Source organism: Bos indicus, chromosome 13, assembly GCF_029378745.1.
Source record: "Bos indicus isolate NIAB-ARS_2022 breed Sahiwal x Tharparkar chromosome 13, NIAB-ARS_B.indTharparkar_mat_pri_1.0, whole genome shotgun sequence".
Taxonomy (NCBI): domain Eukaryota; kingdom Metazoa; phylum Chordata; class Mammalia; order Artiodactyla; family Bovidae; genus Bos; species Bos indicus.
The window spans coordinates 66,816,779-66,872,107 of NC_091772.1; the positions used below are offsets into that span (position 1 = coordinate 66,816,779).

General features: G+C 50.6%; 1 protein-coding gene across 1 annotated transcript; it reads left to right on the top strand.

Annotated features, from left to right (window-relative positions):
* The first annotated feature begins 567 nt into the window (after positions 1 to 567).
* Positions 568 to 39,107, top strand: VSTM2L (V-set and transmembrane domain containing 2 like). The gene is made up of 4 exons (XM_019972397.2): positions 568 to 929; positions 25,922 to 26,091; positions 28,000 to 28,050; positions 37,720 to 39,107. The coding sequence occupies exons 1-4, from the start codon at positions 809 to 811 to the stop codon at positions 37,990 to 37,992; spliced, it is 615 nt and encodes a 204-aa protein (XP_019827956.2). The 5' UTR covers positions 568 to 808; the 3' UTR covers positions 37,993 to 39,107.
* Positions 39,108 to 55,329: the final 16,222 nt, after the last annotated feature.

The following is a 55,329-nucleotide window of genomic DNA, read 5'->3' on the forward strand; positions in this document are numbered from 1 at the left end:
AATCCTCACCAGGATCCCTGAAGGCAGCTATTTATTCCCACTTCTCAGATGAAGACCTTGAAGCTCAGCCTGGGCTAGACGCTCGGACACGATCACACAGCCTGCGGCAGGCAGGTCTAACCAGGTCTCCAGTGCCTCAGCCCAGGTTTTCTTCCCACCTCCCCCTCACCTCCATCCATCCACCCACCCACCCCAACCTGCCTCCCTGACCTCGGCACCGCCCAGCTAGCAAAGTTGAGGAGTCCCTTTTGAGCGCGCTGGGTCTGGTCGATTGGTTTTCCTCTTTATCCCACTGGAGAGCATTTCAGTTCGTGAAACCAGTAGTGTTATGCTTGGCAGGAATCGGGTCCCTAGGGTGGCTTCCTCCACCCCATCTCGCCCCGACTTGCGCTCTCGGGCCGGGAGAAGTTGCGGGTACCGCTTTAAAAATCCCAGCCTGGGCAAAACTTTGATGATAAATCAAGCGGCAGATCCCTCCGCCGCCGCCGCCTCCTCCTCTGGGCAGGCGGGGGGAGCGGGAGGGAGGGGGTGCGGCGGCAGCGGCGCCGAGCGGAGTGGCCTTCCGCGGAAGGGAAGAGTCCCGCAGTCGGAGGCGGCCGGCTGGGCGTGCGCTCGCTTCCCGCAGCCGGGGCTGGGCCGGAGCCGGGCGGGGGCCGGAACCGGGCCCGACCGGGTTCCGCGAGCGAAGGGGCAGCAGCCGCAGCCGGGCAGCCAGGCCGCACCGGGCAGGGGCCGGAGGGCGCGAGGTCTGCGGTCTTCTGAGCCCCGATGTGAGGCGGCGGCGCCCCCTCCGGCCCGAGCGCGCACCATGGGGGCTCCGCTCGCCGTGGCGCTGGGCGCCCTCCACTACCTGGCACTTTTCCTGCAACTCGGCGGCGCCACGCGGCCCGCCGGCCACGCGCCCTGGGACAATCACATCTCCGGCCACGGTGAGTTGGGTCGCCGCCCCCGCGGACTTCCCCACCAAACCCCACCCTGGGCAGCGCGGCTCCGACTTGGCGGTCCCCGGACTCGAGCCCGCGGCGCCGGTGGTGGGAGTCCGAGGGGGGGCGCCCCCTGCAGGGTCTGCGGACCGGCTCTGGCTCCCTGGCCACTCCTGCGGACCAGGGTGCACCCGGGGTGCCACCCCCATGCCACTCTCGCGGAGGGCTCCTTTCCCACCCTCTACACTCGCGTGGATACATACACCTTCACGACCAGCCACGGACACACAGCCACACTCGCTGCTTTCTCACACAACTCCTACCCTCACACATCTCCAGACACCTTCTCCGATCGCCCTCACTTCTGTGCCCACTACACACACAGCAGGCGCAGCCGGAGGGCTCACACCCTGCCAGCTGGCACCCCAGAGCACAACTCTTGCCTGCCCGCTTTCCTGCAGACACACTGGCAAAATACACACACTTGTGAACACACTTTGCTCACCCACCCCTCTCTGCCCATCTGCCTTTCCCCTTTGTGGGTTTAACCCTGTAGCTGTCCTTGTCCCTTCCCTCTCCACACCTGCCCCACTGGGAAAGGTCCCGGGGGACAGACGAGCCCGCTTCTTGAGAACTGGTAGCCTGGATTGCAGCCACCCCATCAGGTGGGTGGCATCTTGGCTTGGTGGGAGCCCCTCAAAGACGCTGGAATAGTTGACATTGCTGCTTCCAGTCAGAGGCGTGGAAGGGGAACAGGGAAGCCTGGAGCTTTTGTCTGCCTCTAGGGGTGGGCAGGAAGCCCCCTGCCATCCTTCTGTAGGGTCCCCTGCCATCCTTCTGTAGGGTCCCCTCTCATCCTCATCTTTGACCCCGGAGGACTGAAAGGTGGGACCTCTCAACTCAGCCACTGTGGGAGCTGGGGAGCAAGTGAGCATTCCCAGCACTGGCTGCCAGAGTGTCAGAAGCTCCTTCCAGCCCCAGAGGAGCCCAAGTTGGCGGTAGAGTTGGATTGTCTGAGGCCGGCAGCTGCAGGGGCTCCCCCTGCCTCCGTGAGGTGGACTCCTTCCTGTATGAGGACCAGGGCACAGATGAAAATGGAGACACTTCATCCATCTCTTCCCTACAAGGATTTCCAAGCTTGCAGGGGAGGCTGCAGCACCCATGCTGGGCAATGTATGCCCAGGACTGGGGACAGGTTTGCACAAAGGGCAGAGAACTGGGTGATTTCTTCTGATGGAAAAGAGTAAGGGCTGTGGTGGTAGAAGCTCAGAGAAGGCTTTACTGGGGCGTGACGTGTGAGTTGGAATTGCCTGGGAGAGTAAGCCCTTCTCAGGGTCTCTGCTTTTGAGGAACTGTGACTCCCTACACCCTTCTTCCTGACCAGGTTAAATAGTAACTGCTCTATTTGTACCATTTGCGCACCTTTCTTATCCCTCATCTAATTTCTACCAACCTGGCTGGAGCAGTGCTAAAATAGGGGAAGGGTTATTTTGATCTTTAGTATACAGATGGGAAAACCAAGGCTCAGAGGTAAAAGGACTCGCCCAAGGTCACACAGTGAGTGAATGGTTGCACCGAGACTGGCCCCAGAGTCTGTCGGGCAAAGACAGTGCTTTTTCCAGGACGTTCATCTCCCTGTCAGGCTCCCTCCCATTCAAGGGAAACTAGGGATTCCTCCTCCCGCTCCCCTCCTGGCTCCACTCAGATCCTTGGCACGGTTGGAACTCACACTAGGAAGATGTTCCAAGGAAGGGCTTTCCTGAATTTTCGGTCCCGAGAGACCCAAGGAGTGGGGCTGTGAGGTTTACCATCAATCCCGTCCCTGGAGCTGTGGGTGCAGACACAGACCCCCAGGCTGTGGGTGCTACTCTGTCATTCCTGAGGCCCCGAGGTGGCCCCCTCATCGGGAAGCAGGGTTCACCCCTGTGTGGCAGTCTCTGCCTGCCCCCTGGTGCCAAGTGTGCTTAGGGCACAGCTCTGCCCCGCTGGCTGTAATTGCCCCCACTGCGCCCTGGGGAGGTCCACCAAGGGCCCAGAGGAGGGGTTGGATGGGAAGGACACAGCACTGGCTCCAGGGGAGCCCGGCTTCTCTTGCTGACCCATCGTGCAGTTCTGGGCAAGTAAGTCACCCCTCTAGGGCTCTTTCTGTCCCTCAAGAAGCGAGGAGGCTGGACCGCTCTGCAGGGTCCAGACTGCCGGCTCCCAGCACTACCAGGTTCAAAGTCACCAAGTGGTTGATGCCAAGGAGCCCCCACCGCTGCCCCTCTGCCGGGCCAGACGCCTAACACCACAGGAAGGGCTCAGAGCCACTCACTTAATCACAAAAAGAAACTGTTATTAATGATAGTGAGACGCGGCGGATAAGTGGGTCATGTCTAATAAGTCGTTTGTGTTCAGGAGGAGAATACCAATTTGATAAAAGCTGTGTGTGCTGAAAAAGCCCAGAAATTGCTCTTTAGCAGATTGGAGCCCGATCGTTCCATTATTCCTGGGCTCTGCGTGTCCTCAGCTGATTCAGGAAATGTGGCTGGCTTAGGGAGGTGTCTCTGTGCCTCGGGTGGGGGTGGGAGGCTGGAAGAGGGGGCTCCTGGGGAGGAGTCCACTGACCCCAACCGCTTGGTGGCTGCTCTCCAGCTCAGTTCCAGCCCAGCCCAGCCCAGCCACCAGGCTAACGCCTTCCACCTGCTCGCCCCGGGGCTTGTCACAGGGAAAGCCCATGGTCAGATGGGTCCGCAAGGACATCGGTCTCACTTCCCACCTCCCGGCTGCCTCCACTCAGCCCACTTCGCAGAGGGGTTTTTAAAGACATGAGGAGTGATGGGGAGGGGGTGGTACCTGTCTCTTAGGGAGACATCGGGAAACAGGAGGCAAGGAAGGTGATGGTCAGTATCTATGCTAAGTAGGTATTCAATGAATGGCAGCTAATTTGATTTTTTCTGATCAGATAGAGTTAGCTCATTGCCCTGAGCACAGCGCAGGTGGGAGGAAAGGGAGCTGACATTTATGAACTTCCTACTGTGTGGTAGGTGCTTCCAAACCCCTGACCAGTGTTTACTCACTAAGGCTGACATCCAAAATAGGAGGAAACAAAGGTTAGAGAGGGCCAGTGACTTGCTCAAGGTCACTGAGTCTGTACAGAGAGCTGGGAAGGCGAGCCTACAATAAAAGTGTGTCTGGCAGTTCCAAACCTGCCTCCTCCAGCACAGCTGTGAGGCAGGCTTGGCCAGTTGTGTGATGGAACTCCTTTCCCTGCTCGTCCCTACCCCAGGGACTCCTTTCCAGCTCCCCGGACAACTGGGAAAACAGTGAGTTCCACCAAGAGGAACCAGCAGCTCAGAAAGGTGATGAGATCTTGTTGAGGCCACGTGCAAGTTAGAAGCAGGAAACTGGATTAGACTTCTTCTCCAGGACTTTTCCTAGATCTTATTCACAGTAGGGGTCTGGAAGGCAGGATCTTTTTAATTTTTTTGGCCACACTACACACAGGATCTTAGTTCTCTGACCAGGGATCAAACCCATGTCCCCTACAGGGGAAGCACAGAGTCCTAACCGTTGGACCACCAGAGAAGTCCCCAGAAGGCAGGATCTTTAATGAGGATCTTTGTGGATCTCCTGTGTTGCTAGCACCCAGGGAGTTTGTTAAAATGCAGACACATTGGCCAAAATGATTGTTGAGAGGACCCTGGAATCTGCATTTTAATAAGCTCCCCAGGCCCGGAGTCTTGGAGTCACTGCCTTAAGTATTCACCCAACCTGATGAGAAATTGCCTGGTGTGGGGGAGCTGCTGGATTGCCAGTGAGGAAGAGGTCCCAACTGGAACGGATATGTGGACCCTCAGAGGAGCCCCAGGAAGCCCTTCACTGCAGCAAACATCCATCCTCCCGCCCTCGCCCTGCCACACAGACACACAGACACACAGACACACACACGCACACACTCACATACACACACACCCCTAGGCCAGCACCTTCAATTATTAATACACCCCAATGCAGACAAGGATCCTGGCTTGGCCAGGCCTTTGTCCATTCAGTGATTCCCTGTCCTGAGGTTTTCTCTGTTGCCAGGAGGGTGCAGCAGGATGCTGCGGGAGGGGGTGGGGGCTGCCGGGCCATTTGGCAATCAGCCCGTGCACTGAAAAATGACCCAGGCTTTCTTGCGTTCCTTCCCGAACTGTTGGTATCTCCCCATCAATAAGCTGGCTAGTTTGGTGGTTGGGAGATGGAGAAAATTGAGTGCTGTCTTCCGAAGGTTATGATGTTAAAAAATGTGTTCGCGTTGTCTCGGGTGTTGGTGATTATTCTATCAATTACGCCCGTAAACACTGCGCCCTGGGCTGAGGGTTTCCCGGCCTCCTGTGGGGAATTGGCCCTCGCAAGCAGTTTTCCCCAAGTCCTTCACACCAATTGCTTTTGACACTTTGCCTATCAGCGGCTCCCTCAGCCTTTTCCCCAAGCAAGGGGAGCCGCAGGCGGCCAGCAGGACTGGGAATTCAACTCGCTGCCACCGTGACAGCAGGCGTGTTGGGGGAAGTCTCTTGGTGACAAGTAAGTGGGCAGGGTCTGGGGTGCAGGGAGAGTGGTCCTCGCCAACCATCAGGGCAGGAGATGAGCATTTGGAATAAAAGAATCACTGAGGCTCAGGCCAAGTCAGCAGGGCCTTTGGGACCATCTTCTGCCCATTTCACAAAGGGGAAAACCAAGGCCTTGGGCAAGAGAGTATGCACCCAGATTGCCTGGGAGGTTAGTGCTTGGCTTTGGGGATCACCTGACCCACCTCGGTACAAAGAGTGAGAGGACTTCCCTGGTGATCCAGTGGTTAAGATTCTGAGCTCCCAGTGCAGAGGGCCTGAGTTCAGTCCCTGGTCAGGGAACTACATCCCACATGCTGCAACCAAGAGCTTGTATGCCACAGTCAAGGGTTCGCATGCCACAACTCGGACCTGGCACAGCCAAATAAATAAATATTTTTTAAAAAGAGAGAGTGAGAATTATATGGAAGCAAACGTATATTGTCATGTCAGGGTTTTAAATGGCATTGTGTCATTTGATCCTCATCAGAATCCTAAGGGGAGGGGACTTCCCCTGTATTCATGAGGAACCTGAGATTCCATGAGGTTAAAAGGGCTTGCCCAAGGTCACGCACCTAGCAAGTATTGGAGCCCAGATGGGGCCCATGTTCCCAATGCTGTTGTGTCCCAGAGAGGAGGGAGAGGCCCTTGGTCCCATGATGATGACCTCTACATTCCACACCCGAGCTGTGCAGCAGGGGACCTGGCCACCCCCAGACCAGAACCTGCCTTGGTGACTTCCTAGCTTCTGTCATAGGTAGAGAAAATCAGATGGGTAAGGAGAGTGGATACGTGGTGTGAACAGTGACATTGGCGCCCTTGGGAGAGGTAGGTGTCAGAAAGAAGGGAAAGGGGACGTGAGGCAAGCCCACCTCCTGGTGCTCGGCCATGACCTTGGACTTTAGGGACTGAACCAGCTGTTGAGGGCGTTATGGGAAGGGTGTCTCAGCCTCAAGGGAGTTTGGGCCCAACTGGGCACATGGGGACTGGCATCTGGCACTCTCACCACCCCCACTGTAATGACTGGGCCTCCACGGTGGGAGCGGGTCAGAGTCCCTTGTGTCCTGGTACCCACCACAATGCCCAGCCCCGGGAGATGGCAGGGAATGATGGAGTGGGTGGCAAGGAGGATAAGGTAGAAGTCTAAGGTCTGAATGTAAACTTGTGTTCATGCCAAATCAGTGTCATTTTAAACATTCACATAATTTTAATTTCATAAGAAATCCATGTTATTAGTAGAAAAATCACAAAACCCGAACCCCCTCCTTATCTTTACTGACCACGACATGGGCATCTGGGGTGAGTAAGGCTGATTCCCTCTTGCAGTGGGTAGACCCCTAGGCCCAGCCCCTTGGGGTGCATATGAGATGCTTCAGCCCTGAGGGTAATGGGGTCCCAGGATGTAGCCTCTTCTCCCAGCCCCCAGTGGGATTCTTCCAATGGAAAAAGGGGCCGTGGTCTCGCTAGGGGGATAAATCCACTCCTTTACCAGCTGGTGACCCCAGGATCGCTCTGGTACCTGCTGCTGTGGAGAAGGGGGGTGGGCAGAGGGGCTGCTGCTGCTCCAGGTCCCCCTGTTCACTGCTGTGTCCCCTCCCCTTCCTTGAAGCCAGCAGAGGGCTCAGCTCCACCATCCCCTTCTTCAAGAAGACCCCTCTCGGCAAGATTGGGTCCTACCTGAGAGATGGTTTTAGGCAGAACACAGACAAACCTCTTACATTTTAATAGTTATGCATTTATTTTAATGTGGATTGGAAGAATATAACCAGCACATCAAAACTGCGATTTCACAGATATGATTGCTTAGAATGAGCCTAACAGGGATATTAAAACATAGTGAGTCCATTTATAGAAAAGCATGATGGATGTAATGGTACAGGTGGTGCACAGACGCATTCGTGTGTGCGGGTCACCATACTTGGGGGTGCCGGCCTGCAGGCCACCCCCTCCCACCTCATACTCCTATTCCTCACACTGGGAACTGCTGGCCTAACAGGGGCTGCAAGATCATTCATTCCTTCCTTCCTTCATTCAACAAATATTTCAATAGTTGAGAACCTACCATGGAGCAGGCTCTTTTAGCCACTGGGGACATACCAGTGAAGAAGACAGATAGGGCTCTTGCTCAGACAACTAAATTTGTAAAATTTATGTAAGTGTAAATTGTGATGAGTTAAGGAGCAGGAATGATGTTCAGCCTGGAGAAGGGCACTCCCTCCTGGGGCAGTGAAGGTACCAAGAGTGAGCTCCCCATCACAGGAGGTATGCAAGCTGGACCAGTTATTAGCTGGGGGTATCACAGAGGAGAAGCCTGCCTTCTTTACCAAAAGAGCAAAGACTGGTGAAGTGGGCAGAAGCCAGTGGGTGTTAATGAGATGTGTCACCCAGCAGTTTGGTGATGGGGCTGGGACAAGGGCTGAGTTGGGCAGGGCTCCCAACACTGAGGAGGCCTGGTCCCACACGGGGGACACGGTGGGGGTGGGGGCCTTTGCTGCTCCCAGTGTTAAGAGGTTGGGGTAGAGATTCCTTTACCAGTTCTGCTCCCACTTATAATGCCAGAATTGGGGCAGGGAGTCAAACCTGTGTTTTTATCTACCCTCCCCCTGCCTCCAGCTTCTGGGTGGCTTGGCAGGTCCTTGCCCCTCTCTGGGCCTCATTTTCCCACCTGAACAGCACCAAGTTCTCCTAAGCTCTAAGCATCTAGAACACCTCCATCTGTATCCTCCCAAGTGCTGTCCTTTGTCCTCCCATCAACAGGTGAGGATGGAGCCGATGGTGGCCTGGCATTCCATCTGGCACCTGGCGCTTAGCTCTCAGTGGCCTTCTGGGCTCTGAACCAAAACACCAGCCAGGAATCACAGGGGATTTTCTCTGTGCCTGCCCCTTCTCCACCTCCTCTCATCCAGTCCTCGCCTGTTCTGTGCAGAGGGCACTCCCATTTTACAGACGAGGACACTGAGGCTTGTGGGGGTGGGCGGTGATGCGACTTGCCTGAGGACACGCAGATGTTGGATGGCTGAGCCAGGCCTGAGCCCAGCTTGCAGCTCTTAACCCGCTCATCTGTCCTCTGCTGGTTGCCAAACCAGCTGGGCTTGTGGGCCGGTGTTTTGTTCCACAGCGCGCCCTGGATTCATGGGATTCTCTCAAGGTCCATGATGCCAAAAGGCTGAGAAGGCCCAGTCTGGCTGAAAGAGCCCAGGGCTGAGAGTCTAGGGTCCTGGATCCAAGTCTGGCATCATCAGTGGGGAGTGGTGGGAGTAGGGTCATGCCTGCCTGGATTCTACGGGGGCTGCTGTTTTTGTCTGAGCCTGAGTCTGGAGTGAATGTTCGGGTATTTGCTCACGTGTGACTGGAGGAGCTGTGGCAGTGGGGAGGAAGGGGCCTGGGTGTCCTTTATCGGACTGGCCTAAGGGGCCAGGCGGGTGCCCTCTGCCTTTGCATCAGGTCTGGCCTCCCCAGCCCCCTCCAGGCAGGTGCCCTTGGGACGTGAGGTGTGGAGGCTCTGGGAGCATCTGTAAGGTTAGAGCTGGAGCCAGGAGGGGGGCCTCGTTCAGAGCTATCAATTAGGGGGCTGGCAGTGCCCATCAGTGCCACATGCTCACCTGCTTCTCTTCCTCCGAATCTCTTTCTATGGGTTTGTCTCTCTCGATCTCTATCTCCGTCTTTCGATCACTCTCCATCTTTCTTTGTTCCTTTCCCTGTGTCTGCTCCATCTCCTTCCTCCCTCTTCTCATCTTTCCCATCTCGGTCTGCCCTTTTCCTCTGTCTCTCTGTACACACACACACACACACACACACACACACTCCTCTCTTCAGGTGACATCTCAGGCTTACACATGCATGGATTCTGTGTATCACAATGACACCCACACAGAGCAGGCACCCAGGAAATGCCGGTTGAATGAACTAAAGGAATAAACGAGTAAATGACCACACGGGGAAGCTACCAGGGGCGCTGGACCTTGTCTAGACTAATGGTTCCTAGTTTTTTTGGAGGTCACGATCCTCTTGAGAATTGGACTGGTTGATGAAAACTGGGTTATTTCCTCAGAAAAATACTTCGTGGTTTGGTCCAGTGTCAGGGCGGCTTGTTGAGGGCCCCCAAAGCCCACTTGTGGTCCTTGGGGGAAGCAGCCTTCCTGTGACTGAGGTTCCAGGCTGGCCCCAGGACACAGGGCTGGCGTGAAGCAGAGCCAGGCTCTGGAGTCCTTCCCCTACCGCTGGGGACTGTTCCGTGTTGTGACCTGAGGTGGCCTTGGAGGCTGGAGGGGCTAATGGAGGAGGAGAGGCTGTTTGTGGCGAGAGGGCTGAGTTTCTGGGCTCATAGGATGCGGGGGCTGGTTTTTAAGTGCCAAGGATTGTTGGGAATATGGGCTTGAAAGGAGATGGGAGCCGGGTGTCTGGTGTGTGTGTACATGTGTGTGTGTGTGTGTGTGTGTGTGTGTGTGTGTGCGCGCGTGTGTAGAAGTATGCTAGCTTCCTTTCTTGAACACACGAACTCCTTCCTCCTCAGAACGTTTTCCCGAGTGATCTTCTCCCCTTGGCAGGCGCTCTTCCTTCCCCTCCTGCCTTGCGGTTCTCTCTGCTTCACGGAGAGGCCCGTGACCTCCTGTCAGAGCCCCGTCACAGTCACCCCGGCAGGCACCCCAGACACCCATCAACACGCTCCTCTCACCCAGGAGGAAATAGGGGGCAGGGGAGCTTAGAGAGATGTCCAGGGCCCCACACCGAGTTCAAAGCGAGCTCCAAACTTTGTTTTCCCCACCCTGGCATGTTAAGGGTGTCTCTTGGGCTGAGGGGAATCTTAACTGCACCCCCCTTTCTCAGAAACCTCAGGCTTGGTTCCCAGCTGAGGGCGGGGAGGGAGAGAGCAGGCGGCAGGGTGTCTGTTTTGCTTTGTGAGGTTTTAAAAAAATAATTTCCGACCTTAGAGGCGGCAGCAATTACAGCTGGCTCACTGGGGAGCTGTTTGCCGCCTGTCATCGGCCCCAGGAAAGGGTCCCTAATGGAGGCCTGGCGGCCAGAGCAAACAGTAGTGGAAATAGTGCTCAAAACAAAGGCGCTGATGGTCTCGGGCAGGCAGATGAGAGGGAGGAGTGGACAGGCTGGCTGATGGCGGGGCTCTGGGGGCAGGGGCCCCAAGACTCATCAGCTGGTCTCCTCATGTCCCCCAGACACTGCAGCAGTGGTCACAGAACTCCACATAGGCACTGGGTGCCCCCAACCCCATCCCAGCTCTGCTGCTTTCTATTAAATCCCATTCCAGGCAGAGAGAACAGTAAGTACAAAGGCCCTGGGGTAGGGCAGAACCCTTTCAGCTAGGGCTTATTTGCTTCTAGAATAGTCATTGGGCTTAAAAGCCTTCCCTAAAGGCCAGTCTTCTAGGTGAGGGAAAAGGAGGTAGGAGCCTTTGGGAGGCGGGGCTGGAGTAAGACCCCCGCCCCCCAGAGAGTCAGCATGAATAGCAGCAGCCAGACGTTTACAGGTATGTGTGATCCCCTCGAGTCCCCACAATACCCATTTTACAGATGAGGAAACTGGGGTTCAGAGTTTGGCTGACCTCTGGGAAGTACAGTTGGGTTTCAAATCCAGGTCAGCTTGACTCCAGAGCCCACATGTTTACTGGTACAGTCTTGGATTTCTCAGACACAGTTGGGCAGGAGTAGCAGGGACTGGGTTGGAGGCAGGAACTGGGTCCCAAGGGGAGCTGGGTTTGACTGGGTCCTGTCAGAGAGAGGGTGGAGGAGGGGGCAGCATAGCCACTCTGCTCTCTGCCCTTGCCTTCTGGGCATCCCCAGAAGCTCTGCTCCGAAGCGTCCCTGGGCATGCCGCCTCAGTTTCTCTCTTCCTATTGATCTCTGCACCTGGCTTTCAGGTGCTCCCATCTCTGCCGCTCTCTTGCTCTGTCCTTTCTGGTCCTGGCCTCTCTCACTCCACTCTGGATGCTTCCAGACTTTTTTTTCCCCTTCTTGGTGGATCTGCGGAAGCTTTTCTCTGGGGCTCTGGGGTTACCTCTCATTCTATGGCTGATGCAGCCTCCCTGTGCTTCCTCCATCCACACCCCCTGCAATCTGTGACAAGCATTAAGGATGGGTACACACGTGGACTCTGAGCTCAGACACTCAAGCTCAAATCCTGGCCGCTCTTCCCCTGCCAACCTCTCTGAGCCTCACTAGCTATCAGTGCAGTGGGTGGCTCACCCCACCAGCTTTGCAGGATGTACAGGTGAGCATGAAAAGAAATGGTACCTGCACAGCCGTCAGCCTTCATCCCATCCCTGGCTCCCTGCACGTCCCCACACTTGGTTTCTCCCTCTCAAGCCCTTTCATCCCCTGTGGCCTAGATGTGTGGGAAGAGGAGGCGGGAATTCCACTGGGGAAACCTGCTCAACTTCCACAATCCTGCAAGTGCCAGAACATTTCCACTCTCCTTAAATCTCCCCAGATTTGTAATTCCACGGCTGTCTCCTTCAATATGTGCTGGTGGCCTTGGGAGGCACCCCGCCCCCAGCCTGCCAGCCCTGCTGCATGGGGGCTGCCTGGCAGGGGGCCTGGGCAAGTCCCCACCCTCTCTGTGCCTCAGTTTCTTCATCTGAAGAAGAGGAGGGTGACAGTGGCTGCTTCCCAGGATGTGCTAGGGATTCTGTGAGATATTTCATTAAAGAAACAACTCTGTAAAAAGGAATGAAATCTGATAATATGCTACAATATGGACGAACCTCAAAAACATTATGCTGAGTGAAAAAAAGCATGTCCCCCAAAACCACATATTCTATTATTCCATATATGTGAAATATCCAGAATAGGCAAATCCGTAGAGACAGAAGGCAGATTGGTGGTTGCCAGGGCCTGGGAGGAGGGGGAGTGACCGCTTAGTGGGAGGATGAAGATGTCGTGGGACTAAATAGGCATGGTGGTCGCACAACTTGGTGACTGGACTCAATGCCCTTGACTTGTACACTTTAAAATGGTTAATTTTATGTTATGTGAACTTCACTTCAATTACCACTAAATAAATAAATAAAAAGGAAACGTTTTTATAAGCACATACTTGAGTCAGACACTCACTTTATAAAAACACTAATGGATTTAATCCTTACAACACGGGCATAGATGTAAACAACAGCTGATTCCCTTTGCTGTATAGCAGAAACTAACCACATTAGCAACTACAAGAAAAATTAATTTTAAAAGATCCATACATCAGCCTCTGCAGTGGTTGTTATTATTATCCCCATTTTACAGATGGGGAAACCGAGGCACATTAAGTGTTAGCGGTTTGAATTGTTATTGGGTGGGCAATCAGCTGGGGCTGGGCAGGGACCCCACTTAGGTCAATGTGCTAGTGTGTCCCTAAAACTCAGCAGTGAGTGGATGTTGAGGCCCTACTGTGTCCAGAACACCGAAACAGACTCTTCACCTGCACAGATCATGTAATCCTCAAAAATAAGCCTTTAACCAATGACACACGTGGGAACCGAAGCCCAGAGAAGTGAAGCAACTTACACAGCATCACACAGCAAGAAAGAGTGGAGCCACATCCTAGGGAGGGGGGCTGTGTGACAATAATACAGGCTCTGGTGTTTCCTGGAACTTGGGTTCACGTCCTCGCCCTACCATTTACTGGATCTGTGCCCTGTGATACACAGTCCTCTGTCCCCGAGTGTTAGATTTTTTATCTGTGAAAAACCATAAGATTGTTGTGAGGATTATGGATCATGCCCTGCACTGGGCTTGGACTTGTGAAAAGGGCTCTGTTGTATGGATGAAAAGGCATCTACATCTGTAAATCCTGGACTTCACCTGCCCCCCAGTCCCTCTTTTTCCTCTGGGTCCTCTGCCCCTTTTGCCAACACATCAGCCCTCCAGTGCGCAGAGCATGGTCTGAAGAGCCTGAGGCTGCAGAGATGAAGGCAGCCTCCGATTGGATGGGATGGAGGTCCTTGACAAGGGGTTCGCCTCGTGCCGGAGAGTAAACAGCTCCCCACCAAGGGCAACATTTCTTTGATGTCTCCTGTTTCATCCAAAATGCATGAGTTCTGTATTCCATGCCATAATATATTCATGTTTGTTTTAATACAAAAGTAATGTTCTTTTCCCATTTGTCGGGGCAGCGGAGGGATGGGAAGGAAACTGATGCCTCAGAAAGTCACTTCCAAAGCCTCAGTACAGCCAGAAGGGAGCCCTCCATTCATTTCTTTGGTCATTCATTCTACGAGCACGCATTCAGGCCTCCTCGTTACTGAAATTTATGTCAGTCCTCCCCACATGCAAGACACAGGGAACCTTCTGGCAAATCAGACAGGATGCTGTGCCATATAGGTGAGTGGGATTTCAGGTCTATGGGCCAGAGCGAGCAAGATCTCGGAGGTGCCAACTAAAGATGAATCGTGGGACTGGGCCAGTGGCCAAGACAGCCAGAGCTGGTGACAGTGGTGGAGGTAGCTGCCCACCGATGGGCAACGTCAGCTGGACCTGCATCCCAAGCCCTTCTGGTCAAGAAGGAAGTCTCTTCCTGATGCCGCTCGAATTTAACACCCATCTCTCACCCATCTCCCCTGTTAATGAGAGGAAATGGGGACGGAGGCTCATAGCCTTCAGCAGGCAACCTTCTCTGGCTAGAATTTACGAACGCTGTTTGGTTTTCATAGTGTTTATTTTTCCTGTTACCCTCTCTTTATGGCAAGTGATGCTGATTTTCCATTTATGGCAGTAATAAAAGTCTCCTTTTAAGTGGAATTTATTTAAGTAAAAAAGAGAAAGATGCTTTGAAAATAAATATTAAGTAAATAATAGTGCAGGTGGTCCAGGGAACCTGCAGAAATGGTAAAGTGGACCCCAAAAGGCTGGGCTTGCAGAACTCTCTTTCCTATGCCCTTTCTGGCCCCTGAGCACCCTGGCTGTGCAGATCCCATCAGTGTTCAAGTCCAATCCTGTCCCCTCTTCCCAGAAGCCTTTCCTCTCCGAGGACGTGCACCTCCGTCCAGAACCTCTGCACACACCTTGTGTTCCGCATGTCTCTGCAGCGCACTAGGGTCTCTGGCTCTGTGAATGGTGCACACCCTGAACAACCGTACATGCCAATCCAGGCTCAGTCCCAGCCCTAGTTGCTCAGTCCCAACAATAGTTACTGGTCTGTGTGTCTGTAGCTCCTGCAGAATGTGTGCCCCTTGAGGATCAGGGCCTGGCCTGGGCATCTTGGGAAGCCCAGCACAGGGACTGGCCCAGGGTAGGCATCTGTGAAAGCTGATCTCTCATTTCTTCTGCAAGGAGGACTTGAGTCCCTACCACATGCCCAGGCCCCTATCATCCCAAGAAGGCACATTCAGTTCCTCAGACTTTCGTACAAAATGCACTCCTTGTCACTTCTTTTAATTATTATTATCAATTCCTTTGGTTGTGCCGAGTCTTAGTTGCAGCACTAAGGATCTTTTCGTTGATGCATGTGAGGTCTAGTCCCTGAGCAAGGATTGAACCCAGGCCCCCTGCATTGGGAGCATGAACTCTTAGCCACTGGACTACCAGGGAAGTACCCTCCTCTTCACTTCTTGAGAAGAGGACACCTGTCCATTCCAAGATGAAAGAGGCTCTGTGACCTTGACCCCTCTTGCTTCAGGCCACCTGCCCAAGGTGGGGGGCTGGCTGCCCAGGAGGAAACAGGGAACCCTTGGGTGCCCCCCGACCCCAGGCCCATCCCAGAGCAGACACCCCACACCCACCCCTGCCAGGCTTCTTATTCCCTGGAGGCTTTTTCATCCCACTTCTTTAGGTTTTCCTCTTATGGACATTTTACATCCCCTGATTTCAAGAGCTCTGTGAGAGTCTCATGTGAGATGGAGCTTCCCAAACAACACTCCCTCTGCAGTCCTTTTCCCTGTTCTGCCTCCCAGTAGGGAGTTCAGGAGGCTCTGGTCTTTTCTGACCCCCATGTCACACACCCTTTCTGCCTCAGCACTCTGCTAAGCTGGTCACCGAGCAGGCTTTCTGCAAATAGCCCCCAGTGACTCTCACTTTCTAGAGCTGCAAGAGGACAGCGGGTGAGAGAGGACTCAGATTTGGGTTGGGAAATTCCACAGTCAGCCTTGGGATTGAAATCTGACTAGCATCAAGTAGGTCAGTCGGTAAAGTATCTGCTTGCAATGTGGGAGACCTGGGTTCAGTTCCTGGGTTGGGAAGTTCCCCTGGAGAAAGAAATGGCAACCAACTCGCCTGGAGAATCCCATGGACAGAGGAGCCTGGCAGGCTGTATAGTTCATAGGATCGCAAGAGTCGGACACGACTTAGTGCTATCTTTCTTTCTTTCCTTTTTCTCTGGGAGGATGAAGTAGGGTCCTGTTTAGAGTGTCTGCCACATCAAGGGGTTCCCTTCAACACCGGGGCAGGGGACTGTCCCCAATAGCCCCCAGGTTATCTGAGCCTCAGTTTCCCCACTTGTAATAAAGAGACAGTGACCCCTGCCCAGCGGGTCGGTGTGAGGATTACTGGGAAAACGCATCTCAACTTTCTGGTTCCTAGTGGGCCTCCAGTCAGAAGGTCACCCCACAAGGTTGATGGCACTGGTCCTTGGGCCTCAAGGGCAGGCGAGCTGAGGGCCCTTCTTGGAGCTTCAGCCTTTCTTTATTGGCCTGTTCACTCTTGGTCACATTTCACATGACAACTTGATGCGTCATCATGGAGAGCCTCCAGCTTGTCAATTTTCTGGGAAGCCCCTTGGCTGGACCCAGTGGGCCAGACTGGGCTTGGGCATTGGTGGTCGTGAGGGCCAGTGGGAGATAGGGTGGGTCTGGGGGGGCCCAACTCAGGACCTCCCTGCCTGTGTCCATACATCTGCGCTCGTGGGTGCTGTCCCCCCAAACACTAATCTGGCACATAGTAGATGCCCAGTAAATGTTGGGCGGGTGGATGACGGGATGAATGAATGAATGGATGATGTCTACGTCTCGTTTTTTTCTTGCAAGTTTCTAACTTAAGTCTCTGAAGTTTCTGTCTAACCTTCCTTTCTCACTTCATTCAGTACATGCCCAGCAGTAGCATCTGTGCGCCTCCTCTATCCTGGCCAATACGGAGCCCTGCCCTGGGGGAGCTTCCAGTTTGGGGGAGACACAGACACCCTGATTAATACCTGCCATGTAACACAGGCCAGTGGGGCAGCAAATGGAGGACTCGGAGACCATCGGGAGCATCAAGGAGGGCTTCTGCCCTAGCCCAGGGGGAGGGGGTGTCTCCAGGCAGAGGGCCACTTATGAGCAGGGATTCCAGGAACCATGCAAGGTTGGGCCCTGAGGGAGATATGCACACATGGCCCAAGGGCAGGAGGGGCTGAACTGGGTTCTGGGCGGGGCCAGAGCTAGAGGCTTCAGATGCTCAACCTGGGGGTCTGACTTTGACCCTGAGAGCTGGCGGTTTCTCAATGGGGCATCCCAAGCATCAATACCTCTGGGAGCGCCCTGCTCATCCTCCAGGGCGGGGAGGATGGGATCCTTTCTTGGTCTTTCACCAGAGCTGCTGCATATGTTCTGTGTGAGAGCAGAGTATTCGTTGAACACCTACTATGTGTCTGGCATCATTCTAGCTGGCAGGGTGCAGCAGTAAACAAAACAGACCCAAATCTCCTGCCTTTGAGGGGCTTACACCCTGAGTGGAAGAGGGACAGTACACGAGAGACGCTAAGTGAGAATATAATATATTAGTAAGCAGTAAGGAAAAATATGAGGGAGAAGAGGCCAGGGACGATACAAGAGGTGACATTGGAGCAAAGACGAAAGAAGTGAGAGGCTCCCATGGATACGGGGGCAGGGGGAGTCTTCTAGACACAAGTGCAGGGAAATTTTTGTTGATGAAAACCATTGTGGCAGAGCTGGGAAGCCACAGGAGGTGGTAGGGCTTTTTTTTAAACAATTGTAAAATAGTCATAATGTACAATTTACCATTTCAACTATTTCTAAGTGTACAGCTCAGTGGCATCAAATATATTCAGATTACTGTGACCATCACCACTATCCACTTACGTAAATGTTTCATCACCCCAAAGTGAAACTCTATAGCCGTTAAACAGTGATGCCCCCAGCCTGCCTCCCCCAGCTCCAACAGCCACCATTCTGCTTTCTGTCTCTATGAGTCTGACTACTCTAGAAATCTCATGGAAGTGGAATCATACAGTATTTATCTTCTTGTGACTGGCTTATTTCACTTAGCCTAATGTCCTCAGGGTTTTTCCATGTTGGAGCAGATGTCAGAATCTCCTTTTTTAAGACTATAATATTCCATTGTATGGAGGGACCGCATCCTGCTTATCCATTCATAAGGTTTTAAGCAAGCAGCGACTCAGTATTTCCTGGCAGGAGATTGGATCTGGGACAGAGATGACCTCAGGACCCCAGGGGCCGCACTGGTTCTCTCTGCTCTGCCCGCTTCGTCTCTCTTTAGCTCCAGCTCTGCCTTGGTTCCCCTGATGAGGAGCTGCCCCTGCCACCAGTCTCCCGGGGGAATACAAGCTCCAGCAAAGATTGATGCGTGGGCTGGGGACCAGTCCCTGCAGGCTTCCTGGAAGAGGCAGTCTTAGTCCAGAAACCTGAAGACTGGAAAGGCAGAGAGGGTTGGGCAGAGGGAGACCTGGGGCTGGACCAGAGTGTCTGGGATGAGGAACCTGAGCTCAGAGATGGAGGGATGTGGGGACTAGGCTAGGGTTGCCTGGGTCAACATGCCTCCTTGGGACCTGCGTGAATCTCCCTGGCTTGGCAGGCATGGATGTTGGAAGGAGAGTAGAGGACTGATGGATGAGGGGTGTCATGGTCCAGGTGTGAGTGAAATACAGATCTTGCCTCCACTGCATAATCTGATGAAGCTACAAGGAAGCATCTTTAAACATCTTCCTGGAGATGGTAGGATTTTGAGCTAGAAACTGAGAGAAGGGAGTGCTTTTTCTTGCGCACCTACTATGTGCCAGGCATGAGGCGTATGTTGCCTTGTGCAATTCTCTCTTTATCCTCTCATTCTTCCCTTTTTTCAGCTAAAGAAACTGAAGCTCAGAGAGGTAAAGGGGCTTGTCCAGGTCACACAGCTAGGGACTCAAGGAAACAGGATTCAGATCCATGCCAGAGGCCAAGTGCTAGATGTTTGTACTGAACGAGGGCTTGAAAGGTTAGGAAGGAGGTCAGGGTTCCACTCTTGAAGGGCAGGTGAGATCTTCCAAATCATCTCCTGCCTTTTCCAGGAGCCAAAGTTAGTGACTCCGGCTGTGGCCACAAACTATTTCCTGCAGATGATGCCCGATAACCAGGCCTGGGGTTAATTAATACATCGCTCCCCCAATTAAAAGCAGAAAGGAAGGAGATGTTGCATTCAATCAAGCCCCTTTCTCCTTCTCCTGCTGAATCCTAATTTGTGGACAGCGGTTTTAATTGTCTTCCCAGCGAGCCCAGCCCTGCTCAGGGCCCTGGGGCTGGAGAGGACAATCATATCCTTCTCAAACATCTATAATTATACCAGCTCCCTGGCTGGGAGGAGTTACCTGAACAGGGAGGGGTGGGAGGAAGTCAAAGAGGAAAGAGGATTTGAACGTCCCAAACTCAGCAAGGATGATGTGGAGGTTGGGGAGGGGTCTGAGAGGCTAGAGGGAAGGAGGTGGTGGGGTGAGGGGACCAAGAAAAGGGTTATAAGAGCATGGTCTAGAAGTTATGGGCTGCCACTCCTGAGTCCTCCAGAGCTGGGTTCATACATAACCACTGACTCTGGGGCCTTGGTCAAGTCACTTAACCCTTCTGAGCCTCAGTTTCCCCATCTGAAAAATGGGGATGATAATGATCACACCTCCCTAAAGAGCTTGGCAGAGGGCCTTGTTAGAGACGATGATCTCTAACAAATAATGGAATACTAACAAGCACTCCATATTTGTCAGAGATCATCATCGTCATCGTCAAAATTAAGGTGGCTCAGCTTCTGGTCTCTGGTGCTGATGCTGAGTCCTCATCACAGAATTAGCAGAGGGAGCAAGAACTTCTTGACAACTAGAGTCCCCACCTTCAGTGGAGGCAGGAGGAGCTGAGCTCCCCGTCTCTGGAGGTGTGCAAATGGGACACAGAAGTGTGGAATCTGGTGGCTGAACTTGACCTGATAATTCAGATCAAATTCTGATGGGAGCTGATGGACTCCCAGGGTCTTGGTCACGCCTGATGATCAGACCCTAAGTTCAAAATCCAGCTGTGTATGTATCTTGGACAAATGATGTCACCTTTCTGAGCCTCACTTTCCTCATCTGTCAAATGGAAGTGAGTGGATTAGAAACTGTTAGAGACAATGTCAGCATCAAGCTAGTAGATGCTCCTTAAAAGGTGTGATTATTATTTTTTAAACAAAGCTCCGTGGGTTTCCCCTCCTCCCTTCTGGGTTCACACTATCCTTCTCCACCTCTGCTTATTGGTATTCACCCCTCCTTCAGGGTGCAGCTGAAGGGCCAGGTCACCTCCTCTTCCCCCAAGTGGAAGGGACCCCTCCCCTTCCCAGTGCCCAGGGCCTGGCTCCCTTGGGTTTGTCTGAGCTGGTGGGGGTCTCAGACTGTGAGGACTAACCCTACTGTATAGAGGAGTAAACCGAGGCTCAGAGAGGGGGAGAATTTTCCCAAGGTCACACAGCAAGTCTGACGGCAGAAACAGGCTCAGTCCCTTCTCCCCGGCTCCAGGTCCTGGCACTCACCTGTGTGTGGTTTCTCCCTTCAGGAAGGGGGTTCTCTGGGGTGGGCCCCAAACAAACCCTCATGTTGCTGCTTCTGGAATATGGGGACTCAGATATGCCATCAAACGCCTAGAGCCTCAGCTTCCCCACTTGTCCTGAGAATGCATTGCCCCCTTCATCACAGAGGATGGAGCCAATGGGATCCTAAGGGGGCCTCCTTCAACCCACCCAACCATGTGGCTCCTGGCAGGGTCTGAGGGGATCAGCGAGAAAGAGCGAGGGGCCAGAGCCCCCTGTGGAGAGGGAGAGCTGGTGGCCGCACCTACAGCCAACTCTCCTGGCTCCCAGGAGTTCTCAGAGCAGATTCTCCCTCCATCCTCCCAGCCAGGGCCCCTCCCCACTTTGGCTCAGGACTGCCTGGCCCACCTGGGGCTGGTGGGGGTGGTGGGGAGCAGCACCTTCTCTGGGAAGCCTCCCTTGATTGCCTCAGGCTGGGTGAAACGCCTCCTCGATACCAGCCTAGGCCTTTACACTCAGAATAAAACAGACTCCCCACAGGACGGCGCTTCCTCAGGACTTTCCAGAACAAGGTTGGCCACTGGGGACTGTTCCTTTTTAAGAAAGAGTCCTACCACCCCAAACAGTTTGAGTTATGTGGGAAAGAGCACAGCCTTGGGAGTCAGACAGTGCATGTGTGTGTGTGTGTGTGCTGTCTTTTCAGTCGTGTCTGACTCCATGCAACTCCATGAACTGTAGCCCACCAGGCTCCTCTATCCATGGGATTCTCCAGGCAAGAATACTGGAGTGGGTTGCCAGGCCCTCCTCCAGGGAATCTTCCTGACCCAGGGATTGAACCCATGTCTTGCATCTCCTGCATTGGCAGGCGGGTTCCTTAACCACTAACATCATCTGGGAAGCCTGGCCTGGGTTCAAACCCAGGCTCCACTGTGTGACTTTGGAAGGGTTACTGCCCTACACTGGGCCTGGGCCGCCACCTCTGAGCAGTGGGGAGCTGAGGCTGGCAGAGTCCCCACCTGCCAGGATGCCGTACATGACAACTGACCACTGGGAAGGTGCCTGGCCTAAATTGAGATGTGCTGTAATCATGTAAAATACATGTGGATTTCCAAGACTTAGCACAAAAAAGAATGTAAAATTTCTCATGAATAATTTTATACATGTTGAAATAATTTTTTGATATCTTGGGTTAAATAAAATAAATGATTAAAATTGATTTCACCTCTTAAATTTTTTTTTTTTTTTTTTTTGGTTACTTTAAAAACATGGCGACAGGTAATTGAAAATTCCCTCTGTCTTTGCACGGGGCTCGCATTCTGTGTCTGTTGGACAGCACCCTCTAGAGGATGATTACTGGGATCCGCGTTGGGGGAGAGGGGCTGTTGTGGGGCTGGAGAGGGCCTGACCTTTCCCACCCCTGGCTGCTGAGTAGCCCTGGGCCAGATTTCTGCATCAATAAGAAGAGCTGGTGGACCAAGGTCAGGGTTTTCAGTCAGTTGGGGGGCCTGTGGGCAGGGGGAGGCTGAGTGAAGGCAGATGGAGGCCAGCCCCTCCTTTCACCCTGATGGAAACCCATCGCTGCCCTTCCTTCCACCCGTGAGACCCACCGTACCATCTCCCATCCTCCTGTGGGACGGACTCACCCAGCCCTAGGAGGAGAAGTGCCATGGCTGAGTCATACAGCCCTGGTTCCAGGGCTGGCTCTGCCCTTCCTAGCTCTGTGATCCTGGGTGAGGGGCGGGGGGTGGCTCCTGGTGGGGGGAGCAAGCCCCTCTCCACACAGTAGCTCTGGATCTCCTTTCTCCATGGGCAGGAGGGAAGATGGTGGTTACTTTCAGATTCCCATGGCTCAGGCAGGGACAGCTGGAGGGGGTTACAACAGCAGTGTCGCTCCCACTATCTCTTGGCCAGGAAGGTCACACTGCCAGTTACCTCAGATCCAACTGGGAGCCTCACCACTCTCCTCCTTCCCCCATCTGCAAAGGTGCTGGGCAGGTAGGGGTGTGGATCAAAGCAGAATCCGGCTGTCCCCAGGGCCAGGGGCCAGTGGCTCACTCTGAGCACCTCCCAGTCCTCCTGGTGGCTCAGGTCCTCGGCGGCCCCCTTCAGTCCTGCCTGAGTTGGCGAGTCGGCATCAGCATTTAGCGAGCACCTACTATGTGCCAAGCACTGTTCTAGAAACTGGGGATATATCAGTAGACCAGACAGGCACCACCCCTACCTCCTGGAAGAAAAAGCAGACCATAAACATACATAAAATAAGTGTATTAGCTGTGCTGTCCAATACAGTAGCTGTTATCTACAATTTAATGGACATGAGTTTGAGCAGACTCCAGGAGATGGTGAAGGATGGGGAAGCCTGGCGTGCTGCAGTCCATAGGGTTGCAAAGAGTCGGACATGACTTCGTGACTGGATGACAACAACCCCCTACAAGTGGCCATCTGCATTTAAGTTTTTTAAAAATATTTATTTTTGGCTGTGCTGGGTCTTTGTTGCTTCACACAGACTTTCTCTAGTTGCAGCAAGCAGGGTCTATTATCTGATTGTGGTGCACAGGCTTCTCATTGCAGTGGCTTCTCTTCTTGCAAGAGCATGGGCTCTAGGGCATGTGGGCTTCAGTGGTTGTGGCACATGGTCTTAGGTGCCCCTCAGCACATGAGATCTTAGTTCCTTGACCAAGGATCAAACCCGTGTTCTCTGTATTGGCAGGCCGATTCTCCTGGACCACCACAGAAATGCTTACATTTTAGGTTAAATTAATTTAAATGACGTAAAACTTAAAATTCAGTCCCTTATTCACACTAGTCATATCTCAGGTGCTCAACAGACACATGTGGCTGGTGGCCACTGTATTAGCTCAGATACAGACCATTTTCCTCATCGCAGGAAGTTCTAGTGAGCAGCACTGAAAGTATGTTGGAAGGGAAGAGGGTTTCAAAGCTCTGGGTTGGGGCAAGAGATGCAGTTTTCTTTTTTTTTTTTTTCCAATGCAAATTGTATTTTGCAATTTCTCTTCTTTTTTTAAAATTTTTAATTAATTGTTTTGACTGCACAGCTTGTGGAATATTATTTCCCTGAACAGGGATCAAATCCAGGCCCTGGCACTGGAAGCACTGAGTCCTAACCACTGGACCAGGAAATTCCCAGGGATGCAGCTTTAAGTGAAGTGGTCAGGGTAGACCTCGCTGCACGTGCATGCTATGCTAAGTCACTTCAGTCGTGTCTGACTCCATGCAACCCTATGGACTGTAGCCCTCCAGGCTCCACTGTCCATGGGATTCTCCAGGCAAGAATACTCGTGTGGGTTACCATTTCCTTCTCCAGGGGATCTTCCTGACCCAGGGATTGAACCCTCATCTCTTACGTCTTCTGCATTGGCAGGCAGGTTCTTTACCACTAGCACCACCTGGGAAGGCCTCAGGCCTCACTGAAGAGGTGACATTTCAGCAGAGCCCTGATGCAGGGGAAGGAAGGAGCCCAGTGATAATCTGGGTGAAGAGAGTGCTAAGCAGTGGGAACAGCAAGTGCAAAGGTCCTGAGGTAGGATCTCAGCTAAACATCCAAGGAACAGCAGGGAGGCCACTGTGTCAGGAATGGAATGAGCAAGGGGAAAAACAGAAGCTTTTCCTCCACAGGGGACTGGCTGAACATGGAAGGCTTGTCAGCCACTGTAAAGGCTTTGGTTTTTCGTCTTAGGGAGAGGGTGTTATGGGAGATTTGAGAGAGAGAGGGACTGATTGGTGTTTTGCCAAATTTCCTCTGGCTGCTGTGTTGAAAATAAATGAATGAGGAGGGTGGGTGGTGGCAGGGAGGCCAGTGGCTCCCCCGCTGTCATGGGCGAGAGGTTGTGATGGCTGGCCCAGCCTGGGGCAGTACAAGCGGGGAGAAGGGGCTTGATTCAGGAGATGTTCTGGAGACAGAACCCATGGAACTCTCCAGAGACTGAATGGGGGCATAAGGGAAAGAACAAAGGAGGCAAGGGAGACCCTACAGTTTTTGGGGGGCCGGGGCACTTGGAGGTCAAAGGTGGGTGGGCAAGTACCTTCCTCCAGGAGCCCATTGTGTTTCCTGCCCATTGGAAACAAGGACAGTCCCAGCTCTCAGTTGCTGACACACCACCCTTGACACGTGTTCAGTAACTCAAACAACATCTCCGTTCTTATTAAACTGGCTTTGTTACGCAACGGCAGTCAGTCCCTCGCAAACCTCAGAGAACATGGGCAGCCTGAACCCATGACCTTGGAGGTCAAGGATGTCACAGACATTCTCTTAGCCTGCAGGCTCATTGCTGGAGTCAAGTTCCATTTGGAAACCCTGTGTGTACAGCAGAAACAGCAGGATTTTATCAATCCTGACCCTCCCAAAGTGCTTGGGATCATGGGAGCGGGGTGGCAACAGGTGACCCCAGAGCAGGACCCCTGCTTCCAGTCAGGCTCTGTCTTCCTCCAGCTTCGAGGCGAGCAGTGCCAGGAGGGACCACGGGGGCTGCAAGGTGGGCTTGTCTGCCTGCTGGGTGGGGGCGCCTGGCAGCAGCAAAACAGACCTGGGGTGGCGGGGACCGACGGAGGCAACATTCCCTGGGTGACCTGCCGCTGCCAGGCATCTTTCCAGGGAGAGATAATCCGTCCTGAGAAGAGGAAAGAATTCTAATTACGTCTCAGGACAGTATTTGTTTGGAAAGACAAGAGACAGAACATATGGTGGGAGCTGCACCGAGCGGGGACTGGTTTTCCCATTTATCTGCTAGCGTGGTGGGGGTGGCCGAAGGGTGGGGCTCGTGCTGGGCCTGGGGAACCGCTGCTCCGTCTTTGGTGGGGAGCTGGACCTGGCTTGGGGTGGGGGGCGTGGGTGACGGGAGGCACCTGGGTCTCCCACCGTCCCCTGGGGGCCTTGAGAGGATGGAGACTGTACCACCTGTTTGGGGCATCTCACAGGTGCCAGGAAATGTGTAGTGAGGGAGCTCTGGTCCCTGCTGTCCTGCAGCTGCGACAGGCAGTACCCGCAGCCAGCGGGTGTGTGTGACCATGACCAGGGTGTTGAGGGGAACCGACCCAGTGGGTCAGGGACAGTCTTTCTGAGGGGGCCAGGTTTCAGCGGAGCTTTGAGTGACCTGCCTGGCCAAAGAGGCACCAAGGGAAGCACACTTCAGGCACTGGGAACAGCGGAGACCAAAGTGAGGCCTGTTCACAGGACAGAATGGAGACCAAGGGGAGGTGGGAGTGGCCTGCCCTCCAACCTGGGCAGAGGGGACCCCGGCAAGGTTCCTTGATTGAGGCGGAGGCTCAGGTCTGGTCTGGTTTCTCAAAGACAGTGCTGAATGCTGTGCCCTGGGATTGAGAAGACCCCCCCAGGGCGGGGCAGGCAGAGAAATTGGGAAGAATTGATGAAAGCAGCAGCTTCCTTTCTGGCCTCCTGGCCTTCTTGCTCACACCTTCCAACCAAGCCCTCCTCGGATCCGTCACTACCCTCTCCAGACAATCTGGTGCCCGCGGTCTCGGGGGTCGAGGGCTGGCCTCTGTGGGACATTCGGGGCCCCCCGACCTCCTCCTTCATCCCCAAGTCTTGCCACCTGCCTCCACTGCCCAGCTCTCTTGCCCAGCCTCCCAGAGCTGGTCCAAGCGCCCCACCAGCAGCCAGACCACCCCGCCCCACCCCCGCCCCTCCCCTCCGCCCGCCCCCGCCGCCGGCCCTGAGGTTTCCTGAGCCCTTGGCTACCCTTCCCCCGGTGTCTCCGCACAGCCCTGTTCACAGAGACGCCCCACGACATGACGGCGCGGACGGGCGAGGACGTGGAGATGGCCTGCTCCTTCCGCGGCAGCGGCTCCCCCTCCTACTCGCTGGAGATCCAGTGGTGGTACGTGCGGAGCCACAGGGACTGGACGGACAAGCAGGCGTGGGCCTCGAACCAGGTACCGCCCGGGAGAGCCTTATCCGAGTGGGGCTGGGAGGATCCTGGCCCCCCCACTCCCCGGGAGGGGGTATGTCTCTGCCCCTCATCGTCTCTGAGGGGCACGGGCTCGGGCTCCAGCTGTGCTCGTCCTCTGCAGCCCCCAGCAGTCTCCCTCCCTTCCTGGAATGGAAGCTTGGTGGGGGGGTCGGAGTAGGGAGCGGAGCGAGGCTATGTACTTGGGATGCGCGCAGCTGGTAGGGCCCTGCAGGGAGCAGAGTCCCGCCCTTCAGGTACAGGTGGGGAAACTGAGGCCAGAGGGACGGAAGCTGGCTCCAGGTTACTGGGCAAGGCGCGTCTCCTGACTCACCTTCTCCAAGCCCTGGGGGCACTTGCTTTGTAGTGAAAGTGAAAGTTGCTCAGTCCTGTCTGACTCTTTGCAACACCATGGACTATGGGGTCCATGGAACACTCCAGGCCAAGGCCTGGTGTGCTACGATTCATGGGGTCGCAAAGAGTCGGACACGACTGAGCGACTGATCTGATCTGAACCTTTCCCTTCTTCAGGGGATCTTTCCAACCCAGGGATCAAACCCAGGTCCCCCGCGTTGCAGGCGGATTCTTGCAAGCCCTCTAAATACAGGGCAGTCTTTGCCCAGTTCGGTCCCCCCGCCCCACACACACACACACGTGCATGCATGCCCTTCCACATACCTGCGGACACAGGAGGCAGCCCAGTCACGGCACACGTGCACACTCACACACACACACACACACACCGTGGAGGCATATGCTACTGGTGTCCCCGCCCACCTGCCTGGCCAGCGCTATCACCACCACCAGCCCCACTGCCAGTCCCTGCAACACTGCCTGTGGGTTTTCTCTGGACCACAGAGCCTGCCGGCACGGAAGGCAGGCTGGGAAAGGGCTCCATCAACGGCTGACAGCAGTTGGAGGGTAAATACCCCAGCTCCCTCGCCCTTCAGTCGGGATAACTGAAGAGCATCCCCAGGTGCTCAGAGGGAGAAAGTTCAGTTGCCCACGGTGGTAACTGGCTTGAGGACATACCCAACCTTAACTTCCTTTGCTCTTTGGTATCACTCACTCACTCACCTCCTGGTGTTTCCTGGCATCACCTCCCAAATAAATCATTTGCACTTGAATCTTTGTCTCAAGGTCTGCTTCTGGGGGAGCAAACTAAGACACTCTCATTCTTACGCTTGTGTGTATATAGGTATTATGCAAACACATATGTGTCTGCTCACCTGTTCACATATGAACACATACATGACACACTCTTATATGCACACACAGGCATGCTCACACATTCTTGCATGTTTCATGAAATGGCTTCTAACATATTCACAAATACATATTAAAATCATCTGGCTCCCGGAGGTGTCCACTCCCCAGCACACTGGCTTAGAGGACTCGAGTGGTCAGAGAAAGCTCTCAGGCACAGAGTTGTGGGCTTTGCAGTTGGAAGCCTCTGAGGTTAGTTTGCAGGGGAAAGTATGTGGGCAGGGCTCTGGCAGCATCTGTGCAAACAAACCTGAAAACAGGACGCATCCACAGATGGAGAGAGATGCAAGTGTGCAGACAGACAGTCCTACAGACACGCCAAACCCGAATTACATTCTTGCCTGTTCACACCTACCCTCCCTGTGTATCTCCAAGTACCCTCCATATCAGAATGCATAGCGCATGTGCAGTCAGTTTTACAGATACCTCCTTTATCTTCCTTTGCTCTAACTCACCTCCATCCCTGAGTGGACACAGAGCTGAAGGACTACCCCCCCCAGCCCCGCCTCCAGACCCGCGGTCCTTGGAGCATCACCTGCTGTCTCGAGAATCTTAGCTGTGGCCCATATCCCCATCCCGTGATGCTAACGCCTTGTCTCTGCTTTTTCTACCCTCCCCCTCCCAACAGCTAAAAGCATCTCAGCAGGAAGACACAGGGAAGGACGCCACCAAAATAAGTGTGAGTTTTGATAATGACTTCTTACAAGGGCTCTAATGGAGGACACAGCTGTAATTTAAAAAAAAAAAATTGGTCTAGTTCAGCAGGGAGCTTTGGCAAGAAGATGGAGGAGAAGGAAAAAAGAAAAAAAGAAGGGGAAAAAATTGGCCCAGCTGTTTTTTAAAAGCCAGAGATTTTTCAAGTTCATTGAATGACAGGCACAAACAAATGATGGGGGAGAGAAGATGCATTCTCTCCTGTCGGGGCCAAGGCTCTGCATGCCTGATGCTTCGTGCCTGTCTCAGCAGCATTTTTTATTTGGGAAGCCAACGAGGAACTAATGAGACTGAGTCGGCTTTTTTCGGCCCATCACAAATGACGGCTGCGGCATCTCACGGTCACTTGGGTCATCTGGCTCTGGACGTGAGGCGGGACAGAGGATCTACAGCCGAAGGGTTTCAGGGCTGGCCGGGCCTTCTAATGCATTGACTCATTTTCATCATTGCTCCATCTCTCGAGGAAAGGGCAAGCTTTTGCCCATTTTACAGATGGGGCAGCTGAGGCTTAGAGGGGTCAAAGCCTTGCTGGAGGTCATGACTTGGCTGAGCCACATTGAGCTTTTGTCTCCAGGCTACACTGGAGCCCCATGAGGTAGGGCACCCAGGGGACTCAGGGAGTGCCAGTTTTTATAGAGAAGGGCGCCCCAAGCAGAGTCTGGAAGAGGCTGAGGAGAGGGGACTGACCTGGTGATACGTGTGGCCATGGGACCAGGTTGGGTTTGTGCATGGGGCATGCAATCAGCCTGGCAGGAGGCTGGGAGTCAACTGGACACATGCCCAGAAGATGCAGGTGCCCACAGGGGTATGGATGCATGTTGGTGGGAGTGACCTCCAGATTCACTCTTTTCTGCTGCTCCTTCCCAAGCCCATCAAGGACTTGTTGGGGAGCTCAGGGCCCCAAGGCCACTTAGACACAGAGGATCACCTACAGCAGAATTCACAGTGTAAAGAGTGGGCACCAGGAGGCGTGAGGTGTCATGCCAGGCCCTGGAGGTGGCAGAACAGAGGCCGGGAGGCTGGGAGGGAGGCTCCCACGGAGGCTCAGACAGGAGATGGGCAGATGACAGAAGAAAGGCCTTCAAAGCATCGTTTGTGCTATCTACCCTCAGGCCCTTTCTGAGCTGGTAAAATGTAAATCATTTCTGGCTCAGGGCGGCTGCTGGCCCACCGACCCTGGCCCCTTACCCTCATCCTCTGCCAATGGCACGCCCATGTGTAACATCTTGTTTCTTGTCCAAACACCCATCAGTTAAGCCTGGCCAGGTGGAGACCTCTGTGTACATTAATATACCCTGTTCATGGCAACTCTCTCACTGATGATTTTGCTTGGGGTTTAAGAAGCATCTAACACAAAGGAGAAAATAATCTAATTGACTTAGAGGATTAGAATTCAAGGCTGCTGGGCCCCACGTGAGGGGCATGCAAAGATGCTAATTAGTTAAATAAAATAAATGTACTCAGCATGATTGTGCAATGCCCACCCCCACCCCAATCCCTGGCGATTCCTGCACCAGCTGGGGCTCTGGTTAGGAGATTCCCAGACAAACACAGACCCATTTCCATGTGCAGAGAGCATCTTTCCTGTGATAGTTCTTAAGTACATGGACGCACAGTTAGCGGACATCTGTGAGCAGCAGCACACCCTAGGTTCCTGCAGCCTGAGAGAAGGCTCAGATTTCTCCATGGCCTTCAAGATTCTGTGCAGCTCACTCTGCTCACCCTCTGGGCCATCTCATCTGTTGGACCTGGTTCCCCTGTCCCTCCCAACCCTGGCTGCCTCCCAGCCTCGCATTCCTTCCTACCTTCTGACATTTACACAGGCCAGTCCCTTGGCCTAGAAAACAGTTCCTTTCTCTTCCTTCAGAACTCAGCTCATCAAGCCTCCCTGGACCCTGGGACTCAGCCGGCGCCCCTTCCTTCTCCTTGCTGGCTACATTTTTGTCTGTCTTTTTTTGTCTGTCTTTTGCCTGAAGACATTTCAGGCCTGTCTTCCCTGAAGACAGTGTGGCTGGGACTGCGCCTGCCTGATTTCTGGAGCCTGGCACCGTGCCTGGCAGGTAGTCAGCGCCCAATAAATATTTACCAAGTGACTGCCACACACACACAAACACACACCCAGGCCAATGGCAGCACAAAGCCAGACACAGATTTTGATACACGGACATGCCAACACCATACTCATCGTGCCTGTGCGTGTATGTGTACAGGGGTCATGTGGGAAGGTGGGGCCTGGGAACGAAGGCCTTGTGCCTGCAGGAGCCAGATGAGCCATGCAGGAGTGCTGGTCCCAGAGTCCCATGTCACCTAAAACTCCGAAATTCCAGGAAGTATCTCCCAATTTTTAAAAAAATTTATTTTATTTTTGGCTGTGCTAGGTCTTCGTTGCTGCATGCGGGCTTTCTTTAGTTGCGGTGAGCGGGGCTACTCCCTACTTGCTTCTCATTGTGGTGGCTTCTCTTGGTGCAGAGAATGCGCTCTGCTCAGCAGTTGTGGCACACAGACTTACTTGCTCTGAGACATATGGGATCTTCCCGGATCAGGGACTGAACCCGAGTCCCCTGCATTGCAAGGTGGATTCTTAACCACTGAACCACCAGGGAAGTCCCTGATTTTTTAACTCTTGGGACCTAATTTGATTTTTGAAAAACTGTGGAAGACAAACAGCTCAGTCTTCTGGCTGGGCAGCGTCAGCACCTTGGGGGCCCCAGGTTCAGAGTAGGAAGTAAAATGAGTCTCCGGGGGTTTGGTGGAGGCAGGGCTCCATCGTGGGTGCGGTAACCCCTTGGGTTCACCATGGTGGCCCTGGGGAGGTTGAGATGCGGCAGCCCTGAGTGCAGGGGTAGGGCAGGGAGGACACGTGGGGCCAGCGCCAAATGTCCCAGGGCCACTCGAGTCCTCGTCCAGCTTTGCCCCTCCCTGGGCCTCTCTTCCCCCGCTCACTGCTGTCTAACAAATATATGAACAGCGCCATGGAAACTGTAAAGTCCTCTGGATTCGGCCGTGTAAATGACAATGGTTACTAGAGTGGAAACTTAATATGAATTTTCAAATCACATGATTCCTATTCCCAGAATTGGGGGTGGAGGGGTGTGGAGCAGGGAAAGGAGGCCCAGCTTTGCAGAAAACAGGAGAGGGAATGAAAAGAGCTCAGAATCTCATAAGGAGATCGTTTAAATTACAGGCACCTGTAATAATAGCATTGATAACAATAATAACAAGGCAGCTAACATTTATTGAGTGCTTGCCATATGTCAGGAACCATGATGAGTACTTTACAATGTGATTTATCTCATTTAACTTGAGGCCTGGGGAAGGATCCCCTGGCCTTAAAAATTATCTCGCTTGGGAGCTTGTATATGCTGAGGATTCCCTCATCAGGACCTCATTCCTGGGGCTCAGATAAATTCTGCCTGTGTCCACTTTCAAGTTCTGGAAGTCTTTCTTTTGAGTTCACTGAAGTGCTGTGTTTTGGAATTAATTTCCCCTTAACTAACAATTTTGTAAGTAGAGATGGCCCCCAACTGCTGAATTTGAAAATAAGGTGAAATTCTCCACATGCATCCCTTTCCCAGGAGGCTCACCTGCCTTTGTTACTGTTAGTCCCTTCTTTGGTCTAACTGCAGTTGTTTGTGCTGTAGATTCATGTAACCTGTTTCAGTCCAAAACAGCCATGGGCAGCCTGGGTCCCAGTATACATGTGGCCTTGTGCTCCTGCCCTGCTAGCCTAAGCCCTGCCTCCTCTCCAGCCAAGCCCTACAAGCCAAGCGGCAGCCAAAGAGGCCTCAGAAAGCACGCTGCAGCCCCCACAGCATGTAGGATCTTCCCGGACCAGAGATCGAACCAGTGTCCCCTGTAATGCAAAGGGAAGCCCCTGATTTTTAACTGTTGGGACCTAATTGGATTTTGAAAAACTGTGGAAAGCAAACAGCACCTCCCAACTCTGAGCCCCCAAATCTGCATAAATGGTTAAAAGGAGGCAGCAGTATTTGTCAGATCAAGCCCCTGCCTGCCTTGCCTGCCCACCCCATACATGTGATACATGCATGAATACTGCATGGTTTCTGATGCAGGGAGTGGGGGCTGGGGACGAGAGCAGCACACGAGCTCTGCATTCTTCATGAAGGATTAACAGGCCAAGCAGTGGGTCATGGTGTACTACGACTTTATTTTCTGTAGAAGACATTTCTATATTTCCTTGAAAATTCCTGCAGTGATCCATGGTATACAAAGGGCATGGAATTCTGCAGTCTGAAAGGGAAGCAAGATTCATGTGGAGTCGAAATCACTCCATGCATCTTGGGAATCCCTTGAAATAGGCACAGAGCAGCTGGCCTTTGGCTGAGGCCCCAAAGATTACTCTGTGAAGGCCATGGTCACACACACCCAGTCCCCACTCTCAGGGTACTCCCAGCCGGTGTGGCAAATGGATGATAACTCAACCATCACACATGATAAAAAGTAAAATTACAGCTGTGACTATCAAAATAAGAAGGAGTGCAGCCAGTCACAGAGGACCTGACCTAGTCTGAGGGGTCTGGAGGGCTTCCTGGAGGAGGTGTTCTTTGAAGTGAGCACTGGAGTGTAGGGTGGTTGACTTGGAGTAGAGGGAACTTCTCTGAGTGTGTGTGTGTGTGTGTGTGTGTGTGTGCTGGAGAAACTGCTGGAGGTTGGTGGGTGAGGGAAAGGAGAGGATTCCCCCAGCAGCCACTATGGGGAGCCACCACAGGAAGGGTTCTAAGTTGGAGCCATTTTGGAAAGATATGTCTGACTGTCTTAGGGGGATGGATTGGAAGGAGCCAAAGAAGGCAATGGCAGCCCACTCCAGTATTCTTGCCTGGAAAATCCCATGGATGGAGGAGCCTGGTAGGCTTCAGTCCATGGGGTCGCTGAGTCGGACATGACTGAGCTACTTCACTTTCACTTTTCACTTTCATGCACTGGAGAAGGAAATGGCAACCCACTTCAGTGTTCTTGCCTGGAGAATCCCAGGGACGGGACAGCCTGGTGGGCTGCCATCTATGGGGTTGCACAGAGTCGGACACAAGTGACATGACTTAGCAGCAAAGCACTTTGGAGAGACCCTGGGGGAGGCTGGGATATTGCCCTGGCCAGTGTGTGGGGATCTGGGTTCCGGAGAGAAAGGAAGGACCAGTGTTGTTTAGCAGGAAGATCAGTGGGATTCAGAGACAGATTGTGCCCGTGTGAAGGGAGATATGGGGGTCATGACTTGGGAGGGTCTGGCTGCAATGGGTGAGGCCTTCTGGGGCCCAGATTTGGGGAGACTCTGAGTTGGTGTCTGGCCTTGCCAAAGTGAAAGTGAGAGTTGCTCCGTCGTGTCTGACTCTTTGAGACCCCATGGACTATACAGTCCATGGAATTCTCCAGGCCAGAATACTGGAATGAGTAGTCATTCCCTTCTCCAGGGGATCTTTCCAACCCAGGGATCGAACCCAGGTCTCCTGCATTGCAGGCGGATTTTTTACCAGCTGGGCACTGGTGAATTGGCTGGGTGTTCCTGATGAAAGCTCAGGAGTGGCAGAGCTCAGAGCCCGGCCTGGGGAAAGGACCTCCTAACCCTCTGCTCCCTACCCGGCACCTTCTCAGGGTTACCACGTCACTCTTAGGCTGAGGACACATGGAGGAAAGGTCTGGCACCATGGATTAATTTGCCATCATCCACTTTTCCTGGTACAGCTCGGGAGAAGGATCCCAGCCCACCCACCTGATGGTCTGTGGGCTCCTGCCGTGTCCAGCGAGGCCTGGGCCGTGGGCAGGCAAGAAGGAGGCTGAGCTTGTTCATGGTGTGGACTGGCCACCTTGTCTCTTTCAGCATAATTAGGTGCTTAATTGCACTGCTAAGGCCTGTCGATGCCCGTGGCCAAGGCCGAGGCGATTATGATTTACAGCCAGGCCTCCACGTGGGGGTCTCTCTGCCTCACAGCCCCATGCTGGGGGGCTGGGCTGCAGGATTTTTCTGCCCAGTCTGTGAATGTTGAAATCCAACAGGCTGCTCCACCATCCCCATGAAGCCTGGGTAAGATGATGGCTCTCTCACTTAAGAGATGCTTCTGAGGAAGGGGCCAGGCTGCCCGAAGACATGGAAGGCTGGAGGCCTAGGGAAAGACAAGGAAGGGCGGGTGGAAAGACAGACTTGTTTACTGGTCCTGGGAGAATCCCCAGGGATATGATTAGGACCTGGTTCTTGTCACCAGCTGGGTGGCCTTGGGCAAGTCACCTTACCTCTCTGAGCCCTGTTTCCTGACCCTTACAATGGGTATCCCAATGTGCCTATATCTTGGTATCCCAGTAGTGCCTACATCTTGGGGTTATTTATTATGGGATTTAAATAAAGTGTAGACTCTAGCACATCATCTCCCAGGGATCAAGCGCTCCATAAATATTAGCTACCAGCTCTGCTGTTAACTGTTGTTACTGTTTTTATTATTTGCTTTCTCTGGGTGGTGCTTACAGATGCAGATCCCCAGGACTGATGTGTGTCCTCTCCCGTCGTTCTGGTGTAAGCCGGCTCCCCTGGGTGCTTGGTTACGGATGTGAGGTCTGGGTTCTCCCTTAGATCTGGAGCCTAGGTGGGAGTTGCAGGGGTCTGGCTGGCTCGCAGCTGTATCCCCCAGCGCCTGGCTCGGAGTGGGTCTCGCTCATGGTCTTGTCGAATGAAAGGATGAATCCAGCCCAAGAAAACTGAGGCCAGGGTGCTCGGGACAGGTCAGTGTCAGATCCAGCCTCCCAGCACTGTTTGCTGTTCTCCTTGTCTCCCTTCTCCTCCCTGGGTCGGGGAGGTCACACACAGGGGTGACGGGGTAGGAGGGAGCCAGTGACCAGGGCTTCCGGTCCAGGGAAGGGAAAGTGTGGGCAGAGGGATGGGCCATGCATGGTGCTCCCTCCCCAGCGCTCCTCCCAGCGCTTCACATTATTACTCCATTAGCGCCTTGTAGGGTTGACAAATGAAGGATAATTAATATCCGTGAGGGAAACAGATGTTGAGGTAATTCACTCCCCGCTGTGTATTTGCAACGGCATCTCCTAACTCGCCTGAGAGCGTGGCAGGGCCCCAGGACCTCTCTGTGCCCTTGGTCAGAAGTGATGGAACCAGCAGGGCTGATGGCCTCCAGCTGGGCCCTGCCCCAGTACCTTGGAGGAGGGGGTGTCCCACACCCAGGGGGCCAACTGGAAGAATCTCTCACTGCTTGCTCTACAGGGAAGTGGGCAGTTCTGCCTCTGTCCCACCTCCTGCCTCCTGCTGTGCCATAAACCCATGTACTCTTGCTTTGTGGGGGATGATGACCAGCCAGGAAGGTCAGAATAAGAGAGGGTGAGCCAGGCTCCTAGCAGCTGCCCACTGCTGTCTTCCCTTCCGGAGCCTGGGACATGCCCTGTGGCCCTGCTACCTCTGGGTGACCCTCTGTGGGCCCATCACACCTTTGAAGGGTTAGAGTGTGCAAAGGCAACCTGGGTTCACTGACTTGATGCCCATGGGAAAGCCACATCTTTCAGAGGCTTAGCTTCACCATCTGTAAAGTGGGTATGATCATATATATGTGACCCAAAATTAACAAGCATGATATCTGGGTACCACTTCATTTGGAGAAAGGAGGGACTAGAGTAAGTCCATTTAAACACTTATACATTTTCTTTTTTCATTATTATTATTTACAGGGTACCAGGCTCTGGAGTGGTCACTGAGATGGAAAAGATAGATATCATTCCTGCCCTTGTGGAGTTTATAGTTTAGTCAGAAAAACAAAAATCAAGTAAACAGACAAATATTTGGTTCTCCAGTTGTGATGAGTGTTAGGAAAGAAATAGACAGGAGGATGTGATGGAGGGCTTCTTGGAGGAGGTGATGTGTGAGAATGAATGGGAGTCAAGGAGGTGATGGGAGACAGCATCCTGGCAGAGAGACCAGCAAAGGCTGTGAGGTCAGAAAGAGCCTGGAATCCAGGAGGAAGGAACCAGAGAAGCCAGAGCCAATTAATAGGATGATTAGAAGTCACGTGTGTGAGGGCCCAGCTGCATGGTGAACACATCACCTCAGATACCGTCCTCTTTCTCACCCTGGCCTCCTCACTACAAGGGTGATCAGCAAGGGTGTCCTCCTACAGAATATGGGTTGTGGCAAGAACAGGCAGACTGGGTATCTGTCCTCATCACCACCCCCCCAGGAGAGAAGGACCAGTTGGGCTCCGGACTGAGGCCACCAGTCTGAAGCTCACTCAGCTCCATCCTGGCCCTGGCAAGCCTGCAGTGCCAGCTAGTAATGACATCACTGAGCAGGGGGTCGCAGCTGGCTATTAGGGACTGTTTTCCCCTGTTCTGTCTAGATTGAGTGGGGGCTGTAGGAGGGGCTTCTTTTGGCTCTAAGGAAGAAGGGGACAAGAAGGATGGAAGCCCCCTTTTACAACACCCCCAATTTATAGGCCAAACTTCGCTTTTATTTCAGCTTTTTATTTTGAATTGCAGACTCAGAGAAAGTTACAAAGAGATCACAGAGTCCCCTGTCCTCATCTAGCTTCCCCAGTGATGTATCTCATATGACTGTCCAACTGCCTTTTCCCTCTTCATTGAAAAAATTCACAGCAGCTTTATAGTTGTGGCAGATTTATTAAGAAGAGCTCTAGTCTGAAAGCTACCCACATGTCCATCAACAGATGGCTGGATAAACAGATTGCGATATATCCATGTGATAAAATACTACACTGCAATAAAAAGGAACAAATTGAGCCAGGCAACATGAAGGAATCTCACTGATAGTATGTTGTGTGAAAGAAGACACATACAAATGAGTTCAAGAACAGGGGAAACTAGTCTAGGGTGATAAAAATCAGAGTACTAGGTAACCTAAGGGGGTGAGAATTGACAAGGAGGGGCCACTAGGCTGCACTCCAGAAGGCTGTAAACGTCCCATGCCTTGCTCTGGATGGTGGTCACACCCAGCATACACGTGAAATTTCATTAAGCTGTGTGTGCCTTATTGTATATAAACTATATTTCAATTTTAAGTAAAAATTTTAAAACCCCATCCAATAAGTAAATGAGCAAAAAGCCAAAATATGAAGACAAATATCACAGTCTTGCTCCTCCTGCACCCCACCTCCACTGGAGTGAGCTATTATTGGCATCCTGATATATTTGTAATCAGCCTTTATTTTATTTTGACAAATAAGGCTAAGAATTCACTTTGCAGTCTACCCCAGCCCTTCCCTGGGCTCTGCTTCAGAAACAACCATAGCTTTGAGGCCACACTGTATTCCCTGGTGTCTGTTTTCAAACTTGCCTGCACACAAGTCACCAAAACCAGTGTAGAGTGTTTTCGTGCCTTTCTTTGCAGAAATGACATCATAGGGCAAGAGTTTTGCAATGAGATCTTTTCACCCCATGTATCCCTGAGCTCTAATACGGCTAGTTCTAGCTTATGGTTTTTCACTGCTATGCAATATTCCACTGAATGAACTGACCAGCACCTGTTCATGTGATCTGTTGATGGACACTTAAGTTGCTTTGCTTTTCTGCTGTTGAATTCCGCAAGCCTTGATGGGAGTGTCCCTGGGGCCCCACCCGCGGAGCGGGCCCTGGATTCCAGTGGCCAAGGTTACTGTCTCTGTGTCGCCCCCAGGTGGTCAAGGTAGTGGGCAGCAACATCTCCCACAAGTTGCGCCTGTCGCGCGTGAAGCCCACGGACGAAGGCACCTACGAGTGCCGTGTCATCGACTTCAGCGACGGCAAGGCCCGGCACCACAAGGTCAAGGCCTACCTGCGGGTGCAGCCGGGGGAGAACTCCGTCCTGCACCTGCCCGAGGCCCCACCTGCCGCGCCCGCCCCGCCGCCCCCCAAGCCCGGCAAGGAGCTGCGGAAGCGCTCGGTGGACGAGGAGGCCTGCAGCGTCTAGACTGATGCCCAGCTCGCCGCCGGCCTGCCCTGCGCCCCTCTGGCTGTATCGAGTGTGCGAGGAGCCGCTGGACCGCCGGGGACGGGGCTGCCCGGGTCCAGCTCCTCCCCATCCCCGAGACGGCCCGTGGCCCCCTCCTCGGCCCTGCGCCCACCACCCCTCAGCTCAGCATGTAAGCCCCGCCCAACCCTCCCCCTTCAGACCCCCGCCACGACCTGGCTCGGAGAAGGTGGCCCGGGGCACCCAGGGGACAGCCGCCCCGGAACGCTGGGCTGGGGCACCAGGCCGGGACCGAGCCGCCCCCGTCTGTCACCAGCTTCGGTAGAGTCCAGTGTTTCGCTTTGCTTGCTTGTCTCCCATCCCGTCCCAAGCCGGGGGCCTCCCAGCCTTACTCTCCCTCCTCCTTCCCATCCCCTGCTTGGACCCCGGGGCGTGGAACGGTGACCTCTCCCAAATGTGGACTTGAATCTTCTGAGCAGAACCAGGGCCTCTGGTGAAGGAGTGAGGCACAGAGCCCCCCAGGAGAGCCGTGACCCCTTGGCCAAGTGGCTCACAGGGGCCCTGGGAGGACAGGGAGACCGCTCCCACCGCCTCCAGTCATGTTCAGCCTCCTCCCACTAAGAATCAGCCCCTTGTCCCACCCACCAGGGAGGCGGGGGACCTGGATCTGCCCCTTCACATGGCAAGTCAGAAGGAGGGCCTTTCCCTTCTGACCCCTTGGCCCCAGGCAGAGTCTTGCACCAGCGGGACCCTTTGGAGGGTCTTCGAGGCTCTGCAGGAGCCCCCTCTGCCAGCTCCTACCATCCCAGCCCCCTCCCAGGACCCATGCCGAACCCCCCCTCAAGGGCCTGGCGCTGTTGGGAGCCAAGGGCCCCCCCATACCAAATCCTTTCACAATTCCTGAGCAGGGGGGCACCCACCCCCTTGGTGATTTGTAAATATTTCTACTGAGCCCCACACCCCCTCAGAACTGGCTGGAACCTCTGGCCACCCCTCAGCGATGGAGTCGGGGGATGTGGGAGAGGCCTAGGCTTTGCCTGGGGGGGTGTGGGTTACCCTGTACACATGATCCAGTCCGTGACTACCAGCCAACCTGAATAAAGCGATTTAAAAAAAAAAAAAAAAAAACCCTGGGCAGAGTCTTTCTGGGGCATTCACGTCTGGGAACAGTGCGGCCAGGGAGGGGGAGATGGGGCGGGGGGAGGCCAGCCCACACCGCGCCTCACTCAGTCCCTTCTCACGCCTGCTCTCGGCCCCCCAAGCACAGAACGAACTCCAGTGGGGGCTCAAGGAGAAAGAAAACCAGCCCTCGTCCAGCGCCAATCCAATTACCAGGCGCTCGAATGATTCTGATTTTGAGATCATTACCCATACAGAAGCGAACAAAAAACATGTTTATACTGTTTTGTGAATAAATAACTTATAAATGAAGTAAGGGTGAGTTACCAGCTCACCAGGCAACCCCAGAAAAGAACCCCCTGCCTTGCCCATGTGTCTTCCAGATTACCCCCTCTTCTCTCCCAGAGGGAACCACCACCCTAATTTTTAAGGTAATCCCATTCTCAGTGTTCTTTTTTTTTTTTTTTATAGTGTTACTACCTATATGTATATCATCTTAAATAATATAGTTGAGTTTTGTCTACATTTTTAGAACTTTATACGCATGGAATTATACCCTATCTGTTCTTTCATACACTGCTATGTTTGTGAGATTCACCTAGATTATTTCATGTGTCTGTAATGTGTCCATTTTTATTACCGTTCGACTATCCTACAACTTATCAATTTATGCATCCATTAATACTGTTGACAAGAATCTGTGGTCCCATCTGGGTGCACTGTAATTAATGGCCCTGCATGTGAGCACGTGGACTGCTCAGTTGGGAGGTTTAGGCATCCCTTTAGGGGTCTCATTTTCTCCCCAGGTATCAACACCCCCATATTACAGTTGAGGAAATGGGCTCAGAGAGGCTAAGCTATTGAAATCTGTTTTGCCAAGCTTGACTGTTCCTTCCATCATGCCCTGGGCTCTGGACTCCCCTTTGCTCATCCCAGCCAAGAGTCCTGCCCACTTCGGTCCTGCTGAGAATCTGCCTGGGGGTGTATCAGTCAAGCCTTTGTAGCCAGCATGCCCAGATGGCACCCGCTTTGTGCCCCTACAGAAACCATTGGCATCACCCACACGGAGCTTGGGGCATCTGCCTGTCCCCGAGCTCCCCTGCCAGCCAGACTGAGTGAGCTTCCTCAAGGGCAGGGTCTGGGAGCTGCTGGAATGATGACTGACGTTGGCTGAGCACTAAGTGTGCCCCAGGCACTGTGCTGACCGCCACAGCAGCCCCAAAGGGAGGCACGTATCCTCAGTTTTGAGATGAGGAAGCTGAAGTTCAGAGAAGAGCAGGCTGGCGGATGGCTGGCTGGATGAGGATGTGTATCAATGAGGCTGTGAAGCCAGCAGGGCTCGGACTGGTTACAGGATCCCCGGTCTGGACGGTCTGTGACCGATGGTCCTTTCAGGCCAGCAGTCAATGAACATGGTCCCTTCTAGAAATCCCCAAGTGCAAGGCAGGCCTGAAAAGCCCAGGTCCCTCTGGGAAGGTCTAGGGGGTACAGGCTCGTGCTAGCGTGGTAACAATTCTCATAGGCCCTGAGCGCCTATACTGCGCCAGGAGAGGACTTTTCCACAGGAAATCCTGAGGCTTCACGGGACCTCCTTTTACCTTCCCAAGAGCCTGTGTCTCATCTACAGCCCTCTCACTCTTTAGGGGAGTGCCCTCCTCCTGGGAGGGCGTTTTCTTGCTCCTCTGGGAATACAGCTCAGGGGAGAGAGAGTGCCTGGGATAGAATCCTGCCTCTGCCCATGACTGTTTCAGGACCCCGGGGAAGGTTCTTCACCTCTTTGAGTCTCAGTTTCCTTTTCTGTAAAATGGGAACACTTCCAGGGAAATGTATATGAAAATCATAATGAAGTACCACTTGATATATGCTAAGATGGCAAGGATCAAAAACACAGAGGACTTCCCTGGTGGTCTAGTGGTTAATAATTTGCTTTGCAATGCAAGGCACGCAAGCTTGATCCCTGATGGGGGAACTAAGATCCCACATGGTGCAGGGCGACTAAGCCTGAGCCACAACCAGAGAAGCCTGTGTGCTGCAGTTTGAGAAAGCCCACACGGTGCAACAAAGAGCCCGTACACCTCAAAAAAGATCAGCATAGCCACAAAAATTAATTAGCTAAAAATAAGAACACCTAATAAAAAAAGACAGAATAACAAACATTGGCAAAGCTGTGGAGAAACTGGAACCCTCATACACTGCTGGTGGGAAGATAAAATGATGCAGCTCCTTGGGAAAACAGTCTGGAAGTTTCTCAGAATGTTAAACATAGAGTTACCATATGACCCAGCGATTCTACACCTAGGTATGTACCCGAGAGAACTGAAAACATATGTCCACACAAAAACCTGTGCATGAATACTCACTCATATTATTTATTCATTCATAAATAATAGCCCCAAAGTGGAAACAACCTTAATACCCATCAACTGATGAATAGATGAATAGAATGTGGTGTATCCAGACAGTGGAATATTACTGAGATTTGGCAATAAGAAAGAACCAAGTACTGATATGTGTTACACCATGGATTATTCTAAGTGATAATCAAAACGTTACTCTAAGTGAAAGAAGCCAGACACAAAGAGCTACATATTGTAGGATTCCATTTCTATGTAATATCTAGAATAGAAAAGTCTATAGAAACAGAAAGCAGACTGGTGGTCACCCGGGCTGGGTGAAAAGAGAGTGGGGACTGATTGGGTATGTGATTCTTTTTTGGGGCAATGGAATTATTTGGGGTGATGGACACACACCTCTGTAAATAAAAAAAATGAAATTTTAATATCACCCCTCGTGGCTCAGATGGTAAAGAATCTGCCTGCAATGCAGGAGACCTGGGTTTGATCTCTGGGTTGGGAAGACCCCATGGAGGAGGGAATGGCAACCCACTCCAGTATTCTTGCCTGGAGAATCCCCATGGACAGAGGAGCCTGGCAGGCTACAGGCCATGGGGTCACAAAGAGTTGGACACAACTGAGCGACTAAGCACAGCACAGCACAGAAAATCATATACAATGTAAATCATCATAACAATTTGTATGGGCTTCCTATGTGACTCAGCTAGTAAAAAATCCGCCTGCAATGCGGGAGGCCTGGGTTTGATCCCTGGGTTGGGAAGATCTCCTAGAGAAGGGAACGGCTACCCACTCCAGTATTCTGGCCTGGAGAATTCCCTGGACTGTATAGTCTGTGGGGTCCCAAAGAGTTGGACACGACTGAGTGACTTTCACTTTCTTACTTTTCACTTTACAGGGGTGAATTGTAAGGGAAATGGGATCCTCTTAACGATAACAAAGCACCCACGTGCCCACAACAGACACTTGGGAGGCACGTGGAAAATTCTGGCTTCTGTTGATATTGCCGTGATTTTTTATGTAGAAGCCACAGCCAAATCATGCTGACCTCAGAGCAGAGCTGAGAGTGGCAGCCTACGGTACTCGGGTGGGGGATGGGGTGGTAGCAGAGAAACAGCAGCCCTGAGAGAGGGAAGTTCTTTGTTTTTTCCCCTGCCGTGCTGGGTCTTTGCTGCTGCTCACGCGCTTTCTCTAGTTGCAGCGAGTGGGGGCTACTCTCTAGCTGCAGTGCATACGCTGCTCACTGCAGTGGCTGCTCTTGTGGAACACTAACTCCAGGGCACGTGGACTCAGTAGTTGTGGTGGCCTGTGGAATCTTCCCGCACCAGGGACTGCTTTGGCAGGGGGATTCTTAACCACTGGGCCACTAGGGAAGTCTGGAGAGAGAAGTTCTTATAGGGGGTCCCCAGGCCCTGTCCTGAATGCTCAGAAACTTCCCCTCGCAACCCAAAGTTAGTTGCTCCCTAGTAGAAGAGTAGCCCGGGGCGGGTGCTTGTTGTAAACTCAGAACTCCAGACCCCTCTTGACCTTCAGACCCATGGCACCCACCTCGATGGTTAGTGCCCCCTCATGCTCCTGGGCGACTCTAGCCCTGGCCCAGCTCCCTCGGTCTCCGAGGCCCTGAATCCTGGCCCAGTCCCCACGCATCCTGCCTGCCCAGCTGCCCTCAGGGGCAGACCCTCTCAGGGCTCCCCTGTCAACTCTACTTCAGAACTTCCCTTTCTGCTCCCTGCTGGGTGGGAATGGGAGAAACTGACAGCAAAGTATCAGGCCTCTGCACCCCCACCCCAGTTCTTGCTCCTTCACCCCAGGATTCAGAGTGGGAGGCACGGATGCCCCATTTCAGAAGGATTAGAGAGAGTTCAGTGAGTTTCAGTCAGGGATTGGACCCTCCCAGCACAGGGCAGGACTGACTGCCCTCTGAGCCCCTAGTAAGTGCTGGCTGTGAGATCAGCTAAGCAGACAGCCAGGGACCTCGCAGAATCATCCGAGCAGTTCAGTGAAGACTAGCGTGGGGCAGGGATGCTGGAGGCCTGGTCCAGGGGGAGGAGGAAGGAACTCATGAGCCCTGTTAGGGACCCTGAGAATGGGCGAGGTGCCCTGCCCTCTTGGGGCCCACACATCACCTAAACCCAGGGCCATCTGAGTCACGGGAGCTTGTGAACCATCCAGGATTGGGGTTGAGTAACTCTAGAGTGGAGTCCAGGAATAAGTATGTCCAACAGAAATTTTGGAGGGGTTATTTATTTTTGGCTGTGCTGGGTCTTCATTGATGGGTGGTACAGGGGCTTCTCATCGTCGTGGCTTCTCTTATGGAGCACAAGCTTCCATAGTTGCGGTTCACAGGCTCCAGAGCACAGGCTCAGTAGTTGTGGTGCAGGGGCTTAGCTGTCCTGCAGCATGTGGGATCTTCCTGGACCAGGGATCAAAGGATCAAACCGGAGTCCCCTGCGCTGGCAGGCAGATTCTTAACCATTGGACCACCGGGGAAGTCCTCATCCAACAGGATTCTGATGGAGGTGGCCAGAGGAGTATAGTTGGAGAAGTAATGTGCTATGTGATTCTTTAAAGAAACAAACATGTATAACTTAAAAAAATAATACATTTTTTTATAAGGGTCGGTGTTTGTTTCACTTAACCGCATGCCACATACAGACCTATCTCATTTTTGCTGCTCGCTGGAGAGTATTTCAACAGAGGATGTACCACAGTTACCCTGACCACTCTCCTCCTGATGGGCATCTAAGTTATTTCTAATGATTTACTATTACAGGTAATGATCACCTGAGTATGGCTCTGCGAACAGCGTGGCACTCTCAGGGTATTTCAGAGTGTGTGGGAAATCCTTAAACATGAAATTGCTAGCACCAGATATTCTATTAAATTGCTCCCCCCAAGCCACCTTGACTATCTTAAAAAAAACTTTTTTTGGAATAAGTAATAAGGGCACATGATATGAATGTTAAAATTCAAGAGTATTTATAGAGAATTACATTCTATTTCCACTTATCCACCATTTCCCAATTCTTCCTGGAAACAATTACCATTATGAGGAAGCTCTTTTTAAAGAAAATATTTGTTTATTTAACTGAATGGGATCTCAGTTGTGGCACGTGGGATCTTTCATTGCTTGGGCTCTTTGTTGCGATTCACGGGCTTCTCTAGTTTCAGCACATGGGCTCAGTTGCCCCTAGGCATGTGGGATCTTAGTTCTCTGATCAGGGACTGAACCCGAGTCCCCTGCTTTGGAAGGCAGATTCTAAACCACTGAACCACCAAGGAAGTCTCCCCATTAGTAATTTCTTACTCTCCTTCCAGTTACATTTGTGTGCATGTGTGTGTGTTAAAATACTTGAATGATATAATGTGATATACACAGGTCTGAATCTTGCTTTTTCCACCTAACAATCTACCTTCATGATGGTTCCACATGGGTTTTTTATTGGCTGTAGAATAGCCCATTATGTGGATGAACCATGATTTATGTAGTCAGTCCCCTAGCATGGAACATTGAGGTTGCTTTCAATCTTGTGCTATCATAAACAATGTTTATTGTGAATTTCCCAGAGTATAAATCTGTGCATCCATATGCAAATATATCTGTAGGATAAATATTTAGAAGTTAGAATTGCTGATTCAAAGAGTTTCTGCATTTTTAATTTTGGTAAATATTACAAAATTGATCTCCGCAGAAGCTGGGCCAGCTTACACACCCACAAGCTGTATACGTGAGAGAGAGGCCCTATTTCCTGATTCCCCCCATGTCACCAACACTTTTATCAAATATTTTGATCCTGATCAGTCTGTTGGCTAAAATAGGATCTCGTGGTGGTTTAAATTTTCATTTTCCTTATGAGTGAAACTGAGCATCTTTTTGCTTAAGAACCATTTGTATTCCCTTTCTGTGAACGAACAGTTCATAATCCTTGCCCATTTTTCTATTTTTTTTTTCTTGGTTGTCATACTATTGATTTGCAGGAGTTCTTTGTGCAATGATTGGCAAATATTTTTGTCAGTCTTTATTTATTTGTCTTTTGGCTTTGTTTTTGCTGTTTTTTTCTCCCAACTAAATTTTTCAAAAATTTGCTAAGTACCTTATATTTGTTAATCTGTATCAATCTATTAATAAGATTAGTCTATTAATCTTTATATCTATGAAGCATTATTTTGTCATTTCTGTATTGTTTCATGTCTATGAATGTAAATTTTACCCTTCAGGAATTCAAATTGCTTCAAAGTATGAGGTAAGGTTCCCGTTTTATTTTCCTCTAGATGTCTATCACTTATCTCAACACTATTTTTCCTCCACTAATTTGAAGTGCCATCATTATCATATATCTGGACCATTTCACAACTTTCTTTTCTACCCCCTGGCCTCATTCATGGGTCAATACTTTACTGTTTCAATTATTATGGCTTTATAACATATTTTGATATATTCTAAGCCTGTTTCCTACTTCCCTTTTTGTTTAATTTTTGTTTCTAGAACTTCCGTGGATTCTTCTTTGCTTTTCCATGTGAACTTTAGAATCAACTTGTCTAGTTAAAAAGAATTTGATTGTTATTTTAGTTGGATCAGGAAAATTTATAAATTAACATGACCAGAACTTACATTTTATGACAACATCTTCCTATAGTATCTCAACACTCCCCACCAAGACTTCCCTGATGGTCCAGTGGTTAGGGCTTCACCTTCCAATGCAGAGGGTGCGGGTTGTCTCCCTGGTGGAGGAGCTAAAATCCCAGATCCCACATGCCTCTCTGCCCAAAAACCAAAACATAAAACAGAAACAATATTGTAACAAGTTCAACAAAGAGCTTAAAAATGGTCCACATCAAAAAAGCTTTAAAAAAATAATGATAAAAAAATACTGCTCTCCCTGGTAATATCCTCTCATTTTGTCTAGGACTTCTTTTGTCTGCTTTTATAAAGACTACTTAAAAATGAATGGATTTTTCTGCCTGCCCCCCAAAATATTCCACATCCCACAGAGCGACTAAGCCCATGCGCCACAGCTACTGAGCCCACACGCTGCAAGTACTGAAGCCCACGGGCCTAGAGCCCGTTAAGAGTTAAGAAGTTAACTTAAGAAGTGCGCGGAGTTAAGAAGCCTGCGCACTGCAACTAGAGAAAGCCCAAGGGCCTCAGTGAAGACCCAGTGCAGCCAGAAATAAATAAATGAAAATTTGTAAGGGGTGGGATATCACGTGTGCATAGCAAGTGGTCTGAAAAGACATCCACTGAGCTGAGAGCTGTGGTCACTTCTAAGGATTGGGATAAAAGGGATATATTCCAGGGGGCTGAATAGCTGTACCTTGAAATACATACAAACATGTAAAGAAAACTGACCAAGAAACAAAAGTAAATAAAATAAGGCGAATGTAAGATGTCAAGGGTGACAGCTATCCTAGTATGTCTGAGTCCCCTTGACATTTCTTCCTCCAGTATTATACTTCCAGAAGAAGCCCTTGCTGACTCTACATGGAGCATACCCTGGAGAAAGGTTCACACTCACTCCTCCTCTACGTTACTCTCCCACCCTCTTCCCACTCTCACTTCTTTTATTTGCTTGTTAGTCCTGATTTAGTTTATTTTTCATTTTCTAAACTGTTTATCTATTTATTTGGCTGTGTCGGATCTTCACTGAGACATGGAAGCTTCTCTAGTTGCCACTTGGGCTCAGTAGTCGCAGTGTGGGGCTTAGTTGTTCTGCAGCATGTGGGATCTTAGTTCCCCAACCAGGGATTGAACCCACGTCCCCCGCATTGGAAGGCAGATTCTTAACCCCTGGACCACCAGGGAAGTCCCTCTTCCTGATTTAGTGCAGATATTCACACTCCTTTGAAGCCACTTGTCTCAGTAAAGACTTAGCCATTCCCAGACTCAGTAAAAAGTAGAGACATCATTTTGCCGACAAAGGTCCGTATACTCAATGCTATGGTTTTTCCAGTAGTCATGTATGGATGTTGGAGTTGGACCATAAAGAAAGCTGAGCACTGAAGAATTGATGCTTTCAAATTATGGTGCTGAAGAAGACTCTTGAGAATCCTTTGGACAGCAACAAGATCAAACCAATCAAGGCTAAAGGAAATCAACCCTGAATATTCGCTGGAAGGACTGATGCTGAAGCTGAAGCTCCAGTACTTTGGCCACCTGATGCGAAGAGCCAACTCACTGAAAAAAACCCTGAAGTTGGGAAAGATGAGGGCAGGAGGAAAAGGGGGGACAGAGGATGAGTTGGTTGGATGGCTTCATCGACTCAATGGACATGAGTTTTGAGCAAATTCCAGGAGATAGTGAAGGACAGGGAAGCCTGGTGTGCTGCAGTCCATGGGGTCGCAAAGAGTTGGACACGACTGAGCGATTGAACAACAACAACAGCATGACTCAGAATACAAATCTTACTTAATCCAAGCTACAGGCTCTTAATGTGGAGTCCACAGACCTCTCTTGTCAAGGGTCTGTGGATGGAATGCTTGAGATTCACACTCTTTCACTGGGAAAAAAAGAAAAAAACGATGTCTTTCTTTGCATTAAACTCCAACTGAAATTTAGCATTTCCTTCTATTACAAATGTAAGCAACAAACTGCAGTATCATTAGCAGTAACTTGTGACTTTGTCACCAATGGAAATCACAAATATTTTCGTATCACAAAACAGTTATTACAGGTACCTCAGAAAATTGTTTACCTTCATCGCTAGTTAAAAATTATGGTTGTTATTAGATTTTGCTGCTAGATTTTGTTATTTAGTGCACTAGTAAAGAAGCAATTTAATTCTTAAATCACTTTAAAAATATAATTTTGAAAACTGTATTTCAATACAATTGATTTCTTTTGTAATCCTGTCATTTTTATTCTATGAGGTTAAGTAGAGTATTCTGGAAAGGGGTCCCTAGGCTTCACCAAAGGGGTCCTTGGCACAGAAGAGGTGGATTAACTCTGGCCTATGCCAAAGTTAGAGCTGGAGACTAGTTTAGGAAAGGTCATGTGACCTGGTATGTCACGTTCACAATGAGATGCAAGCGGCCACCTGATGGAGGGAGAGGGAAGTCCCTCTGCGGAAAGGTTTCTTAAGAGGAGACACAGGGAAGTCATACTTTCTTCCTCTGCTACTTAGTGTCTGAGCATGTAAGCTGGGAATATATCCCACCACTGGACAGCCATGTGGAGAGCAGCTGATACACTTGAGATGCAAAAGACTTATGGGAGAAGACTGGGTCTTTGATCCAGTGGATTAGCCAGATAGGAACCTCTAGACTCCTGTTACTGATCAATAAATCACTTCTCATTCAAGCTGTTGTGCAAGTTGCGTTTTATCTGCAGATAAGGGCACGTTCTCTAATCTACATGCTCTCTTTATTCTGCCGCGTTTCCCACTTGGTCCTAACCATCACTGAGGTAACATGGAAGATCAGATCTTCCATCTGATCCCTATTTTTAGACTGGTCAGATCTTCTTTACTTGAGGCTGAACATCTTCAAGTCCTTCAACGGAACTTGTGCGTAGTTTTGAGACCTTTATATACCACTAACAGGTATGTCTATCCAGATCACTGGTTCTCAAACTTTGGCATGTGTTGGAATCATGCTAAAGTTTGTTAGTCGCTCAGTCGAGTCCAACTCCTTGCTACCCCATGGACTATACCCCACCAGGCTCCTCTGTCCATGGAATTCTCCAGGCAAGAATACTGGAGTGGGTAGCCATTCGCTTCTCCAAGGGATCTTCCCAACCCAGGAAATGAACCCGGGTCTCCTGCATTGCAGGCAGATTCTTTTACCATCTGACCCATCAGGGAACATTAGCTTACTAAAACATACATTTCTAGGTTCCACCCCCAGAGCTTCAGATTCAGTAGGGCTGGAGTGAATTCCAGTAATTGGCATTTTCTAAAAAATTCCCAGATGATGCTGATGCTGTTGGACTTGGGGACCACAGTTTGAGAACCACTGATCTAGTTTGCTGTAAAAACATGGCTTTCAAAAGTGAAACTGCTACTCAAAGTGGGATCTAGTTAGTGCTAACAGAGCAGAGCTAGTATCTCCCTCAATACCAATAGCACACTCCTATTATTGCAGCTCAAATTACAAACTGCTTTTTCATACTGTTGAACTCTGTGTCACCAGAACTCTGAAACTTGTATCATTCATCTGACTCCTAAAGTAAAAGTGAGTATTAGCTGCTCAGTTATGTCCGAATCTTTGCAACCCCATGAACTGTAGCCTGCCAGGATCCTCTGTCCATGGGATTCTCCAGGCAAGAATACTGGAGTGGATTGCCATTTCCTTCTCCAGAGGATCTTCCCAACCCAAGGATTGAACCTGCATCTCCTGCATTGCAGGCAAATTCTTTACTGTCTGGCTCCTAAACTCTCTCCCTATTCTTTGTCAAATGCCTATTGTATGCCAAATGCTTTAAGGAGTTATTTAATTCTCACGACAACCCTTGAAATGGGCAGCTATTTCTTTTGGGGCAACTGGTGCTCGGAGAAATAAAGAAAAACAATTCCTGAGATCACCTAGCTGGTAAATAAATGAGGGACCTAGTATTTGAGGCTGGGTTATAGAACTCTACAATTAAGAACTCTCCTCCTGCTTAACAGCATCAATTAATCAGCTGCCCTTTGGGGCCCAAGACAAATTTACCTAATTGTGCCTCATCTAGCTCATTTCTCTTTCTTGTCTACATGGTCATCAAATGTGATTTTTGTCAAATGCCCCAGGTTTCTTGAGCCTCCAATATCTCCTTCACCTATAACTCAACCCTTTGACTGCCCTCACTTCTCACAAAGAGAAGGAGGTTTGCTGAGTTGCATTTGGAGCCATATGAGTTTGGTTTCTGAAAGTGTTAACTGTGGGCACATTTAAATAAAGGCCATTTTTCTAGGCTTCAGCTACATAAATGTTCCAATTTAATATGCAAATGTACCACAAGTGATTTAGGATGTGCTGGGCCTTTATTGTTCTACTTGCAGTTATGTTGATTTAGCCCAGAGCTGTATACTTAATAATTTAGTAAGCGACATTACTTTTCAATCTCCTTTGTCCTCATGCCTCACCCTTTTTTACATTAAGGGACTTAGGCCTGTGTGCAGATTTAGTTTAATGAACAATGAATCCTTGAATAAGTGTAGTGGCAAAAGGACTCCCTTGAAATGCTAGGAAAAGTTCATGAGTTTTCACTTTCTTGATGGGATTCTTCATTTTATCATAAATATCATGACTCAGTTTATCCCTGCTACTGCTGAGTCACTTCAGTCGTGTCCAACTCTGTGCGACCCCATAGACAGCAGCCCACCAGGCTCCCCTGTCCCTGGGATTCTCTAGGCAAGAATACTGGAGTGGGTTGCCATTTCCTTCTCCAATGCATGAAGGTGAAAAGTGAAAGTGAAGTCGCTCAGTCCTGTCCGACTCTGAGCGACCCCATGGACTGTAGCCTACTAGGCTCCTCCGTCCACGGGATTTTCCAGGCAAGAGTACTGGAGTGGGGTGCCATCGCCTTCTCCACAGTTTATCCCTAGGAGTCCTTTTTTGCATTATATTCTATTTTGCTGATATTAGCATTCTTAGATGAGTTTTCTTGGTTACTATTTGCCTGTGATATCTGTTTCTTTTGGGATATTTCTGTGTCATTATCTTAGGTATATCTCTTATACAAAGCTGATGCTAGATTTTGATTCTTTTAAAAATCTCATGGTCTCTGTCTTTAATAGATAAGTTTAATCCACTTACATTTATTGTGATTACTGACTTATTTAGACTTATTTTCTACCATCTTATTTTCAGTGTATTTTTGTGTGTGTTTTCTGTTAACATGACACTTTTGGGGGAGGGGAAGCATAGGGTTACTTTAATGTTTTTCTTCTTTTTTGAATTTTGATGAATAGCATTCTTTAGCACTCCATCCTTTATCTTCCTCACTGGTTTGAAAGCTGTGTATCACATTTCTTTTACTATTTCAAATTTTTTTTTTTAATATTTATTTATATTTGTGTTTTGGCTGTGTCAGGTCTTAGTTGCAGCACGTGGGATCTTCCTTGACGCATGCAGATCTTTTGTTGTGGTGTGAGGGCTTCTCTAGTTGTGGTGTGGGGGTTTAGTTGCCCCACAGCATGTGGGATCTTAGTTCCCTGAGCAGGAATTGAACCCACGTCCCCTGCATTGGGAGGTGAATTTTCAACCACTGGACCACCAAGGAAATCCCTGATTTAATTTTTTAACATCCTTAAGTATATATTTTCCTAACAGCGTTAATATAAAGTTTTTCAGTATCTTTATTTTCCTCTTGACAAGACAACCCCTCTAACACCATCTAACTATGAGCTGAATTATCCCCCATTGCATCATCCTCGTTAGAATGTTAGTTCCACTGTTCATCACAGAAATTATAGTATCAGAAATTATTTAGATTCACCAGTATACTTGACCAATTTCTGCACTTAATGTTTTCCTTCTTTCACTTTCCCTTCTGCTGAAGTACATGCTTTAATACTCAGGTGGTACAGGTGGTAAGAGTACAGGTGGTAAACTCTCAATCTACGAAAAGATCTGTAATTTGATTTCCTTTTTCAGTGTTCATCTGGCTGTGTATCGAGATAGGCTGATCCAATTTTACCCTCTGCATGATCTGGATATTATTTCTCTGTTTCTGTCATCTATTGCTGTTGATGAGAAATCTGCTGTGAGCTCAACTGGGTTTCCTTTGTAGGCACTTTGTCTTTATTCTCTTAAATCTTAAGATTTTTCTCTTTGTCTTTGACATTCTACTCTACAATTACAATGGTTCTGGTTGAGATTCTTTGGGGCTGAAGGGGGCAGTCACACTGTGAAGCTTGCAGGACCTTAGTTCTTTGACTAGGGATTGAATCCAGGCTCCTGCGGTGAAAGCATCCAGTGCTAACCCACTGGACCATCAGGGAATTCCTGAGATTTTTAGCCATTCTATTTAGCACACGGTAAGTGTTTTTCATCTGAGGACTTTTGTTTTGATTCTGAAATATTCTAGTCACCATCTCTTAAATGTTATATCTCCATTATACCTTTGCATTCTATCCTTCTAGAGTTTCTGTTACACATATGTTGGACTCTTTCTATGTGCTCACTATGTCTTAAATATTCTTTTCTATTTTCCACTTCTTTATCTCTCTGTGCTGCTTTCTGGGTGAATTACTCAGGAATATCTTTCAAACCTAGGGTTTCCCAGGTGGCTCAGTGGTAAAGAATCTGCCTGCAGCGCAGGAGATGAGGGTTTGATTTCTGGGTCGGGAAGATCCCCTGGAGGTGGAAATGGCAACCCTCTCCAGTATTCTTGCCTGGAAAAATCCACGGAGAGAGAAGCCTGGCAGGCTACAGTCTATGGGGTTGCACGAGTTGGATGCAACTGAGGACTCATGCACGCATCTTTTGATATACTAATTGTGGCTTCAACTGTGTTTTATTTAGAATGTATCCCATTTGAATTCACTTCAATAATGATACTTTTCATTTCTAGGATTTCTAATTGTTTCTTTTTCACATTAGCAATTAATTGTTTGTCTTTGTTTTGTAACATGTTTTTACATGTTATTCATTCCTTTACCTTTGTTGGGGGCTTCCCCAGTGGCTCAGTAAAGAATCTGCCTGCAATACAGGAGACCTGGGTTTGGGCCCTGGGTCAGGAAGATCTCCTGGAGAAGGAAATGGCAACCCACTTCAGTATTCTTGCCTGGAGAATTCCACGAACAGAGGAGCCTGGCAGGGTACAATCCATGGTGTCACAAAGAGTTGGACATGACTGCGCAACTAACACTTACCTTTGTTAGGATCCTAAACCTTTAATGGATTTTTCAGATTGCTTTATTACTGGCACTTTTCATGAGCAAATTCATCTCTTAAGAGTTGAGTTTGTCGGTTGTTGGTTTACTTCAAGTGCTTTAGAATTTTGGTTTGCAAGCTTGTTTTGAAGAGGAATCTTTATGCTCATTTTCTCTCTCTGCATTTGTCTAAATCCCCATCTAGTCTCAAACTGTGCTTCCTACTGGAGCTTAGGATTCCCAGATTTCAGTGCTATCAGAGATGTCACAGATACAGTTAATGAGTCAAGGTGGCATGGTTCAGTTTCTAATTGCCAGACCGGCTGTTCCCCTCATTACCTAAGATATGGATTCAAGCAAGAGTCTGATATGCTATCTCTACTTCTTGAAGAATCCTTTTGGTCTTGAATTCCTGATCACTTCTGCCTGTTTCCAGATCCAGGGCTTGGCAGGTCTATTCCCTTATCTTTGTGAATGTGGTTATGTAATTTTATTTATTTAAAAATATAATTTATCTGTTGCTGCAGTATATAAACAGGTTATCTTTCCTCACTAATTTATGGATAATATGGTTGAATTCTCTTTTGTCAAGGACTTCCCTGGCGGTCCAGTGGTTAAGAATCTGCCTGCCAAAACAGAGGACAGGGTTCTATCCCTGGTCTGGGAAGACCCCACACTGTGCAAGGCAACTCAGCCCATGCACAAATACTGAACCCACATGCCACAATTACTGAAGCGTGCATAGTCTAGAGTCTGTGCTCCACAACAAGAGAAGCCACCGAAATGAGAAGCCCACACACTGCAACTAGAGGGTTGTCGCAACTAGAGAAAGCCCACGCACAGCAACAGAGACCCAGCACAGCCGACAGGAAGTCAAATAAATAAAAATTTAAAAATATTTCTTATGTCAGTTTTATTGAGGTATATATGACTAATGTATTAATAGAATAAAAGCATCCATTTAAAGTGTATAACTTGATACAGTCATAAAGTCACCATTATATGATAAACATATACAGTATATAATCAAGAATAATTTCATGAACCCCAAAACTTCTTTTGTACCCCTTTGCTATCAATCCCCTTCTCCAAACTGCAGCCCCAGGTAACCAGTCATCTACTTTCTATACATTGGTTTTCCCTTCCCTAGAATTTCGTATAAATTGAATCAGACAGTATATTCTCTTTTGTGGTTGGCTAGTCCCACAAAGCAGTGATTTTGAGATTTGTCCAGGTTGTGTATGCTACTACTTCATTTGTTTCTACTGTTGAGTAGTATTCTGTTGTACGGATATATCACCATTTGCTTATCCACTTCCTATTGATGGACATTTGGGTTGTTTCTGGCTGGAGCCATTATATATAAATCTGCCATGGACATTCATACACAAATCTTTGTGTGGACACATTTTCACTTCTTTTGGGTAAATACCTGAATGTGATTGCTGGGCAGCAAAGTAAGTGTATGTCTGGAAACTTCCAAACTGTTTTTCAAAGTGGCTACACCATTTTGCATTCCCATCTGCAATATATGAGCATTCTGATTGAGGAGCAGGTTATTTTTAAAGCGTGAACTCAATGCCATCTTCACTGTAGGTGACTGTAAAAACACTACCCCGAGCTATAAAATGTCAGGAATGGTAATGAAGGCTCTGTGAGGGCCCAGACTTTCAGCGCCCTGCTGTGTCCCCAGTGCCTCGCACAGGTCTCGAGGTCCATGGCACGCACTCAATAAATGAATCGATGAACAAAGATCTGTCCCTGACAGGCACTGACAGCTTTTAAGGGTTGGGTCAAAGTTTGGACTGTATCTCATTTAAACAAAGGAAGTGTTTTGGAGCCCTGTTTTCTCCCTCCCTAAATATCACAAGACCCTTGTTTTGAACTAGTTGGCATTTCTAATTACTGTGGGACCTACCGTCCCTTTGGCCAGATATCTCTTCATAGCCCAAGACGGCCACTCCACCTCCCAACACTGGGTCTGCATTTCAGCCAGGAGGAAGGGGGAAAAGGGAGAGAGGGGCACACAGCCTTTCTTTAAGTATGCTTGCTTGAAGTTGAAGATCATTTCTGCT

Coding starts and splice junctions, on each gene's coding strand:
- VSTM2L (XM_019972397.2), top strand. CDS start 809: ATGGGGGCTCCGCTCGCCGTGGCGCTGGGCGCCCTCCACTACCTGGCA. Junction 26,092..27,999: donor AGGCGTGGGCCTCGAACCAG/GTACCGCCCGGG, acceptor CCCTCCCAACAG/CTAAAAGCATCTCAGCAGGA. Junction 28,051..37,719: donor AGGACGCCACCAAAATAAGT/GTGAGTTTTGAT, acceptor TGTCGCCCCCAG/GTGGTCAAGGTAGTGGGCAG.